Source organism: Pipistrellus kuhlii, unplaced genomic scaffold (assembly GCF_014108245.1).
Source record: "Pipistrellus kuhlii isolate mPipKuh1 unplaced genomic scaffold, mPipKuh1.p scaffold_m20_p_7, whole genome shotgun sequence".
Lineage (NCBI taxonomy): Eukaryota > Metazoa > Chordata > Mammalia > Chiroptera > Vespertilionidae > Pipistrellus > Pipistrellus kuhlii.
This window is the reverse complement of record NW_023425573.1, coordinates 73,127,050-73,187,997: the sequence shown is the minus strand read 5'-3', so window position 1 is coordinate 73,187,997 and position 60,948 is coordinate 73,127,050. Positions and strand designations below refer to the sequence as shown.

Below are 60,948 nucleotides of genomic sequence, written 5' to 3'. Positions count from 1 at the left end.
TGAGTGGCACGAAAAGAGCTGACCCAGGTCTCCTCGTCTCTCCCTCCCATGCACTTAGCCCCTGCACACTGTGTCCCACCACGTCTACCAGCTGAGTGAGTGGGCGGAGGCCGCCCAGTGCTCAGAGGGACAGCCACGAGCCCCCGCATCTTTGCTGCTGTGGGCCCTTCCTCCACTACAATCTCTTAAAATTGTATTCTAAGATCATATTATTATAAATGAACATAACCAAGGCTGGGGTCACTTTTATGCATTCGTTAGTATTACATTCATTTTCCTCCTAATCTTAAAAGAATGAAAATGAAACCATTGCCATGGATCCCTAAAGTGCTGCGGCTGAGTAGTGGGCCTACTGTGCTGAATATTTGCACACGTGGGCTCTGGTATGGACTTGGGCACAGCCATCAAACAACTGGAAGGAAAAACCATTTCAAGTCCTGTTTGAAAGTCAAATAAATAAGCTCTAGAGACTTGGCTTTTTTTTTTTTTCCTTTTCCCCAGGAAGGACAGGGCAGCAGGAGGCAGTGTAACCTGCGGGTGGCTTTGGGAGGCAGCAGAAAGCACTGTCTGCGCCTGTGTGGTGCTCAGCTGGGAGGGTGAAGGATGCTGGCAGGTTAACCATCTCCTGGGTGCACCGCTGTGCCCAACTCTCCTGGAGGGGAGAGCTCGCTTGCCCGGTCTTGAGATCCTGCTCCCTATAACCCCCCCTCCTTCCCACCACAACCCCCTGCTCCCCTCCACACACACACACACACACACACACACACACACACACACACGATCTGACTGCCTCATTCCTAGTCGGGTTCCCTTGAGCAGGCACAGTGCTCAGAAGCTGCGTCGCTGAGGCAGCATGGACGCCCGCAAAGGGATGAAAGGGGTGGCGAGTGGCTCCTGGTCTGGCACAGCCTCAGCTTCTCCAGCCACAATGTGTGCGGCCTCGGTGGACGCCTCTGTGCTGGGCTTCATCTACTGTCACCCCTACCAGACCCTGCACGTCCTGTGTTTCCTCACAGCAGGCCGTGAATAACACTGTTTCGTTCAACGTCCTTTCATCATAGTGCTGACCAGAAGCTGTAGGAACGTAACTGCTGTCTGTATAAATAAGCTTGTGGTAAACTGATTTCCTGGAACGTCATTTCACTGAAAGTCACAGAACTATTGAGGACATAGAGTGAGGATGCACGGATTCACCTTCTCCCCAGAAGGAAGTGTTTTACGGCATCTCTGGCAAATTGGAATTGTCAGCATCCTACTCCTGCACTTCGGGTCGCGGTGAAGTGAAATGACAGTGATGACCACAGGCCTTGCAGGACTGTGACAATCCTCTGGCCACGGAGAGCCGGCTCCTCGGCCACGAGGGGGCGGGAGCATCTACTGCTGGGACGCTGGGTGGTGTCTGTGTGTCTCTGTGTGTCCGTGTGTGTGTGTGTGTGTGTGTGTGTGTGTGTGGAGGGTGTCTGTGTGTGTGTGTGTGTGTGTGTGTGTGTTTATGGTGGAATAAGGCGCAGCCAGGCAGGATGGAGCAGACTCCTGAGACTTCCTCACGCTATTAAGAACGGCACACAACTTAAAACTTGGGGATTGCTTATTTCTGGAATTTTCCACTTAATATTTTCAGACTGCAGTTGATCTCAGGTAACTGAAAGCCCACAGGTGAGTAAAACTGTGGCTAAGAGGAGGCTATGAATCTCCACCACAGTCATGGAAGCCACGGGTTCAAAATGGCAGAGCTAAGCAGTGGCCAGTGGCCCAGATCCACAAGCTACCCCAAGAGGAGAGCCACTCGGAGGGCCAGCAGCCCTCCCTGAGCCCTGGGGAGCAACATGGACAGCAGACCACCGGAGTTTGGGGGGAGCTGGCCGGAGCCTAACGAAGCAGGTGCTCAGGAGCTCCATCTCATCTACCGTCTCAGCATCGTGTAAGACCCGGCCATGACTGTGGTTAGAGAAGAGAACTGCAGCCCTCAGTGGGCAAGGGGCTGTCCAGGTCCTCTCCGGTGAGTAGCTAAACCCCAACTCTGCCCGCTACCAGGGCTCCTTCTCCCCACCAGTGCCCCTCTCCTCCCCACTGGCCAGGCTCCTGTTCAGTCACACCTTTGCATCATCTGCTTGAATGGAGTCACAAATGGACAACGGCAGGCCTTCCGGACGTCCGTTTCCAGGGTTTCTCCGGGCGCACGTGGGCTGATGTGGCTGTTACAGTCAGGCCCCCCTCGGCAGAGAGGCTGTAACACGCCAGGCGATTCCAAGGGGCCTTTCAGAGAGCACCGTTAATTCTGAGTACAGCACTCCCCTAAGAACACTTTCCATGATAATTCACATTCCTGTTTTATGCTACAGAATCCCTCTGCCACTTAATGACGGGGAGGGAGGGAAGCCTGCCCTTTAAAACACATGATCTTTGAGTGGCCTAAGTATCCGAGTTAACTTTCCAAAATTAAAACAAAACTAACCAAAACCCTCTTCCTTTCCTCCCTCACGTTCCCTTCCCCCCTTCCCTGGTCTCTGTATTGTATTGGAAAGGGGCAGTGAGTCCTGTAACTGTGCAAACCCGTGAGCCTGAGACACTCACCGCCGCCTCTCCCGTTCCCGCCCCAAAAGGAAAACTTGTGTCTTCCAGGTGCGGGAGGAGCGGGCATCTAGGAGGGCCTGGCCAAAGGCAAAACGCCTGGGCGCTCAATACAAACCAGAGAAGCTCTGCCAGATGCGGGTTCCTCCACCCACCCATCTCCAGGGCAATGCAGGCCCCGTGCAGAATGCCAGGCAGCACTGTTACCTCCCTCCTCCGCCAGCTCTGTCTGCCCCCCCCCCCGCCCCCACTCCCAGCCAGGCGCCAGGCGCCGTGCTAGGGGCTTCCCATTCTCACCCCCTGCACCCTCCCCGGGGCCTGTGGGGCAGAGAGCACTTGTTTGACGATGAGGAGCCAAAGAGGCCCCCAGGGAGGAGGAGGCGGCCTCAGTGTCCCCAGCTGGCGTTTGACCGCAGGGCACCGTTTCCCGCCAAAGTCGCCGGAGGAGAGTCCCGAGGCCGGGGAGGGGAAAGGAAAGCAACGCTCAGATCACTGGTCCCGGCGGCAGCAGGCGGCCTGGGACGCGGCGGGGACGGAAAAGGTGGGGGATGTGGGCAGGAACCCACTCGTCCGCGAGAGAAGTGTCCAGGCCCCGCCGGGACCAGGGGGGCGGCGGCAGCAGGATTCGCGGACTCAGTCACTCTCTTCGGGGGGGAAAAGCTGGGGCTCCGCTGACCAGACACCGTGTCAGCACAGCCCGTGCAAGTGCCAAAGGCCCTTCCCGTGCGGTGCTCAGTGCGGGGTGAGCCTCGGGGGCGCTTCCTGGGGAAGGTGCCCACATCGCCGCGCTCCGGGGCGCTGGGGGCCACCTTCCTGCGCCCCACGTGCGCCTCTTTCCCCCGGCCTCTCCCCCGCCCGGACCCCGCGGGAGGGGAGCCGCCGCCGGCAGACCTTCCCGGGGACACACAGCCCCGCCCCGAGCGGCAGGCAGGACGCCCCGCCGGAGAGACGCCGCGGGAGGGTCCCGGCTCCCCCGCCCCGCCGAGCCCCCGCCCGCGCGCTGAGTGCGGGGGGCGCAGCGGGCGGCCCAGCCCTCCGTGGTGCAGGGCTGGCCGCACGTTCCTGAGGCTGGGAACCCGCAACGCAGCCGCTGTCCACGCTAGAGGGCGCTCCCACCGCCCCCCGGGGGTGCGGGCCGGGGTGGGTGGGGTGTCTGGAGAAGCTGCCGGGAGAAGCCAGGTCTGAGCCCTGCCGCCCGGCCTCCCCGCCTCCCAGGACCCTGGCCGCCACCGCCGCGGCGCCTCGGAGGGCTGGGCCATCGTGAGATCTGCTTTCCAGGAACCGGCGTTCGCCTGCAGCAGCGGCTGGGGCGCTGGGATCTGTAACTCAGGAAGCTCCTAACCGGCTCCCCCTGCGCCTCTCGCAGCGCTTCTGTCGGCGCGGGCTCTGGGGCCAGGAGGAGCGCACCTCGGGCTCCAGGCTGAAGAAGCGGCTTCAGGCAGTAAGGCCGAGGCCTGGGAGCCGAGTGCTTGCAGCCTCCCGCCATCCTCGCCCTGCCCGCCATCCCCCACCGCCCCCTGGCGGGGCTAACGTTCAGACTGTATGTCTTTCAGGTCTTCATCCCAGGCCTTCCCACTGACAACCAGGAACAGCCGGAGGCTGAGCGGCACCCAGAGAGGGGCTTTCTTTTTTATTTTAAAATTAATTAATTTATTTTATTGATTATGGTCTCACGTAATTGTCCTTATTCCCATCCCAAACCCCTCCCTACATATGCCCCCACCCTGCTGTTGTCCATGGCCACTGGCTAGGCCCATATGGATGCACACAAGTCCTTTGGTTGATCTCTTCCCCTTACCCCCACCCTCCCCTACTTTCCCTCTGAGGTTTGAGAGTCTGATCGCTGCTTCTCTTTCTCTGGGTCTGTTTTTGTTCATCAGTTTATGTTGTTCATTATTTCCTCTAGATCCGAGAAATACCCTTGTAAGAACCTAAACTGAGAAAAGCCATAATGGTTATGCTGAGAGGCAAATGAATCAGTCGTTAGTGAGTTCCTTTCTGAGTCCCAATTTCAATGTCAAACAGTTCCTTATGAGTACATGCCAGCCATGATATTTCAGATCTGGTTGGTGGACAAATGGTGGTAATGCAGGTCCGCCGGTCTCTGGTTTGGTCCTGGGCATCTTCAGCAACCCACAGCTGCTGTCTCAGGCGTCGTCAGCATCTTCCATCTCTTCTGTCTTCATGGCTTGAGCGCTTCTGTCTATTCCTCTCTGTTACCGGATTCCAGATGGTCTCGGAGTTTTTTTCTGAAAACATACAGACATATTCTCGACCAAAAGTTAATAAAGGGATATTTTCTTTAAATTTGATTTTGGATTCTCCCCCCCCACTTCCACCCCAAATAATTTCCCCCTGGCTTGTTTTGTTGCCATGTGTGTATTTTCATGGGTATCTTTCTATTAGCGATTTGAATGAAGGTTTATTTTCTAAAGTACAAGTTTTTTAGATGTAAATTATTCTCAGGATATTTTTCCTTACATGATATTCTCCCAATGTCACCCCCTTTTTTGCTTTAAATAATAGGAGACTTTTGGAAATTTTACAATGTAGTATTGATAGCTTTTACATTTTAAATTATTTGCGCTGCACTATGACTACTTCAGGTTTATAACATGTTGTACAATTTTACCATGGGACGCTCCAATAAGAATTTTTGTTAACACTTTAGGAACAGCTCTTTAACAGTACAGTTTTTCTAGAATATTCATTTATTTCCATGAGTCACATTAATTTCCTCTGAGAAATTGGCTACTATTCATCTGTCAAACTCAACACTCTAGCAACAATCTTATTTACCATGTGTGTATTAGTGGAATTGATTATTTCCCTTCTTGAGAAGGGCCTGAGCATTCCTGCTACTAGGCTGGACTTGGATATTAAAAACCCACTTGCCCACACCATGGGTATGAGACCTCTCAAACAAGTCTTGTTGCAGTGAGAGGGCAGCTGCTGTCAGCCAAGTCTCTGTCTGTTACCTGGGTCCCGCTTTGAGCTGTGCATGGGGAGCGAAGCAGCCATGGGGGCAGGAGACCTCCCTCAGAAGGGGAGAAGGTTCAGGCGCCTGCCATGTTGCAGGGGGGGTTGGTAAGGGTCTGTGTCCCACCTCTGTTGATCCCCAAGTTCTCTCCTGATGGCCCCTCTGTGACTGTGCCTGTCTTAGGTTGTTCCTTCCCTGAGGAATCTTACCCATCTCTGGCTAACCAGCCATCCTCCAGGGCCAAGCAGGGAGAGGGGGTTTCTGGAAAGGCCCTGGGCTGCCCGTGAAGGTGGAGGGGCTTTCTCCACTTGAGCAGCACCCCTGGCACTCGGGCAATCTTTGGGGATCTGCCTCCCCCCCCCCTCCCCCCAGGAGTGTCTTCTCCTTTACTCTCCTTTCCTCACCCATCTCAGGGTAGGTGCTTTCTGCATACTGCGTATGGCAGGTCTTACACACTCAGACTTGATAGCACACTCACGGGGCATAAAAAGCAACATGCTAAGGAGCCAAAATAAAAATACAGGTGTAATTGTCAATGATTGATAGAAACATCAGAAACAGTGAGCTATCCAGGGACCACAGAACAGGGGAAGCTGTGGGCAGAGCAGCCCTTACACTCTGAAGGGTAGGGGGGCTATGGATACTGGAGATGGAAGGAGGCCTGCACCCGCAGGAGTGAGTCACTGGGGTCAAGGCAGCCGGAGGACAACATGCAGGGAAATGCTGAGGACCGAGGTTTGGACTTGATTCTGGAGAAAACGGAACATGGGTGGTTTTGAGCAAAATGACATGAAGAAGATAATCCTTTAGACTCTATAAAGTTTAAAGGGAAATCCTTTAGACTCTAAAGTTTAGAGGGAAATGACTAGCCTTATGAAATGGTTTCACAATAGTTTTTCCCTTATTTGATTGGATAAACACCATAACGAGAGCAAATATAAAAATGTAAAAGCGTTCATATTGCAACAGCCAGATGCGTGGCACGCTTTTATTCCCGTCCTTGCTCCTAACCATCTACATTTTTTTCTTGTCTGATTTCAACTTTTTAGTTTGCAGATTTCTCTCAACACTTTTTCTGTTGCTGCCTGTTCTCCCTTTGGGTGCGGTTTGCATGTCATATTGGTTATTAGGTTCAAGGCTGTGAGCAACTTAGGCTTTTCGAGACCCAGTTTCCTCATTTTAAAAAGGAAGGCGATCACAACTCTCAGATTATGATAAAGAGGATTGACTAGTGTTAATAGATGATTATCACTACGCTTTTGAACTTCTAGCTTAAACCTTGGATCCAGTTCGCTTGTGATCTTTTGACATGGATCTTGTTTTTACCATTTTAATCTCTCAAATATGTGTAACACTGTCACTCACTTTATTTAGCTGATCTTGTCCACACCCTTGTTAGGCATCATTCCCCTTAGCTGATACAGAGATGAGAGGGTTGTAGACTTGCCTTGTGACTGAGCTGGTCTCAGCAATTCTGGTCTCCTGTCTCCATTGTTCAGACTGCTCCCTCCCCAGGCCATTTCTCAAAGCTGGGTTTGCAGCAGGCCACCTTGAAGGCTGAGTAAGGCCCAGCCAGTGTGCTCAGCGGTTGAGCACTGGCCCAGGAACCAGGAGGTCACAGGTTCAATTCTGGTCAGGGCATGTGCCCAGGTTGCAGTTGTGAGCTCGATTCCGGTAGGGGCTGTGTAGGAGGAAGCCAATCAATGATTCTCTTTCCTCATTGATGTTTCTCTCTCCCTCTCTGAAGGAGAGGTACTTTATTTATATATATATTAAATATTTATATTTTATAAATTGTATTTATATTTAAAAATTATTTTGATGAGTACCTCTCCCCTGGGCTAAGGGCAAACGTTGCTTCCTTTTACTCTGAAGTGCTGAATCTCCCACACTCAATGTTCCCCCCTCCTGTAACATAGCCCACTGCCTGCAGAGGCCATCACAGGCCCTTTCTGTACCCCATGAGACTTATCAAATGTGGTGAACCAGCATCCATGAAGATCTGGCTACACCCATGTCCAGAATAAAGTTCTTTGCTCTGACCCAGAGCCTCACGTCCTCTCAGCGTCTGTAGAACAGCGGCAGGATGAAGTCCCAGGGCCTGCACAGTACTTCCCGGGCCTCTGGCCGGCGGCTGTTCAGCAGATTCTTTTCCCTTTTGGGACGATTTCCTTGATGCATGTTCACAGGAAGCCGAGGTGCCTTCTCCTCTCACAGTTAAGTCTTGCAGGTGTTGCCCAGATCCTGTGTCTGATTCTAGCACTGGCTCCCTGTCTGAATCCTGGCCAGCAGAGTCAAGTCTGGGTGCCCTAACCTGAACCATCCTGCCAGCAGAATCTCACATAGACCTTAGTAAGTACCTGAAATAAGGTACTTTATTATAGCAGGAACAATCTTTATGATAGAACGATCTTTATCTTCTCTCAGACACACCGAGATAAGGTAACCAGTCTGGGACAAGCAGGTATCTAGGGCCCAAATCCTGGCAGACACAGCATGTTTAACAAAGCACCTTAATAAACGAAACACGAACTTGATGTAATTATTTAATGACATGGGAAAATAACGTTATCAAACAAGTTGGTCGCAAATAGTGGGTATAGAATTTCACTTGATAAAAACATTTGAAGTATGTATATAAAACACTGGAAGGATATAACAAAATATTCAGTCTTTATTTGTTTTCAGTGATTAAATATTCTTTCCTTTGTTTTGTACATATTTTTGAAACGTGATAATTTCTGAAACAAAAAAGAAAAACAAGTTATTGGATAGAGAAATAGTTGTTAAATGTCAGGATCCAGCAATCCAGGTCTGCCCCAGCACAGGCCAGGACGTGTCGGTGATCGGCCAGCAGACCAGTGCTTCTGGTCCCTCCGGAACGCTCTCCACCCGCCGGTTTCCTCTCCATCTGATGTTCTCAGTGTCCTTGTAACTCACAAGAGTCTACAATACCAATGGCACAACAGCAAAGCAATGCCAGCACTTTGGTTTTAAATGGTAATAACCATTTGTAGTCATGAAGCACAGTAGAGATAAAAATAAAACACAGATCAGAAGCTCCCACAGCAGAAAACCACGTGACTCAACTCCCGCTCTCTCTGAGCCCTGCTCATTGATCTGAAAGAAGCAAATTCTTTCCTCAAAAAGATGTTTTACCTGCTAAGGCGTTCGGAGTGGGAAGGGCTCACTAACCCCAAACAAGCAAGCCCCACCTGAAACAAGCCTGAAAGAGGCGTGTCGTTACTCTTTTTGTTTTAAAAGGTCTTTTAATCACAAGGAGAGCAGCAAACTACCACACCTACGTTGGTGTAGAGGCGGCCAGGAACCTCAGCTCTCCTCCAACTCCAAACAGGAGCATTTTATTCAAAGCACACCTCATGTTTCTTGCTCTTAAAACAAAATGGGGAAAGGCTGTTTTAAAGCCTGGCGTATTTAAAAATCGATGCCACCTTTAGTTGAAGGTGCATCTTAGGTACTTCAAAAGCTCTGTCCTTGTTCACGACAGCACTTTCAGGAGAAATCAGGAACTATCATTAAGGCCAAAGAAAGAAAGAAAGAAAAAAAGAAAGAACCAACCAACCAACCAACCAACCAACCCAGTTTCCTTGCACTGTCACCCCAAACCACCTCCAGTGTACTGGGTGACCTGCCCGTTTCAGCAGGTTGCTATAGCAATCCATATTGCAAAAATATTCAGACACCAGAAGGTACAAAAAAGAATTAAAACAATTAAATCTCAATGACAAATGAGATTAAAAAAAACAGCTTAACTTTAAAAAATCATTTAATCACAACAAAGATTAAAAAAAAACCCTTTGTGTGGTCCTTGGGAAATCAAGAAAAAATGAACTCTTGTTTTTGTTTTTTAACTCGAAATAAACAAGACTTGCTGGAAAGTGCTCACTGCTTGTAATCCATGCCAATGTACACTCTTGTCAGATAAGTCCCAATGCCAGAGTAAAAAGTCCTGTTGGAGCAAGAAAAGCCCCTCCTTCAGGACTAAGCCCCGAAGGCGGAGGGACGGTCTTCAGTGGGAGAACTGCCGGCCGTCGGAAGGCTTCTTGCTAATGTGCTTGAAGATTTTGGACTTCTCCACTTTCTTGGGCTTCTGGTAGCCGAATCCACCGCCGCCTCCTCTCTTCTTCAGCTTGCCTTCGTTGCTGTTCACGTCTGAAGTGCATGTTAAGGGAATCAAGCAACACAAAGGTAACCTCCCACCTTACATCTCCACAGGCACCCAGCAGCACACCCTCCATGACATGCAAACGCATAACAGGAGCCTATGAAACACATTGCAGGAAACCAGGAGTGCCCTGTGACTGAGGACTAAAATTAGGGGAATGAGTTTAAGTCCAGTATCTTAATCATTCATTATTTCCTCCACACAATAAAACTCAAGACAATTTACTTTAAGAAATAAAGAGGTAAATCAGCAAGTTTATAGGGAGCACAAAATATACTTCCTGTGTCAAAACAAGTGACTTTCCCCTCCACTGGGGCTGACTCAGGAATGCTTAAGCAATTAAGTAAATGCCAAACGTACAGGCATTTACTCAGCGCCCACTGGGGATGCAGCCCAAATCCGGCTTTCTCCTTCAGGAGCCAAGGTCACAGCATTATGAACAGGCCTCACTTCAGCTGCTGTTTCTTCTGATGAAAATGTGAGTATAAATTGCAACAGAAGCAACTGAGATACCCCTTTGCCTTTTATTTTGAGTGGCACTTAAGTTTTCTTTTCTTTTGCTGATCTTGCAACTTCCTGGTACGAAACAGCTCTAAGGATAGCAGCTCCTTAGAGGTCCTGCCTTCTCTCTGGCTTCAGGGCATCCTAACCTCCAGGCCTCACACAGCTGACCAAACCTGTACCGCAGCCCAAGCCCTGCCACCCCCTGGCCGCTCCCCAGGCTGCACAGCTCCCTCGGGCTCTGCCAGTGAAATTCCTTTTACTTTCCTAAAGGCTAAGTCATAAGAGTCATGTTTCTGTCATCCTTACTCCCATCACTATCCCTGCCTGACATGCAGTGACCAGGCTGAGCACCGTGCCTCCTCTCCCAGCCAGAGTGCACACCCAGCCACCCAGCGCTAAGCCCACATGCCCCGAGCAAGCTTTTGTCCCACGATTCCAGCACCAATTCATAACAAAGAAAAGGATACTCAGATCAACAAAGGGAGGCACCTTGAAGCCAAAGGACAGAGCAACGTGAGGCAAATTTAAGTTATTTACATTAAAGATTTGTTTCAGAGAATGGGAATCATATGCTCGAATGTACGACTTATATGCTTCCTGGGCTGACTTATGCAGGAAGTAGTTCTTTTCAATCAATTTTTCAAGCTGAAATGGAAAGAAACATTGTTTTTAATACAATAGATTTCGTATATATCAGAAAAACCACCCTACAAAAACATTTGTGCTAATACACTTGTTCCAAGCTTTGCAATATTTGCAGAATCATGCCACAGTAAGAATAAGTACAAAGCTCCCGTGTGGCCTGGCCTGAGCCGACGCAGAGCAGACATGTGGTAACTGGCACAGAGAGAAACCAGACTGACCACGAAGCACACTTCTCAGGGATAAAGGAGGCAATGCCCGCCAGCGGAGCTCGGCAAAGGCAGGCAATGCTGGGACGAGGCTGAGGCAGCCAGAAGGAAGCATACCTGAGACTGAATGTCAGAAATCTTGGACCAGGAGAACTCAAATTCACTTAATGGAACCTAGAAAACAAAAGCGTGAAGACTAGTAAACTAGGATGGATCGTTTCCACATGTGTCAAACACAAGGCCCGCGGGCCAAATCCGTCCCGCCAGGCCTTGCAATGTGGCCGGCACCGCGCTGTCATCACTGCACTCCGCTGCGTTTCCATCACAATGACAGTTTATGACTGTTCAGTAAACCATTCGGCCCGCGATTTAGGCTGGATTTTAGATTTTGGCCCCTTCTCTGATTGAGTTCGACACCCCTAATTTAGACGAAGAGAAAGTGAAAAGCCCTACAAACAGTGAGGGAAGGTGAGGAGTTTTACAGGCATGGTCAAGAAGCCCTCGCTCCAGACAGGCCTGGAGCTCTTAGAGGACCCCTCGCTCTCCATGCAGGAGCTGCCCCTTCATGACACCCTCTGACCGGAGTGTGGGACTGACTCCAGGTCACGAGGACCACAAACCCCCATAGGAGGGCCCTCCGGTGCCGTCACTGAAGTGGAAGGAGGGCCAGGCCTGTGCTGGGTGCCGGGAGGACGCAGCTGCCCAGCCTGCTGTGGGACACGGAGGAGGTCCGGGCTGGCTTCCCAGAACAGACACAGCTAGCTGAGGCCAGCGGCGGTCTAAAGAACCAGGAAAGGGATTCCAGAGAAAAGTGCCAAATCTAGTGGTAATTCTGGAAAGCTTTGCTGAGATGTGGAATGAGGAAAATCCACCTGGCAAGACTGTGCCGGGAGCTGACAAGGTGGCAAATGCAGGGACGAGCAGGCCCGGTGAGCATTCACCAGACACAGCAATGGAGGACACTGAGCTATAATGGATTCAGGTTTGGTGGATAGGCTGGACCACAGGGTGAGTGGAAAAATGGAGGAAATATAACCACGATTCAAACTGCAGACAGAGGAAAGGCAACAGCCAGACTGGAGGGGTAGGAGAGTGGGTTTTGGGTTGAAGTTATTTTTCTTTGTGAAAGACTTGAGCTGGTAAAGAGCTGACTGCAAGGGAGAGACTGAAGACAAACCAGCTGAATGAGGGACAGAAGAGGAGAAAAAAGAGAAAGAGGAGGAGGCAGGAGTGAACGAGGTCCCCACTACGTAACAGGAAAGATGCCTGAGAAAAAGATGCAGAGAAGACTGCAGGGAGGGGAGCGGGAGGAGCGATGCTCAGGTGTGAGGGGTTTAACAGGAGGGGAGGTGGCTTCAAAGAGGCCACAGGCCTGGCAGAGGCGGCGAGGACACAGATGCATTGCTGACCAACGTGGAACTCAAGGATTAAGCCATAGGGGTGGTTCCTTCGGATCACATTTCCTGGGCTAGCCCCACAGAACCTCATCTGTTCAACATCTGTAACAACTGTTCCAGGAGCACTGCCATGACTCAGGACTCCTGGGACACCGAGGCCACCTGCACAGGCCAACAGCTCCACAGGCAGGACCTGTTCCAATTAAGACTTCCCAAGCAGAGACCTTTACCTTGGATTGCTTCAAGTAACGAAGGAAACCCAACTCCTCAGGACGCAAGATGAGCAAGGCATGCCCCCTTCCGTTCAGGCCCCTGGCAGTTCTTCCCACACGGTGAATGTATTCCTTTGGGAGAGAGAACACCCGAGTTCACACAGCCTGACAGGCACCCGTGGCAGCCTGCATTCCCGGGACTGGTGGTGGGGGCAGGTCAGCACTCTTTATGAGAGGGTGCCCCTCCCCGTTAATTCCTTCTGCATGTCCCATCCCCAAAGAGGTAACAGGACAATGACCGAGGCCAAAGGAAAGCTGGACATGAAATTCACATTAGCTCTATGGTCTAATAAAATGACCAATAAGTGTGCTTCGACCTCAAAATGGCTTTCTGAAAAATTTTTAAATGCCAGTAACTATATAATCTACTAGAAGCCCAGTGCATGAAAATGTGTGTACTCGGGGTTGGGGGTGCTCCCCTCAGCCCAGCCTGCGCCCTCTTACAGTCCAGGACCCCTTGGGGGATGTCCACCTGCTGGCTTAGGCCCAATCCCTGCAGTCGGACATCCTCAACACTGCCAAGGAAATAGGAGAGGCTCCCACCGCTGCCACCGCGCTCACAGTGCTCAGCCCAGCTTGTGGCCGAGCCTAGCTCCCCCTGAGGGAGTGCACTGACCCCTGGTGGTCAATGTGCATCATAGCGACTAGTTGTTCTGCCATTAGGATCAATTTACATATTACCCTTTTATTTTATAGGTTTGTTGAAAATACTTAGTAAACTTGTTTTACTACATGTATTACAGTCTTATATATAAGCAAATTTTATTTCCTTCTGAGACCTACTATTCTTAGCAAATCAACCCAAGCATATAACAATCATAACTTAAGCCAAACTGATGCCTTTTAAATCTCCTTACACAGCCTTTGGGTCCTGAAAAACCCTAAACACTATTTTTTCTCCTAAATCTGAGAACTACTGCACATTTATGTGCAATGAAACACGACATGCATAACAAGAGTGCTCTTCAATGTGCACAGCCATCCTGAGACACCCGAGGATGCCCCTTACCTTGGGGTCGTCTGGAGGGTCATACTGAACAATCCAGTCGACTTCAGGAATGTCCAGCCCTCTAGCTGCCACGTCTGTGCACAACAATATCCCTGTATCTGCGTTGCAGAACTGGAAGAATGTGGTGGTACGCTTATTTTGCTTCTGCCTTCCCTAGAATCAAATAAAAATATCCGTTAGAGCTGGAAACATGAAGCTGTTGGGAGGTTCAGATGTCGAACCCCTGAACTGTAGAGCTGTGAACCTGCTTTACTTCAAGTTCACTCCCTGGCCTGGGTCCTGTTTCCCCAGTCGAGGGTGTCTCTTATTCCTTGTGGTTCTCATTCCTCAAACCCAGCAAAACTACCTCCCCCCCCCCGACACACATAGGACCACTCACCAATGTTGACTGACTATAGAGTCAGACCTCAAACCCAGTCTATACACCTGGGTAAATACAACCTGTTTTTGTTTTTTTTTTTTCGTTGTTGTTGTTAATCCTCACCCGAGGATATTTTCCCACTGATTTTTAGAGAGAGTGGAAGACAGAAGGGAAGACAGAAACATCGATGTTAAGGGAAACACATCAATTGATTGCCTCCTGCACTGGCCCTGACTAAGGCCTGGCTGAGGAGAAGCCTGCAACTGAGGCACGTGCTCTTGACTGGAATTGAACCTGGGACCCTTTGGTCTCCAGACTGATGCTCTGAGCCAAACTGGCTAAGGCAGCACAACCTAACTTTAATGAACTTCACTCACATGAATGGCCAAGACAGGCAAATCGATGTAGTTGAGCAGCTCATAGTGGTATTTCACGGACATACAAGACGAGAAGAAGACCATGAGTTTCTTCTTCCGGTTCTTCTTGAGGAATGTGAAAAGCAGGAGGAATCTTTTTTCGGAAGGACAAACAACATATCCCTAGAAGCAGTTCAAACGAACAGACACGAAATTACCAAAGGGACATTTGCAGCTGCATGAGCCAATATGATGGCTGGCACACTGCACACACTCTGCTGTGCTTTCTCTACAGTAGAATTCCTGCCATTGTAACACAGCATCCCTAACATAAGACGAATTTAAGCTCTTTAGATTCCTTTAACAGGCTGTATCCATTGGGCATTAAATTCTTTTAATTATTTCTGAGATTATTGGTTATCAACAGTTCTTGCAACCATAACATATTAATATCTCAACTACTAATGGGAACTCTCAAGATATATCAATAATTAATTTCTGAAAGCTCTTAAGCAGCAACATCTCAAATAATCACAGCTTACAAACATAGTCCAAAACAAGAGCACAAAGCTGGGTGAATATATTTAAAAAACAAACAAAACACCAATGAAAGGTTTTTAAGCTGAATTGTTACAGAAAATATTTCATTCTCCAAAAGACTCGATCTTCAAGCCCAATTTTTAAAAAATATTTTAAAATTGATTTCCTAGAGGAAAGGGGAGAGAGAACCATCAATGATGAGAATCACTGATTGGTTGCCTCCTGCATGCCCCTATTAGGGATCGAGCCCACAAACTGGACATGTGCCCTTGACCAGAATCAAACCTGGGACTATTTAGTCCACAGCCTGACACTCTATTCTCGGAGCCAAACCGGCTAGGGCTTCAGGTCCCATCTTTAATCGATCTAGTTTAGGTCTCTGTCACCTCATTTCTAATTTCCCACAGCTATGTGCCTGAAACCAGTCTCTCCTCCACCTTCTAACTCAGAGCTTTTAAATAGTGGTTAATGATGCTTCCTGTGGTAGTGGTATTAGGAGACAGTAAAGAAAGCTAATTAAGTTATTAGTTCAAGTGACATTATGTTGGAAAAGCCAGAGATCCAATATCAAAGTTCATTATATTTTAATTGAAAGTTCAAGAACCCACCACTTTTTGGAGGATACTCCAAGGACACATACGTACCCACACTTAACACAGAAGGTACTGACAATAATACCTGCTCAAGACCATCCACTGTTGCGTTAGTTTTATCATCATCGACACCAACATACAACGGCTCCTTTTTCAGAGAAATCCTCGCCAGGTCTTCAACTCTACGAGTTTGTGTGGCAGAAAAGAGCATGGTCTGTCTGCGTACTGAAACACATACACGTAAGAATAATCCGAACCTTTCAGGGAATCCTTAGAACTGCTTCACAACTACAAACGATAGCAGAACTATCAGGAATGGGAGACATGGTAACACTTCAGAGATTAAGGGAATATCAGTAACAACATCATGTTCATAAATTTGACAACTCAGATGAAATGGACAATTTCCTTGATTGAAAGACAAATTGCTAAAGCTCACTCAAGAAGAAATAGAAAACTTGACTAGCCTGTAATTATTTAAAAAATTGTACTTAAAATCTTCATGTAAAGAAAACTACAGCCCCAACACCCCCAGTGGTGAGTTCTAGCAGACTATTATGGAAGAAATATTATGGATTCTTCACTAATTCTCCAGGACAATAGAGAACTCACTTCCCAGCTTATTCTTGAAGCCGGCCATTACCCCAATATCCAAACCCAACGACTCATAAGCAGAAATGCAAAATTTCTAAACAAACTTTAGCAAAGCGAATCCAGCAGTATATAAAAAAGGATAAGGCATGGCTAAGTAGGGTTTATTCTGTAAGTGCAGGGCTGGTTGCTTCAACATTGGGTAATTAACCAATACAGCATACCATATTAACGAATTAAAGGAAAAAAATGGATCATTTCAAAAGGTACAGAAAAAGCTTTTGACAAAATTCACCATCTATTTCTGATTTTAAAAAAATCTAAGCAAATGAGAACAGAAGGGATCATCCTCAATCTGATAAGGGGCATTAGAAAAATCTTATCTCACTACTTCTATTCTGTATTGTACTGGAGGTTCTCACCAGTGCAATCAGGCAACAAAAATATTAAGTGAAGAATTTATCTACTTTTTTTATTTGTAGATGACATGACTACCTATGTGGAAAATCCAAATGAACAAAGAAATAATTATTTGCCAAACATAAATGGGTATATAAAAATCAACCATATATGTACATAAAATAAACAATTTGAAATAGGGATTTTAATTAAGTACTTAGAAATTAAGGAGCTAATAAATGGAGATATACCTTATTCGTAGATTGAACTGACTCACTGTTGCCTTTTACCAATGTAACATATAATAAAAGGCTAGCGACAATAAGTATAATGGCGGGAATAACCGCTTGACCAGTCGCTATAAGGTGGGAGGCTGGCGAGGGGAAATGGGTGAGGGGAACTGGATGGCTGGTGATGGCAGCAGGGCAGGACCTGGGGCCAGCGAGGGAAACCGCGTGGCTGGAGGTGGCAGTGGGATAGGACCCAAGGCCGGTGAGGGGAACCAGCTGGCTGGTGGCAGCAGTGGGGCGAGATGAGGACTGGCGAGGGGAACTGGGTGAGGGGAACATGGTGGCTGGTGATGGCAGCAGGGTGGGACCCAGGGCCAGTGATGGGAACTAGCTGGCTGGTGGGGCAGGACCCAGGATTGGTGAGCAGGTGGAAGATGGGTCTGATAGCAGGTTAGGCCTAGGGACCCTGCCCGTGCACAATTTTGTACGCTGAGCGTCTAGTCCTATATAATAAAAGGCTAATATGCAAACTGTCCCCACAGGCGGGAGTTTGACCAACCAGGAGTTAGACATGTGCTGACCACCAGGGGTGGTGCAGAGCATGGTGGATGTTGGCTTCCCCCTGGCTGGCGGGGGCGGCAGGCAGCCGGGGGAAGGGAGGTCCTGGCTGGCAGCTGCTAGGGACCCTACCCACGCATGAATTTCATGCACTGGACCTCTAGCATTCAATAAAATCTCAACCAACCAGGTATTTTTAGGGAGCAGAAACTGACAAACTAATTCTAACATTCAGAAATGCAAAGGAGAACAGCCAGAGCAATTTTGAAAAAGACCAGTGAGAAGTTAATCCCAAGACTTAATAGGTAGAAGTGGAACTTCTGTATGCTGCTGAAGGAAAGAAATATAAAATGGTACAAGTTAAATATACTAGTCACTCCACTCCTCAGTAGTTATACAAGAGAAAGAAAACATAAAAAAGCTGTAGAATGTTTGTAGCAACTTCATAAATCTCTAGAAAATACAAACTCATCTACAGTGACAGAAGGCTGACCAACAGTTGCCTGGGAGAGAGGTGTGTGAGCGGCTGTTGGTAGTAGGCGAGGTTGCTCCTACAGAGGCTGAGAGGGAGTACAAAGGTGCATGAACGCACTTTAGAGGGTTATGGAGATGTTTATTATACTGATGTGATAATGGTTTCATGGGTGAAATGGAAAAATTTATCAAACGGTATTTAAAATATGTATAGATCATGTCAATTATATCTCAGTAAAACATTAAAAAACAAATTGTATAATGAATGGAATCATGGCCTTATTACAGATGTAAGCAGCTTATAATGTTACAAATACTATAACCAAGGTATGTACAACTCACATCCCACAGAAGGCAACAAGTCTACGGCTGCCTGGGAGGTGCCGGATGAAGAAAAGGCGAGGGTGGTGGGACGAAAGGGAATGAGACATGTTTGGACTGTTTCACTTGCATTAAACCTCTAACTTGGCAAAACCAATGCATTAAGTTACTAATAAGTTTGATGTTTATATTGCAAACTACCTCTACGACTTCATGTGGCTATACTAACACATTATAGACAAGTAGTTTTTTTTAAAAAATTTTTTTTTATTGATTTCAGAGAGAAAGGGAGAGGGAGATAGAAATATTAATGATAATAGAAAATTGGCTGCCCCCTGTACGCCTCCCACTGGGGATGGAGCCCTCAACCTGGGCATGTACCCCTGACTGGAATCGAACCCGGGACTCCCAAGTCCGCAGGCTGACGCTCTATCTACCGAGCCAATCCAGCCAAGATGGGACCAATAGTTTTACTGCTAGCTTTACCCAGTGGCCAGGTAAGTTTCTACTGAATGAGTACAAAAAACGTTTTACATAAATTTTAAAGGCACACTTTAAAATTAAGTACCCATTGCATTTTGAAGTTATTATATGTTCTTACAAGATGTTTTTATTTTTATTTTTAAATACTTTATTAATTTTTTACAGAGAGGGAGAGAGAGAGAGAGGGATAGAGAGTTAGAAACGTCGATGAGAGAGAAACATCAACCAGCTGCCTCTTGTACCCCCCCCCCCCTTTACCAGGAATGTGCCCGCAACCAATGTACATGCCCCTGACCGGAATCGAACCCGGGACCCTTCAGTCCGCAGACCGATGCTCTACCACTGAGGCAAACTGGTTTTGGCCAAGATGATGTTTTTAAAGTATGATACTTTGTAAAACTGTGTAATGCAATGCGAGAATTCTCATGATCCGTCGCAATGTGTTGAAATTCTGGTATTAACAGTTTTCATATAAGAACAACTCTCATGTGCTTCTAACCACCACTTTGCAAACCACATATAGATACCACTTACTTGGTAGAAGTTTAATAATTTGCTTTAATTCCTCTTCAAACCCAACATCCAAGATACGATCAGCCTCATCAATAACCAGACACTGCAGGTTTTTATACATAAACCCTGGAGTATTCTAACAAGACAAAGGACAAAGAAACACTGTTAGCTGCCAAGTTTGTCTGACACAAGACAATGGGACAGTACACAAGTGCTCTCTCACCTGCATATGGTCCAGGAGACGGCCTGGTGTGGCCACAATGATGTTGATCCCGTTGGCAAGCTTCTGTGCCTCAGCAGCCCTGTTGCTGCCGCCCATTATCAGCCCGTATGTGTGCACGTGGTGTGTCATCAGCTCTTTCAGAACACCGAAAGTCTGCATGGCCAGTTCCCTGGTAGGGGACAGAATAAGAACTCCTGTTCCTAAAAAGCAAAAAAAAGAATATGGAAAAAGTCAAATTAATTATCACGAGTTCATAAAAGCCGCAATGAACTTCTAGTGAGACAATGGCAGAAACAACCGGACCAAAGGCTTACCATTCCTGGGCATGAACTTTAACTTAACAATGAGTTCAACTGCAGGGATGAGAAAGGCCAGGGTTTTGCCACTGCCAGTTTTTGCAGCTGCCAGAAGATCCCTAAGTGGTAAAAGGGGGAAGGAGGAGACATCAGGGTACTCATTCAGCAGGTACTTACAGAACAGCCAGCATGCTGAATCACAGGTGTTTCAGGCTCCAAGGCTGGAACAGGATCAAGAAAGACAAAGTTCCTCCTTTTTTTTTTTTTTATCACTGAATTCAACCACCTGAGTAAAACACCTAACTCAGAGGTGAGACTCGTGCCAGGAAACAGAAGTGAACATCTTCAAACTCCAGGAAGTAATTTAAAGCTTTTAATGCAGGTTGGATATGTAAACTAACACAATGCAAATCAAAAAAACACACTGGTAGCTCCCGGGCATAAACTTTCCTGGCAAACACCTAGCACTACAAATAGATTCTAATGGCCAAACATCCATTTAATCATACCTGCCTTCCAGAAGTGGTCGGACACTTTTATGCTGGATTTCAGTCATGTTTGTGAAGCCCATTTCTTTTATTGCCCGCAGAGTGTTCTCATTGACAAGATCAGAAAGAGAAGCAAATGAAGTGTCCTCAAAAGCTCCTAAATGAAAGACAGTGTATCATTAGCAAATTTGCCATTTTTTATTGGCTAATTCAGCTAGACTGTCTAAATTAGTTTTGCTGATTGTAAGTATTACTGGGTTGCCGTCAAACTTATTAGAGCTTCTTTCACTAAGGCTAAATCCCAACCATTCCCATGAAATACTAAGAAAAAAGACCCTACACTTTTAAGACGTCTCCTCTGCTGATGGCCCCTAATGTAACAAAATAGTAAGGGGAGAGAGAAAGTACAACCAAGGGATTTAAATTAAAGGAAATTAAAATGTCATGGGTGGGGTTGGGGACAGGAGTGCAGAGAAATAAAACGTTTAAGAAATCTGAAATAAAAAGTGGAAACATCCTATCTAATAAAGAGGGAATATGCAAATTGACCATCACCCCATCACAATTATGGCGGCACCCAGTCCTCTCAGCCCCCCAGAGTCCCCCAGTCCTGGGGGTGGGGGTGAGGGTAAACGGACACTGACAGCGGGGTCACAGAGGGCTTCTGGGCAGTGGGCACTGAGCGGCTGGAGGGTGGGAGGGACACTTGCATTGTTGCCCCGACAATGAGGCAAGCAGTCCGTGCCCAGCCTCGGAGGGCCTCTGGCCAGGCCGGCGCAGAATGCTTGCATGCTCGCGTCACTGCAGGCTGGGATGAGGGACACCCCCCTCCCCCACCCGTGCACAAGTTTTGTGCACCAGGACTCTAGTTGAGGATAATAAAAGCCAAAAGTGAAGTAAAACAAGAGTGGTAAATCTTACTCCCAAACGACAACTGAGTCAGACACAGGCGGACTGTGAGCGGGACCTCGTATCGGGTGTGCGTCCTTCAGCAGGGGAGCACCAATGCCCTTGCCACCCTTGACCCCCCCACCCCAGGAGCCCCTACTCCTACGCGGCCTGGCTAACCTCAGGTACTGTCAACCTTGGCACGACCGACACCTTGGGCTGGAGAATTCTGTCGTGAGAGGCTGTCCTTTGTACACAGGATGTCCTGCAGATCCCTGACCTCTACCCAGGGGATGCCAGTAGCCTGCCCCAGTTCTGACAACAAAAATGTTGGAGGCCAACCCTCACGATTTTCCTGGGATAGAGGAGGTTTATGATGCTGGACTTTCAAAGCTAACACTGGTCATGTTCTGAGCAAACCAGGATGAGCTGGTCACCCCATCTGGGAGACAAAATTGCCCTGGATGAGAATGCTGCCATCTTTGCAATTCTGATCAGGCAGGTCTGAGGTTGGGCCTGAGTATTTTAACAGAAAATCCAAACCAAACAACTCAAGTGACTTCTAGACATTTCTGGTTGGGAGCAACTAATTCTACTCTAAACTCTTGACTTTACAGATAAAGAAACAAGGGCCAAAAGGGGTTAACCTGACACAAGTTCTTTGATGTTAATTCCTTCCTCCCATTCCTTCTTATTAACTAAGCCAGTATTCACCCTCTGGTCTCCAGACTTCTGGGCCAACGGTGTTCTCCCTACAACATGGAGTGAACTTTAAAAAACGATAAACCAAAGGAACAAAGGACCCCAGAGGCTGTTGGTTTGCATCATTAAAATACTGTCAGGAATAAAGGAAAGACTAGAGGAAGGACAAAAACTAAGGCACAATATGGAAGACAGAAGCTGCTCTTCAGATATTAACCATTTCTTGTCAGTATTTTCTTCTTCCAGGTACAAGTCAAACCTATTATCTGGAGGTGCGGCATTTTAAAGATCTGGGAACTTGCTGGGTTACCTGTCAGTCCCAGGGGCAGGCTGGGCACCTCGCTCTCCTCCTCTCGGTCGCCTGGCTCCTCCACACTGTTCTTGGTAGCTTCAGGGGTCTGGGCACCTTCCTCTGCTTCCACTTTGTCTTCTGTTTTTGCTTTTTTGGTACCTTTGGTTTTAAAGAACAAAACCCATATTTTTTTCTTCAAATAAAAATACCAAACAAGATCACAAAATAAAAGATGTGTGACACAAAAAGGTCTATCTTCAAAAGCTCAACACATTTCCAGCGTTAATTTGCTAAGAATGTCTCTTTCATAAAGATTTGATTATATTTATTTATAAGCCCAGGGGGATGTACAGATTTGCCAACAAAACTTTGTATTTTAGGATTCTTAATGTACTATACCATCTTCAGTAATAAGCTTTTACAAAGTCTAACCAAACAATTTTAAGTATTCTAATTACACCAAGCTCTATATACTTTACTGAGGTTTCAGTTTTCTGAAAATTAGTTAAAAGCTAATTTTGTGTGAAGATGAACAGAAGTACCAAAGGCTCTTCATGTCACTGAGGAAGACTACAAACAGGGCAACCACCCACTCAGCTGGGTGAGACACTGGCCGTCCTTGAACGTAAGTGGTGAGGGGCCGAAAGGAAGGCCTCTGGCTTTCACTTCTCTACTCCCGCTCCCACCATGTTCTCTCATGTTCCTCTGGTCAGTGGGTTAGCTACCACGCTGTCAGCTTATGGTGGTTCGCGATGTCAGTTAGAGCAGAAGGCCCCAGACCAGAACTCCGGGCTCCGGCAGCCCAGGCCTGGCCTCTTCCTGAGCCTGTGGAATGGCCGCCTCTGCAGGAGCCACACGTTCAAACGCCATGGATGTCACCAGCCGGTCTTCATGACTGATGACTTCTCTTTCCTCATGACAGTTCTTAAAGATTACCCATCGGTTAAAACCCCCAGCCCTGCAATTCAGTGCTTGAGAAGAAAAATAAATCGCTTCCTTAGGCAACTTAGAAAAACAATCCTAAAGAAGCAGATGATTTTAGAATCATATTAGTCACTGTAATGTCTTACATTCATGCTTTTCTCTATCTGGTTTCACTTTCTAAGCAATTTCTCATAACCTACAAATGTGCTAGTCTGTAGGCAGCATGAAGACAGCTGTGCCATTTAGAAACGCTCAAATGAAAGCTTTATTTCAGACAAGACAAATAGTATAGAATCTAACCAAGGTGGTGGCAAAACTTTTTCTTAAAGGGCCAGCCAGTAATGTTTTAGGTTTTGCAGGCCACATGGTCTCTGTCACCACGAAGACCAAGTGAACAAGGAGGTACTGCAGCATCCCATCCAGTAAAGCCTTTCTCAGACCGGCAGGAGGCTAAGAGCTGTGCTTCTATCCTCCCTTGAAACCTCAGCCAGCTCACATCGCCATGAAACACCGCTCCGTAAGCTTCCTCACAACCAATCGTCTCCCAAAGAAAACGGCACTTCCCCACAACACAACACAACACAACACAACACAACACAAAACTGCCCTGGTCCTTATCCTCACTTGGGAGTTCATGTTCCATTTAGTCAGAAGTTTCCTGCTATTTTGTATACTTTGCACATCCAAATTATCACTAACTCTTCTTTTCAGAAGGGAGGAATTTATGGTAGGAAAAGGAATTGGTAAAAAAGAGGAAGTGAAAAGAACTCATTCATGCAAAGGCCAGAAAAGTAGATTCTACTACCCGTCAGATATTAGGACCAGTAATTCCACAGCTGTTTGCAAGCAGGTAACACTAAAGTATGTGCCATGGTATGTTCTGTTTATCAGCTAGCAGAGGAGCAAATGTCTAGATATCTAAGGAGATTCTTCTCTAAGTGAGGTCTCAAGGTGGTTAGGGAATGTAAAGGCATCACAAATATTTTGAGAGAAGTTAATGTGTAAGGCCCCCGCACACCCACTTCGTTTCCTTGAGCTCCTAGGGTAGTTTCTGGAAACTAGTAAGTATCAGTGGTTCTTGCATGTCATGTGGCACAATAATAAAGAAAAAATGATAACTAGTGGAAAACAGTTTAAATGGAAAATGAAGAACTTACCAGGCCCAGCATCATCCACCATTTTTCTTTTTTTCTTCTTCTTCTTCTTCTTAGATTCTGAGTTGGGAGGCTGCACTGCTGCTTCCCCGTTGGTTAACATGGTAGATTTCTTGGGGGATTTTTTAACTTTTACATCTTTCACTGTTCCTTTAGATATATCTCCATTTTGGGCTGCTGACAGGCCCTTATTCATAGACGGCTTTAGGGACTTTTTAACCTTTCCACCTCCCACTGTGTCTTTACATGCATCTCCATTTGGGGCTTCTGACAAGCCTACATTCATAGACTGTTTTAGGGACTTTTTAAGTTTTCCACTTGCTACTGTTTCTTGAGACACATCTTCATCTCGAGTTTCTGATAGGCTCACATCCCAGGTCCCTGTTTAAAACAGAACACACTGTATCAAAGAATGGAAGTTTCCTCAGAAACAGCTGGAATCTCAAGTGAGAAATTCCACGGCTTCTAGCTTTTGCTTCCCTTTCATATAAGGTTAAGTCCTCACTTAATGTCAATGATAAGGTCCCATGGCATCTCATTAACGTTACAACGAACGATACTGAACAGAATGACATTATTTGAGGACCTGTTGTATAATACATTCCTAAAACCACTGTCGCCCAGGCCATTGTGGCTCAGTCCCATACACCAAGAGGCTGCTGGTTCAATTCCAGGTCAGGGCACAAGGCCGGGTTGGGGGTTTGACCCCCAGTAGCAGCAGGCGGCAGCCGATCAATGTTATGCTCTCACATAGATTTCTCTCTTCTCCCTTTCTAAAAGTCAATAAACTATATTCTTTAAAACACTTGCAATTTTATGGTGTTGCAAATAAATTCTTTTAAAGGAAAAATGATGGAAAAAGGAAAGCTGCATTTCTTAATTTCAGAAAACCATCTCGGTCAAGAGTTAAAAGTTTGGAATAAAACTTTAAGAGGTAAAATTTTTAAACAGCTGGGGTGAGACAATGATAGTTACAAAATATGCATTTTAATGTAGACATTAATAATATATGACTAACAGATATATTAAAAACAACTTACATATTATTCACACAACTACTGCTTCTCATATAAATACAACTTCAAAACACTCACCCTGAACTTTCCTAGATGTTAGTGAGCTAAAGGTTGTTGATGAAATCACTCATTTGTTCCAATACGTATACACTGAGTGGACTGATTATTATGATCTCGGAATACACTGGCCACTCAGTGTATTTGCATCTCAAATGGGTACCAAAAGTATTCTAGACTTTTGCTGGAGATCAACCACCTATTTGCCTTGAGCTTTCTATCAGCCAGTGCAAAAGGGAAAAACTGATCAGGTGCACGATTTATAGTATCTTTGATATCAAATAAATGAGGTACTCACGAGAAGTACACTGAGTGGCCAGGTTATTATGCATTCAGAAATCATAATAATCTGGCCACTCAGTGTATATAAATAGGTGAAAATGTCTTTACAAGTTTCCATGTTTACGTATAAAGAAATCACATCATCTTTTATTTTAACTACTGAAAAGAAGTTAGTGATGTTAAGAATTGGAAATATAAGGGGAAAACCCACAAACCTTGCTCTTGCTCCTCCAGGATTTCTTCCAATCAACTCATCTCAAGTTAAAAACCAGTTGGGTAAGACACTGTACCTCAAAAACTGCCTTCGCCGGTTTACATCTTATTACACCGGACCCCAAAAGCTTAACCTGAACAACGTTAAGACCTCTGGCTCACTGTCAGAAGTTAGGTAAGCAAGGTGACATTCAGGTAGAACCCTTTTTTATGTATCTCTGTGCAAGATGCAAATACGTAGGAATTTATAATCCAGAGTTGGAAGTGATGGGAACATAGAATGGAGAGCAGCTTTGCATTCGACACTTGGAGCTGTAAATGCAGAAGTGCTCCAGGAGGAGAGGGAGAGGAAAGCCTGTGGCAAGGGGGACAGTGAGCTTCTTTTGAAGATATACAGACGTTAAACTGATGATGCAAAAGCAAGGGGCATGGAGGCGGTCCCAAGTGCCTGCTCGGAAATAGGTGAGGTGGAGACGAGGTGAGACCCGAAGGCAGTGAGGAAGTGAAAAGGGAGTGGAGGTGGAACAAGCTGGTTTAGCGGGAGGAACACCTGGAGGCCTGGAGGGAGAGCCAAGAGGCCCGCCTCCTGCTGTAAGTCGGCGAGGAGAAGCCAATGGCCGGAGTGTCAGGGCAGGTGTGAGGCCGCGGGCGAGGGGCGCCGGCTCGGGTCCCCGCGCGAGGCCGCCCAGGCTGCCTTCCGCCCTCAGCAAGCACACGTGCTGCCCGCGCCGCCGGGGCCGGGACACGCCGGGCGCCGGGACGCGCGGGGGCTGGCGCAGCTCACCCTGCAGCTTGAGGTTCCTCTGCCGCAGCTTGAGGTTCCGCTTCTCGATCTTCCTGCGCAGGAGCTTCATGGGCAGGTGAGCCATGCTGGCCAGACGCTTCCCAGCGGCGCCACAGCCCGGCTTCTGAACTCTCCCGGGGACGTTACTTCCGCTCCGTGCGCACGAGAGCCGCGCGGCCAACAGGATATACGTCACAGGAAACGCTGGCGAAAATGTGTCCCGGGTGGAAATGCTTCCGGGCGCGTGCGCCGTGCTACACTTGGCGAACGGATTCTGTGGAGCGCCCTCTGGTGGGTGGAGGCCCGCGCCTGCCCCGGGGTTCTTGTTGAGCCAGAGTTGGCGGGACATTGAAGCCACTGGGGGGCGGGGAGGGAGGAACAAAACCTGACTTTCACATAGATTTTCCTTCCACGTTTCTTAGAGAGAAATACACCTTTCATGTCACTTGGTGCAAATGGTTACATAAGTATGACCTTTGTCAAAGCAACACCCTTACTCTTGTGTTTCACTCATATGTTTCTTTCCAGTGATTATACCATAAAGTACTCTGTTCTGAGCCATTGAAAATTCACATTACTATGCCTTCAGTTTCACAGCAGCATCACTGGGTTAGCCGCAGTTTGAAAAACAGGTTTATAATTCCCCAACACTCACCCATGGACCCCGTAGGAGTCCAGAATGTAAGTTGCAGTTTGGCTGCCTAGTAGGCATCTTATTTATTTATTTATTTATTTATTTATTTATCGTGTGTGTGTGTGTGTGTGTGTGTGTGTGTGTGTGTGTGTGTGTGTGTGGCACAGAGAGGTTCATAGAGTGTTTAAAAATATATAGTTACCACTATTACAAAATTGGGATAATTCATACTGAAGTTGATATTTTTCTTGAAAATTTGCTTCAGTTCCTCTTGGAAGTAACTAGTTTGGGCTGAGCAATCCCCTGGGAAGGGTCAATGAAACCTGCATTAGTTTGTTTATTTATAGAGTCAGGGAAAGAGCTGATGGAGATTAGACATGGTCATAGGGAAGAAGGGAGAGGGAGAAACTTGGGGTCTGTTTAAACAAGATATGAATGAATTGAAAGAGAAGTCACCTTGAACTGAGTTGGAAAACCAAGACAAACAAACAAATCCCGATGTGCCTAGATTGTTGATGGTCAGGCAGACTAAAAGATGAGCCACAATTTAAATGGGCCCACGGGTGACTCAGTGGTTGAAGATTAATCTATGAACCAGTAGGTCATGGTTCAATTCTAGTCAGGGCACATGCCTGGGTTGCAGGCTTGATCCCCAGTGTGGGGCATGCACGAGGCAGCCGGTCAATGATTCTCTCTCATCATTGATGTTTCTATCTCTCCCTTCCTCTCTGAAATCAATAACAATATATTTTAAAATAATAATAAACTGGCCCATGCATGCGTGTGCACACACAAACACATAGCTATGCATGCATACACACATACTAGTATATCTCAGTTTAAATATATATGTCTATACTGCATACACATTGTGCTATTTATATTTTGTATATTATGATAATTTTTAAGGACTTATCAGCAGTGCTCACATGCACTTGCTTAAGGGGGAGAATTGAGACCTGCTGGTGGCTACCTCAATAATCTAAGAAGAAAGTGGTGGGATCTCATGCACTTGTTCCAAGCCCCCATGTGGTCTCCCATGCATGGCCCATCCTCCCTCCTTCACTGCCTTCACTCAGTCTTGTCCACCTCATCCTTCAGGACTCGGCTTCTATGCTGCCAACTCTGGGGAGCTCCCTAACTCCTCCCTACCCCCACCCCCGTGGTCTGCTCACTTCCTCCTCAGGGCTTCTTGTGTGTTGGGTATGATTTCTACTGATGCTCCTTCCACCCTTGATGGCATTGTATTTCTTTCTTTTCTAGTACACTACTCAAGAACAAAGATGTTATTCTTGGGTTCCAGACTCTGCATAGCATATAGAAGGAATTCAGTAAATTGATATCAATAAATTAATGACGAATAAATTAATGACAGGAAGAATAAAAAGGGAAGATTGAATCCAGGGTATATTTGGGAGAGGAAGGAACTAAGGTTTACAGATTAATTGAATTAAAGGAAGAAGAGCTGTCACTTACAGAATTGATGCATTCATTGAGGGTAAAGTGGGGTGGTGAGCTTTTTGGGGATAACAAATTTGTTGTGGAACAGCATCACACACACACACACACACACACACACACACACATATATATAATACATAGTAACATATAATATATATGCTTATATAACATATATAGTATGTTATATAAGCATACATAAATTATATGTATATAGTATACATAAATTATAATTTTAATATATAAAATTTTACATATGTATAAATTATATACTTTCCCCCCTTTACATACATATATCCCCTTTACATATATATACATTTATTTTGGAAATTATAAAATGCTAAATGTTTTGGCTCCCAGAGAAAAATTAAATTTAGTGTTTAAGGGCTTAAGTTTGAATAAGGTGGATATAAGCTTGAATCCCCGCTCTGCCATTTTTAAAAAAAATATATTTTATTGATTTTTTACAGAGAGGAAGGGAGAGAGATAGAGTGCTAGAAATGTCGATGAGAGAGAAACATCGACCAGCTGCCTCTTGTACACCCCACACTGGGGATGTGCCCACAACCAATGTACATGCCCTTTACCGAAATCGAACCTGGGACCTTTCAGTCCGCAGACCGACGCTCTACCACTGAGCCAAACCAGTTTCGGCCACTCTGCCATTTTAATGGTTATGTTATTTTGGGCAAAAAGTTATCCCTTTTTAGCCTCAATTTCTTTTTTCATAGAAGTGATATCATCATCAACATCATCATCTCATGAAACTGTATGAAGATTCAATGAGTTTACATATGTTAAGTGCATTTAGCTTAACGCTTGGCTTTTATTAAATAACAGTTTTCATTATTATTTATGCACATAGAGCAGAATTAAAGGAGAGTTAGCTAGGAATAGGGACAGCCAGCTAAAACCAAAAACGGCGGGGAAGCCCTTGAGCTGGGGCCTGGGATTTCAAGGCGAGAAAATGAGGGACAAGGGAAATGGATCTCTCATATATTCATATAATCACTCTTGAGTAAGTTTAATTAAACAGCATCTATCAAAGCCTCTCATCGAATAATTTCTATATTTTATACAGGAAATTTGGGCTGAAATAATAACCACACTTATATAACTAATTGGGAGGAATATGGCCAAGTTGGAGCCTCCTTTCTATATCAGAGGAAAGAGAATGTGTTATTCCAGAGTCTAGGGTTATAATTATTGGAGCCACATGCTGGAAATGAGTTCTGTATACCATGTCTAGCACACAGAGAAAGACATATGGTTATCAAAAGCCAAAAACTGTAACTTCATATATCTTAACTGAGCACTACACGAAATATATGAAATGTGGGAGTAGCGGGCTTGATTCTCCATCTATTACAGAGAACAACCTGCTACAGACTTCCAGAGGTTTCCTTGCTTGGGTTTATGTAAAGATGTGCAGAGACTAACTCATTCTATTTGCCAGAATGTCTGAGTTGAATTCCTAACCAGGGGGTCTGAGGACCTGACCGGGAGTAGGAAAGGCAGAGTGCGGTGTCCAGAGGATTCTTGGGGTATCAGCACCCCAGAGTGGAGGCTCAGGGAGAACTGCAAAGGCCTTCATGTTTGGGCTGGGGCACTCGGAGGATGCAGCTGGTGCCCTCTGGCCTAGACATCAGGCTTGCTGGTCGCAGAAAGCTTTGAATACGTGTTCTTATGTTTCCCACACAAGCTGGGGGGAGGCAGTGAAACAGCTGTCAAATGCCTGGTTTTTAGGCAAGGAAAGCAATTCCACTGAAACAGAGGCCCAGTGCCCTCAGTATCAAGGAAGTAGAATTAGGTCCAATAGTAGTGGGATCTCCATGCATTGTTCTATAAGGACAGAGCCTCGCCTTAACCTGCACCTCTGGGTAAAGTATTATGTAAGGCAAAAAGACAAAAGAAGGTACATTTCCTTTAGATAATCTAATACAGTGGTCTATTTGTTCATAAATGTTACTTATTAGTCACTATTCATGAAAAATATGAACTGGGATATACCAAAAGAAATACCAATGATGGCTTCATTGAAAGTCTGGCCCAGGACCCAGTCACGCATCCAAATAGTAATCATTTTTCTTTGAAATCGTGATATTTATTGTCACATCAGCATTAATTGCTCATCTCTATCTGGTACATGCTGGACATATTTTACATTATGTATTTATTAATCATATTAACAAATTGAATTTTATATAAAGTATATAAAGTATATATTAATGGTATTAAGACATTTATAGCCCTTGAGTTAGCCTCAAATTTAAATTGTTTATTATAAGACTAGAGGCCTGGTGCATGGAATTCATGCAAGGGGGTGGGGGGAAAGTCCCTCAGCCAAGCTTGCACCCTCTCCAATCTGGGGGGATGTCCGACTGCCAGTTTAGACCCGTTGCCAGGGAAACCCAACCCTCCCTTCTGGTAGCCATCTTGGTTGGGTTTATTTGCATACCCATTGGCCTGAAATTCTCCAAAGGGCAAGGGAAGAATGAAGCCACTTAGAGACACAGAATTTAAACTATAAATTTAAACTGTAAGTTTTTATCGCATCACCTATGCACAGCCCTTCCTGTATACCTGGAGCACTTCAAAGAGTCTTGTTGAGAATCCACATCCATATTTTCTACTTGAAGTAGCATTAGCACTGCAGATCTTTCTACATGCTGTCAAGGCTAGCAAGTAGGGTCAACCGAGTAATGAGCAGATCAATCAAAACTTCACTCACTGCCTCTGGCTCATAACTTATAGACAGCAGGCTCATAATCTTTAAAATGACATTTCCCCTGGGATACAAAGCTTTTCTATAATAACTATTCTTTTTCCTTTAACATGGGGGCTCTCAATAAAAATAATATAATCTCTTTTCCTTCAATTGAGTGAACATCAATTCTTTACTCCTATTCAGCTAAAAAATGTTTAAAGAAGTCATGATGATGTTTTCAGTTAAGATGGTGGTGTAGGTAAATGCAGTACTTGAATCCTTCCAAAACCACATGAAAATTACAACTAAATTACAGAACAACCATCATTCAAAGCCTCCTGGAATCTACCTGAATGAAAGCCCCACAACTAAGGATATAAGGAAGAAGCCACATAGAGACTGGTAAAAGGGGCAGAGACATGGCTGGTCCACACCCAAGTTGTTTAAAATAGGAAGGAAGCCTTAGCCAGCTTTTCTCAGTGGTTGGAGAGTTGGCCTGCAGACTTAAGGGTCATGGGTTTGATTCCAGTCAAGGGCAGGTTCCTCAGTTGCAGACTCAATTCCCAGCCTTGGTCAGGGTGCATGAGGGAGGCTAGTAATTGATGTGTCTCTCTCACATTGATGCTTCTCTTTCCTCCTTCATTCCACTCTCTAAAAATCAATGGGAAAAATATTCTTGTGTGAGGATCAACAACAACTACAACAAAATAGGGAGGGATATCTCAGGTGCAGAGATCCCCCCTAAGGAGCAAGCAATCTCAGCCCCAGACCAGGCCTCCCAGCCCAGGGTTCCAGAGCCAGGAAGAAAAGTGCCCATAACTTCTGGCTATAAAAATCAACAGGAATCGAGACTGAGGGAGATGAGAGCTATTCGAGTCCCGGGCATTCCTGGTAAAAGGCTTGCACATGGACTTACTTGGACTCCCTTTCTCTGAGCTTCAGTGCTGGATAGCAGCTTAAAAAAACCAGGGTCATATGGGGAGGAACTGAATTGTTTGGCATCAGGACCAGAGTTGAGGGGCAGCAAAAAGAAAAAAAGGATCCAAAAATATGAAGACAGTGTAAGGAGCTTCAGGGACAACTTCAATCATACCAACATTTGCATCATGGGGTTGCTGGAAGAAAAGAGAGGGCAAGAAATTGAAAACATATTTGAAAAAATAATGATGGAAAACTTCCCCTTCCTGGTGAAGGAAGTAGACATGCAAGTCTAGGAAATACAGAGAGTCCCAAACAAGAAGTACCCAAAGAAGTCCAACCAAGACTCATTATAATTAAAATGCAAAAGATTAAAGACAAAGAGAAACTTAAAAGTAGCAAGAGAAGAGCAGTTAGTTACCTATAAGGGAGCTCCCATAAGACTGTTAGCTGATTTCTCAACAGAAACTTTGCAGGCCAGCAGGGAATGGCAAGAATATTCTAAGTGATGAAAGCAAGGACCTATAATCAACATTACTCTACCCAGCAAAGCTATAATTTAAAATTGAAGGACAGATAAAGAGCTTTCCAGACAAGAAAAAAAATAAAGGATTTCATTACTACCAAACCAGTATTACATGAAATGTTAAAGTTTTCTTGAAGAAGAGGAAGCAGAAGCTGAAGCAGCAGGAGAAAAAATATGAACAATAAAATGGCAATGAATACATATCTATCAATGATTGTGTCTAAAAAATAAAATAAATGAACAAGCAGAACAGAAACAGACTCATAGATACAGAGAACATTTTGACATCTGATAGATGGGAGTGGGGTTGGGTGGTTGGGTGATAAAGGTGGAAGGATTAGCCAAAACCGGTTTGGCTCAGTGGATAGAGCGTCGGCCTGCAGATTGAAAGGTCCCAGGTTCGATTCCGGTCAAGGGCATCGATTTGGTTGCGGGCACATCCCCAGTAGGGGGTGTGCAAGAGGCAGCTGATCCGATGATTCTCTCTCATTGATGTTTCTAACTCTCTATCCCTCTGTCTTCCTCTCTATAAAAAAAAATCAATAAAATATATTTTTAAAAAAGGTGGAAGGATTAAGAGTTACAAACTGCTTGTTACTGAATAATCATGGTGGTGTAAAGTACAGAATAGGGAATATAGTAAATAATATTCTAATAGCTATGTATGGTGTAAGACGAATACAAAATTTATTAGGATGATAACTTAGTAATTTATATAATATCTAATTGCTAGGTCTACACCTGAAACTAATATAATATTGTATGTCAACTGTGACTGAAAAATAAAAAATGATTAAAAAAAAGATGATTGATTTACACATATATACACACAAAGAGAACTTATGGGTAAAACCTTAGACTTAGCTCATTGTTTTTAGTTCATAAAGTAAGTTGTGGCCAAGAAATTATTCAGGAATGTTGTAGTTTGCCATTGAGACATCATGGCAGTGGGTTTAAAGTTTTTAGTTCACAGTCTACCTCTAAACTATTTTTTGAGAAAACACAGCCATCATTGATCAAGTTCTGCAGAGTACTAAAAGGTCTTAAGAATTTGGATTTTTGTGACTGAAACAATATATTAAATCACACTGTTTTATTTTATTTAAAAAATATATCTTATTGATATTTTACAGAAATAAAGAGAGAGGGATAGAGAGTTAGAAACATCAGTGAAAGAGAATCATATGTCAGCTGCCTCTTGCACACGCCCTACTGGTGATGTGCCCGCAACCAAGGTACATACCCTTGACTGGAATCGAACCCGGGACCTTTCAGTCCACAGGCCGACACTCTAGTCACTGAACCAAACCAGTTTCAGCAAATCACACTGTTTTAAAAAATACATTATTTTAGAGAGGAAGGGAAAGGGCAAGAGATGTAGAAACATTGATGAAAGAGAAGCATCAAATCAATTGGCTGCCTCCTGCATAGCCCCTACTGGGAATCTGAAAATCATGAGCAAATGCTGCAACTGGGAATCAAACCTGAGACTTCTTGGTGCATGGGTCAGGGTTTAAATACTGAGCAACACTGGCTGGGCAAATTACATTATTTTTATCAGGATTCAGAATGGGAAAATATGTTATTTAAATGTTCGTATGGGTATTAGTCTTTGATTATGGACCTTCTCAAAACCTGAAGTGCTAAAAAGTTATCAAGGCAAAAGTTTCATATAATAAAAAAATATTGTGACATTTACAATAAAAAATAAGTCTCCCACTCTAGTGTTAACCTGATGGCAGGTTCTTTTAACTTTCTAAGCATTCTTCTGGTAGAGATGGTATTTCTGAGTAACTTATTGCTATAGCTTAATTAAAAAATTTTTGGCTTTTCAACTTTCTATATATTTTCTATTTTTTATTGTCTAAAGTTTTACACTTTCAACTTTCTATATTGACAGGCATCTTTCCCTCTATTAAATAGGATCTCCCTTAATCTTTCCAGATATCCTTGTAACTATTCTTAATTGTTAATTAAGTCATTATACACAAATATTATTCATGACAGAAGCATGCAACTCATCTTTTTGACATTTTAATAGTCTTGTTTTCGTTTAGTTTATTATCCACATTAAAATGATTTTGAAACATACTGTACCATCATGAACATTTTATAACCATAAAATTACCTTTTTACCTAAAGTCATTCCTTCTGGAAGTCTATGTTATTGCTTCAATCTTGCTTGTTTGCCCTTTGGACCCTGTTACCTGATGCTAAAATTATCAATAGATTGGGGCAGATTTATATGGTATAACAAATATATCCTTATAAACCATAAGAAGTGTGTTGGGAGGAGAAACTTAAATATATAACACTTAAAATGAGGAAGCTCATAAGATCTGACACCAAAAAGTCTTTATTCTCATAAGTGACTTGTGTTAAAATAAGCTCTCTCCTTATTTTAACAAATCCATCAGGGTTTTGGCTAGTTTTCAATGGGTTTGTAACTTGGAATAACCCAGTCACTCTTTCTGGTCTTAATAATCATACGTGAAATAAAGCAACAGTGATCTGAATATATTTCTAGGTGCCTATTGGCCCTGGAGACTTGTATTACTAGCGAATAACCTGAAGGCAGTGAATTGTACTGGAAGCTCTTTTGACACCTCTTCCAGATCAGTTTTCATGATAAACTTGTATTTCTGGTCCTTTCACGTTATTACAAACTGTGTGGCTTAGCTCCTACTTCGGCATTGCTGTAAATGAAAGCACAAACTTAGTAGTTCTTAAGAAAAAAAAAGAAAATGTATTAAATTTAATATATTTTATGGACTGGATGTTTGAGTCCCCTCCGAATTCATATGTTGAAATTCTATTAGGAGGTAAGGCCTTTAGTAAGTGGTTGGGATTGGATGTGGTCTCATGAATGGGATTAGTGCCCTTACAACTGTCTGAGTTCCTTTCCCCTCTCTTCTCTGTCTTGCGAGGATACAGTGAAAATTCAGTTGCCTATAACTAGAAGAGGGCCCTCAGGATCGGGCCACCTGATCTTGGCTGTCCAGCCCCTAGAACTGTGAAAAATGGATTTCCACTGTTTATAAGCCACCTAGTCTATAAAATGTGAACTGACTAAAACAAACAAGCAAACAAACAAACAAACAAACAAAACAACAACCACAACAACAAGAGGAAAGATACAAACAAACAAACAAAACAAAACAAAACAACACAACAAGAGGAAAGATACATATCAAAGCAATAAAAATTTCCATTGGTTGATGTAGCTGGTTTGGCTCAGTGGACAGAGAGTTGGCTTGCGGATTCAAGGGTCCCAGATTGGATTCTGGTCAAGGGCATGTACCTTGATTGTGAGCATATACCCAGTAAGGAGTGTGCAGGAGGCAGCTGATCAATGTTTCTCTCTCATCGATGTTTCTAACTCTCTATCCCTCTCCCTACAATTCTGTTAAAAAAAATCAATAAAATATATTAAGAAAAAAAAAAATTCCCATTGGCTGTCCTGAATTCCTGTTCCGTCTATTCTGGTACAAGTGCACAGCCAGGCATGGAGCTGTCTGCTCTTCCAGCATCCAGCACTGGAGGGATCATACTCAATTATTCATTCAGCAAAATCCATTGAGTGCCTGTTGCGCTGGTGCCATGCAAAGCAGTTGGAACACAATGATGAGCAAAATCCAGGCATTTTGTTTTCCTGTACTCTGAGTCTATGAAGGCGGCAGGCATTGATTGAATATTTACACATGGGTGAACCATTACAAAGGAAAAACATGAAATGTGTCAGTGCTAAAGGGAAAAGCTCCTGTTGCCTGCATCTCATTGGGCAGTTCTGCCACCTAAGAGGAACTTTGGAAATCTGCGGGACCATCTTGTTTGTCCCCACAAATGATGGAGATATCCAGTGGGAGAGGACTAGAGTGTTAGACATCCCACAGCTCAGAGGACAGTCCTCTCCACCCAGTTCTGACTTCACACATCCTTCTGGATGCTCATGTGTTTCCTTTTTCTGAGATTGGAATTGAACTCCATTTTACATTGGAATAGAAAGTGTTCTTGCATGATTTTAACAAACAGAATCCCCCAAGAATGTAGCCTTCATGTAAATTGAGAAGAGATTGTACTTTATTTTGTTTTCCACTTTCATGAGAGTTATTCATCATTTTGGAAAATCATGTCACTAATGGCAAAGCTGCTAATCACGTTTAAGTCATAGTATAGCAAACCTGATTAGTCTACATTTGGGTCTCATTCATTCACAGCAATTATTCTATATATAAAATCATGTGCCTGTGATTACTTTATTGGATCTTTTCATGTGGTCATAACCATTTATATATTGAAATACTGTATATATTACCTTTTATTATAAACTAGAGGCCTGGTGCATGAAATTCGTGCATGGGGTGGGAGGGGGGTGTCCCTCAGCCCAGCCTGCACCCTCTCCAATTTGGGATCCCTTGAGGGATGTTCAACTGCCCATTTAGTCCCAATCCCACTGGGAACGGCCCTAAATGGGTAGTTGGATATCCCTCTCACAATCCAGGACCCCTGGCTCCCAACTGCTCGCCTGCCTGCCTTCCTGATTGTCCCTAACTGCTTCTGCCTGTCAGCCTGAGCACCCCCTAACCACTCCCATGCCAGCCTGATTGATGTCTAACTACTCCCCTGCCAGCCTGTTTGCCTCCAACTTCCCTCCTCTGCTGGCCTGGACACCCCTAACTGCCCTCCCCTGAAGGCTTGATCACCTCCAACTGCCCTCCCTTGCAGGCCTGGTGCCTCCCAACTGCCCTCCCCTGCTGGCTATCTTGTGGTGGCCATCTTGTGTCCACATAGGGGCAGGATCTTTGACCACATGTGGGCAGCCATCTTGTGTGTTGGAGTGATGGTCAATCTGCATATTACTCTTTTATTAGATAGGATAGAGGCCTGGTGCATGGTTGGGGACCAGCTGGCTTGCCTGAAGGGTATCCCGGATCAGGGTTGGGGTTTCCTTGGGGTGTGGGGTGGCTTGGGTGAGGGGCTTGTGGTGGTTTTCAGGCCAGTCATATCCTCTGGTGACCCAATCAGAGGCCCTGGTATCTGGAATTTATTTACCTTTTACAATTGAAACTTTGTAGCCTGGAGCGGAGCCAAGCCTCCTGCTTGCTCCATTGCTGCAGCCATTTCTGTTTGGATTTGTTTACCTTCTATAATTGAAACTTTGTATCCTTGAGTGAAGGCCTAGGCTGGCCAGGGTATGTGGAAAGCTTGGCTTCCTCTATTGCTGGGGAAACCCAAGCCTCTCAACTGCTCTCTGTGGCTGCAGCCATCTTGGTTGGGGTTAATTTGCAAACTCACTCTGTTGGCCCATGGGCATGGCTGGTGGGCATGGCTTGGGGATGTAGCGGAGTGATGGTTAATTTGCATATTGCTATTTTATTAGGTAGGATTACTTTCATTTCTCCTATATATTACAGTTTGGGCACTACATTGATTTGTTTTTAACTTATATGTGTAAGAAAGTTATCTGGTCTGTAAATTTAATTTTAGGACATTAAAGGTGACACTACAAAAGATTTGGCCCAGGCCATTGTGGCTCATTTGGTTGAACATCACTCTATATACCAAAAAGTTGTTGGTTCTATTCCCAGTCAGGGCACATGTCTAGGTTGTGAGGTCTGTGCAGGAGGCAATCACCAATGTTTATCTCTCACATCGATGTTTATTTCTCTCTCTCTCTCCTTCTTCTTTCCTCTCTCTCTAAATTCAATACTTTTTTTTTTTTTTTTTTAAAGAGTTGGGTCTTAAGAAGTTGAGAAGTACTAGTATGTAACAAAGAAGAAGTGACTCTTCATTGATGGCTGAAAGAGAAGCTGCAGTTAATTAGGCAAAGGTGAGTAGAGGGTAGGATGCATATAAGACAATATGGGTCATGTCTTTGTGATGGATGGAGCCAGGAGAGGTCAAGCAATTGAAAGAAAGCTTGTTTGGCTGGTGCTCAGAGAACAAGGCAGAGGATAGCATGAACTGAGGCTGGTGAGACAGGGAGAGCTGGTGCCTTTCAGTACTTGTGAAACAAGCTAAAGTAGACTTTTGTTTTAATTCTAAAGCCAATGGGAGGTAACTGAAGGGCAGAGAATGATATAATCAGATTTTTATTAAAAAATTATTGCCTGCAGTACGGGGCAAAAAAGGAAGGGCAGGGATCCCCATAGTGAATGTGCGGGAACAAGAGTCCAGGTGAGAGATGACTATGGGCCTGGATTAGGGTGGAGGTAGTGGTTTATGAGAAATATTTAGGAGTCAAAGCAGATAGGCTTTGGAATGAATTGCCTGTTGGTTATAGGTAGAAAGGAGAGGGTGGTGCCAAGGACGAGTCACAGGACTTTGGCAGGTGCAATTGGATGGTGAAGCCATTCACTGAGTTATGGAATAGGAAGAGGACCTGGTTTGAGTAGGGTCAAGATCTGGCCTTGGAATGTTGAGATGCTACTGAGACCATGAAGTGGAGAGGCTGAGCAGGCAATGGAACCTAGAAAAAGCTTACAAGAAGTCTGGCTAGAGATGGAAATCTGGGTCATTTGTATAATTTAAAAGTCTTGGCAATAATTGTGAAGGAGGAGAGTGTAGAATAAAATGAGAGGAGAGCCCAGGATGGAGCCTTGAGGAACTCCAATATGTAGCATTGGATGATGGTTCCTAAAGCTTCTCATTCAGCCACCAGTGAAGTGTTACTTCTTTGTTACACACTGGTGCTTCTCAACTTCTTAAGACCAACATTAAAAAAAATTATTGAGTTTAGAGAAAGAGGAAGGAAGAGGTAGAGAGAAAGAGAGAAATAAACCAGTGGCAGCAGCATCACTGGGGAACTTGTTAGAAATGAAAATTCTTGGGTTCCACCATAAACCTACTAAATCTGAAACATGGGGTGGGGCCAAGCTATCCGTGTTTTAGCAAAATTTCCAGGTGATCCTGATCTCCTTAAAATATGAGAACAACTGGTACCGTAAGACCTCCCTTATTAATGTCATAAATAGATTCTTGAAACTATGGCAAATGACGTATAACAAAACCAATTTACCATAGGCTAATTGATATAAACAAGAGTGAAGTTCCTACAGCATCTCATCAGTATTGTAACAAAAATGACATTGACCTGGCTGGGTGGCTCAATCAGTTGGAACATTGTCCCATTCACCAAAAACGTTGCAGGTTCAATTCTCAGTCAAAGTACATACCTAGATTGCAGGTTTGATCCCCAGTCTGGGCACTTTCTCTCTTACATCATCGGTCTCTCTCTCTCTCTCTCTCTCTCTCTCTCTCTCTCTCTCTCTCTCTCTCTCAAAAATACATATCCTAGGGTGAGGGAACCCCCCCCCCACAAAAAACCTCCAAAGTAACATTGAACAAAATGATGTTATTTGGGTACCTGCTGTGAAAGAATAGGAGGGAGTAGCTAGAGGTTGGAGAGGAAAAGAAAATGTGGTATTACAGAAGCCAAGAAGAAAATGGGTTTCAAGTAGGATTAGCCCACAGCAAAATCCTGCTGAAAAGTTCACCAGTAAATTTTACCTGATGGTTCAGAAACATACAAAAGCTATAACTCAGCAACTTTATAACTTCAAAGCTTTTTTTTCTATGCAGTTCAACTTTTATAATTTTTGTGACCATGAAATTTTAAAACGTATGATTAACTGTAACCCAACATATTAAATAGTAGATAAAGTTTATTACCCTCTTTGTTACAATCTTGCACATAATCAGGAAGTGGGAGAAATGGTAGCAGAAGGGAAAAGTGGGTCTTGAAAGTGACCCCTTGTCTCCTGGACTCAGACATGCAGACATGGGACCAGTGCCTGGCTCAGTGGCCCTGGGAAATGTGGTGGTTATCGGCCTTGGCTATCATCCCCAAGAATGACCTGGGGAGCGTTCACAAAGTATTGATGTCCAGGACTCACTCCGGGCCAATCAGCTCAGGATCTCTGGAAGCAGGCTGGCTTCCTCAATGTTGAATCAAGCGTTGTGTACCTTAGAACAGGTTCTTTGGTGAACATATGTTCTATGAATTGGGCCATCTATCTTTTAGGTAGATTTAGAGGAGTAGTTTATTAGCTCAATCTCCCCTGGCTTAGGAGAGCATTCCAAATTCAACAGGCCATTGAGTAGCTGCTTTGTTGGATTGTGGGTTTCTGATGAAAGTCAGTTATATACAGTTATCCTCATTCCCACCCACTCCTCTTGTATCCCTGGGTTTTGCATGTAAGGATTCAACCAACAGCAGATTGAAATAGTATATTTGATCAGTGGTTGGGAATCTGCAGATGTGGATGGCTGACCGTATACATTGATCTATCTCATCCTATGTAATAAAAGGCTAATATGCAAGGAGACCAAGCGGAAGAACAACTGAACAACTGGTCGCTATGATGTGCGCTGACCACCGGGGCATGCGAGGAACATGGCAGGTGTTGGCTGCAGTTGGATAGTGGAGCAGGTGAGTGGGGGCACCAGACCAAAGCAGGGTGCTGGTCACTGTCAATGGGATAAGCTTCTGGTGGTTACTGAAAATTCTTTGCTCCCGCATGCTGCAGTCCTGCCCAGTGCTCGCACCTGTTGCCAGTGCCCAGTGCTGGCCCTGATCATTTGGTGCTGTCAGTGGATGCAAGCAGTGACTGCCAGCTCCGATTGCCCCTCAAGGCTTCTCCACACTGCCCCCCCCCCCGCTCCTAAGGGGCAATCAGGGCAGCAGCTGCCACTTATACGTGCTGCTGGCACTGGCCCCAATTGCTTTGCACTGTCAGCAGGTAGGAGCAGAGTCTGTGTTGTCAGTGCATGGGAGTGGCGGTGGTGGGAGTGGGGCTGCAGGCAGACAGGGGACTGGGGACTGCACCATATGGGGGCACAGAGGATGGGCCGAGACCTGTCCCTGTGTCCACCACAGCCTTGTAGCCCACAGTGCCTTTCAAGATGCACAAATTCGTGCACTAGGTTCCTAGTTTATTTATTTTATATAAGATTCTTTTTATATATATATATATATATATATATATATATTTTATTATTATTTTTTAATTTTTTTAATATATTTTATTGATTTTTTTTGCCCCCCTCCCTCCCTCCCTCCCACACATCCCCTCCCTCCCCAGAGTTTTGTGTCCATTGGTTGTACTTATATGCATGTATAAAAGTCCTTCGGTTGATCTGTTATCTCCCCCAGATCTTCCTCCCCTCCCCGCTGTAATTTGACAGTCTACTTGTTGATATACTGTCTCTATATCTATCTTTTGGTTCATCAGTTTATAATGCTCTTTGTTATCCACAAATGATTGAGGTCATGTGGTGTTTCTCTTTCATTGATTGGCTTATCTCACTCAGCATGATATTCTCCAATTCCATCCAGGTTGCTGCAAATGATGAGAATTCCTTCTTTTTTATGGCAGCATAGTATTCCATTGTGTAGATGTACCATAGTTTTTGGATCCAATCATCTGCTGACGGGCACCTAGGCTGTTTCCAAATTCTGGCTATTGTAGATTGTGCTGCTATGAACATAGGGGTGCATATATGCTTTCTGATTGGTGTTTCTAGTTTCTTGGGATATATTCCTAGAAGTGGGATTACTGGGTCAAATGGGAGTTCCATTTTCAGTTTTTTGAGGAAACTCCACACTGTTCTCCACAGTGGCTGCACCAGTCTGCATTCCCACCAGCAGTGCATGAGGGTTCCTTTTTCTCCGCAACCTCGCCAACACTTGTTGTTTGTTGATTTGTTGATGTTGGCCATTCTGACAGGTGTGAGATGGTACCGCATTGTTGTTTTGATTTGCATCTCTTGGACAATAGGTTCCTAGTTTAATATAAAGGACTTGAGCATCCTTGGATTTTGGTATCGTGTGTGTGGTGTATGTGGAGACAATCACCCATGGATACTGAAGGACAGCTGTACTCCTTTCTATCCAGCTAAATCCACTGCTCTGAACAACACATTGACACTTAAAAGATTTAAGCCACAGTAATTCTTTCTGGAAGTGCTAAGAACAAGTAAATAGATCCTATGCAGATTTATGAGTTTGTATTGTAGAACACTAACCACAGTATTATACAATATGCTTTTGATTAAAATTATCTGAAGAAGGTGAGAGGGAGGGTGGCAAGATATCATATGCTCATTTTTGTTAGGTTGCAACAAATTGAGAGATAAGAAAAAACCTTTTCCTTTGTAAGAGACCATATACAGAGAGATTGACTCAACTGTGATTGAGGTAAACTATATACACTAAAAATGCTAATACAGGCAATCCTCAGGTTATGTTGGACTCGACTTAATGTCATTTTGTGGTTAACTTTTTTTTTATAAATACTGTAAATGGGAGATGGCGACATTTATGTCGCCATCTCCCATTTACAGTATTTATAAAAAAAGTTCTGTCATTTTGACGTATGTACATATGTGCTTTATGTTTTTTATTATTTATTTACCACAAGTAAAGGTCAGGAATTGTTATCTTTCTTTAACATTTTTTTCACAGTTTCCCTTCATTACTGCTGTGTCTGTGCTCCATGTGAGTGACACGGGTGCTTATGCAGGTGGGTTCCAACTTACAGAGAAAATCGCGTTACCTTGCACCCGACACTGTAGGAACAGATCTCTGAGGTAACACCAGGACCTACTGTAGTCAGGTAGCTTTACTTTTAGAACCTGTTCTTAGCCTTGGCTGTCTTAGCTTCTTCTTTTTAAAAAATATTTATTTAAAAAAATATATACTTTATTGATTTTTTTTTACAGAGAGGAAGGGAGAGGGATAGAGAGTTAGAAACATGGATGAGAGAGAAACATCCATCAGCTGCCTCCTGCACACCCCCCCACTGGGGGATGTGGCCGCAACCAAGGTACATGCCCTTAACCGGAATCGAACCCGGGACCCTTTAGTCTGCAGGCCGATGCTCTATCCACTGAGCCAAACCGGTTTCGACTGCCTTAGCTTCTTTGATTCATGGTCATTTTTATCTGACAGCCAAGGTTTATGAATTACCACCAGAGGATGCTGAAATCGTTTCTATCAGATTTCAAGGCCCTTAGTTTTTTTTTCAGTGATTACAACAGATTAAAAATCCCCAGTGCAAACTGGAGGGGGGCCTTTGTCCCTGTTTGAAGTTTGGCTTTCTCCCACGGGAAGTTCTCACCCAGAATATACAGCAGCTGCTGAAATGGCTTTGATGTACTTGGTGTTTTATTTTAAATAATTTTTTTCCTGTAATATTGAATAATCTTTCTTTAAAAAATTAAAATTCTTTACTTTTTAAAGTATTACATAGTCTCATTTTTCTCCCATTGACCTCTCCTCAGCTGCTCCCACCTACTAGCATATGCTCTCACTCCCCTACTGTCTATGTCCATTGGTTATGTTCATATGTATGCATACAAGTCCTTTGGTTGATCTCTTACCTCCCCTCCTCCACAGCCTTCCCTCATAGGTTGGATGGTCTGTTTGATGCTTCTATTTTTGTTTATCAGTTTATATTGTTTATTATATTCCACAAATGGGTGAGATCATGTAATATTTAAAAAATATATATTTTATTGATTTTTTTTTACAGAGAGGAAAGGAGAGGGATAGAGAGTTAAAAACATCGATGAGAGAGAAACATCGATCAGCTGCCTTCTGCACAACTCCTACTGGGGATGTGCCTGCAACCAAGGCACATGCAGCTGACCAGAATGGAACCTGGGACCCTTCAGTCCACAGACCTGCACTCTATCCACTGAGCCAAACCAGCTTTGGCAAGAATTTTATAGTTTTACTGAAACCTACATTAAATTCAATATTAAAGTTGTATCAAATGCAAATCCTATATAATAAAAGGCCAGCCATCATAAGTGTAATGACCGAAATGACCAGGGTCCAAAACCACCACAGTCCCTTGCCGGGCTGGTCCTGCCACCAAGCAAGCAGTTAGGGGTGATCAGGCAGGCAGACAGAGTGGTTAGGGGTGATCAGGCAGGCAGGCCAGCAGTGAGGGGTAATCAGATAGGCAGATGGCCCCTCGAAGGGCTGGCCCCACCTCCCAGCAAAGAAAGAGGGAGGCACAGGACAGCCAAGCCATTGCACCCCACACCTTTCACCTGCAGAGGGAGGCCAACCAATGGCAGGGGAAGGGGGGCAGTGCTGAACAGATGGCAAGCACTGGAAGTGATGGGGATTGGGCCAGCTGCCTGTAGCCAGGGGAAGAAAAGCCCAAATAGGCCCTCATCTCAGGCCAAGCCTAGGAACCCTACCTGAGGGGTCCCGGACTATGAGAGGATGCAGGCCAGGCTGAGGGACCCCTGTGCCCTCCCCCTAGTGCATGGATTTTTGTGCACCAGGTCTCTAGTATTTAATAATACAGAATATATTCTAGTAAGGATTGAAAAAATATAAAATTAATCCAGAAAGTTCTCTGACCCTGTATTTGATAATAAACAGATAACCACTTGGCAGAGATTGGCAGGAGTTATTACAGCATCACAAATCTGGTGAGTAGAGATGTCCTTTGAGATACTGCCCACGTTTCAGATCTTGTGCATATGTGAAATCAGATACTACACTCAGTTCCATTAAACTATGGTTTCTCCAACCCCCTCAGTCTCCCCCCGCCCCTGAAAAGAGGGAAAGAATAGTTCGTTTGTTTGCTTATTTATTTTTAAAATCTTTATTGTTGAAAGTATTAGATAGGTCCTCCTTTACCCCCCATTAACCTCTTACAACCTGCTCTCATCCCCCAACCCCAGGCCCTCACCACCCCATTGTCTGTGTCCATGGGTTATGCATATATGCACACAAGTTCATCGGTTGATCTCTTCCCACCCACCCTCTCCTGCCTTCCCTCTGAGGTTCAACAGTCTGTTCATACTTCTATGTCTCTGGGTCTATTTTTGATCATCATTTTATTTGGTTCATTAGATTCCACAAATGAGTGAGGTCATTTGACACTTATCTTACTCTGACTGGCTTATTTTGCTCAACATAATATTCACCAGGTTCACCCATGCTATTGAAAATGGTAAGAGTTCTTTCTTTTTTATTGCCACATAGTATTCCATTGTGTAAATGTAGAATAATTATTTTTTTATTCACTCATAATGCTGATGGGCACTTAAGTTGTTCCCAAATCTTAGCTTTTGTAAATTGTGCTGCTATGAACATAGGGTGCATATATTCTTTCTGATTGGTGTTTCTGATTTCTTGGGATATAGATGTAGGATCTTTTTAATGCATTGCTGGATCTGATTTGCTAAAATTTTGTTGAGGATTTTAGCATCTATGTTCATCAGAGACATTGGCTTGTAGTTCTCTTTCTTTGTCGTGTCTTTATCTGGTTTTGGAAGTAGGGTAATGCTGGCCTCATAGAAAGAGTCTGGAAGTGTTCCTTCCTCTTGAAATATTTGGGATAACTTGAGGAGAACAGGAGTTAGTTCTTCTTTGAATATTTGATAAAACCTTCCTATGAATCCATCTGGACTAGGGCTTTGTTTGCTGGGAAGTTTTTATTTTATTTTATTACTGCTTCAATTTCATCAGTAGTTATCAGCCTATTTGGTTTTCTGATTCTTCCTGATTAAATTTTAAAAGGTCGTATTTTTCCAGGAATATGTCCATTTTGTCCAGGTTGTTCTGTTTGTTGGAATAAAGTCCTTTATAGTATTTTTTTAAGAGTGATCCTTTGTATTTCTGTGAGATCAGTTGTTACTTCCCCCTTTTTTTTCTTTCTTTTTTTTTTCTTTCTGATTTTGTTTATATATGTCCTATCTTGTTTCCTGGTGAGTCTGGCTAGAGGTTCATCAATCTTGTTTATTTTTTCTAATACCCTCACAGTTTATTTACAGATAAATGTTTTTGCAATGTGAAATAAACTTGAAGTTTAATTTGAAGACTGAGTATGGCCCTTATGGAAATACCTAGTCAGGATTAAGTTACTGAACTGGTCATTCAATATAACTGAGTCCACATGACTTCACAGTGTCAAAATGGGCCACCCAAGGTCTAGAATATGAAGCCCTGGCCCGTGTCTTAGGTTTTCTCTAATAGATGCACTCAGTGCATTCTTTTACCCAAGGTTCTCATAATCCCAGCAAATGTCAATTTGCTAAAATGGCTGCTGCTAGCAGGGCTCTAAAATGCCATGGGCCAACATTTCATCTTAGAATGGATTTAACGGTTTATTTATGGAGACCACTTCTTCCACTCAGTGAGCTCCAAGACTATGAAGGGCTTTTGTGTGTGTTTATGTATGTGCGTGGAGCGAATCATATTTTCTTCACCAGTACTTATGGATATGCTTCATGAAAGTCCATTTAAAGATGTAGGCATCAATCCAAATATTTTCATTTGAAAGTTACTAGTAGGCAATGGTTCTTAGACTGAGAGATTCTAGAAATATTTCCTCAATTGAGAAAAAGAAAGAGTCACTCTTTACAACGCTAATTCATTCTTATGTTGATGGTAGAGAATTTTCTTATTCATTAGAGGTCACTTTGCTTCTAATAGACATTTGTCAATTTTGAAATTAAACAGAAAAATATGTTTGTCAAAATGGATCACCCAAGGTCTAGAATATGAAGCCCATTTATTCAATAAAGATCCTCTTGAGCCCTTCAAGTCTCTGGATGAGATTTACCCACATTTTTTATGAAGACTGATGATGGATTTCTAGTCTACAAAAACCCAGATGTTGGGGCTGGGTGGGTGAAGGAGAGAGCAGATACAGGGAGCCACACAGATAGGCAACAGGAAGGGATGGCTGACATTGAGAAGGACACCATAAAACACTTTATAGTAAAAAACGACAGCAATTTTGTATCATAATTTAGGATCACAGAGTATAGGAGCCATCTTTTCTCTCACAGCAGTCCTAGAGAGTAATACTGTATGGCACCAGTGGTTTCTAATGATGATCCCTGGAGTTTCAGGGTTTTGTGTTCAAGAGATACCAAATGGGTAGGCCTCTGCTGCACCTTCAGCTCTCTCTCTTTTTTTATAATCTATGTTGTATATAAAAGGGCTTCGCAGTTAAAATGTGTATTTGAAAGTCAACGATTTATAGTTTGGTTCCACCATGGGCTGAGTCATAAAGAAAGATTAAATTATGCTCAGCATTCTTCGTATAAAGACAGAGAAGATATAAAATATTTCAGAAACATTTGCATTAAAAGGGTGAAAATAAAAGTTAGGCATGGTAAGCTCTAGGTAAATATTTGTGGAATCAATGCATTATTAAATGCAGAGAGAAACTCAAAATGTTAGAAAAGCTGCTTTCCCTCACATCACTGAATAATAAGTAAGGCGTGGCTGTATGTGCCTTATTAGTGTGAATAAGGCAAGGCTGAACATTCTTCTTTGTTAAATTTTCCTGTGTTTATAGGTACCTGGGTTCAATTTTCCAAGAGCAACTCATATAATTTGGCAAGGCACTTGTCAGAAGTGCCCTCAAATGTCGTTCTGTAGTCTGAATGTCTATTGCCAAGAAGGAGACAGAGCTAAACATAGAATCTGGTTGTCCATGTGTATGTACCTATATTTAAAATTGTAAAATTCCACATGCATGTATGCAAATACAACATATTTATAAATGGATACCAAATGTACATGCATATATGTATATATGAATATGTGAATGTATATATGCATATTTATAAAATAGCAATATACCACTCAATGATTTAATACAGGGATTGGCAAGCTTTCTGTGTAGAAGGCCATATGGTAAATAGATTAGGCTTTGTGGGCTATATTGTCTCTGTCACTCCTCAGGTCTGCTGTTGTTGTTAAAGGCAGTCACAGACAATATGTAAACTAATGTGGGACTGTGTTTCAATAAAGCTTTATTTACAAAAACTGGTGGTTAAGTTTGGGCCATAGTTGTGGTTTTCCAACCCCTGGCTTATTACAATACAAACCCCAGTGTGACTCCCACCCAGGACTAGAAGTACAATATTGCCAGCATTTCAGGAGCATCCTAGTGTCTGCTCCCAAACAGCCTCCCTACCCTCTCACTCCTATCCTAACTTTTATGCTATTACACTCCTTGCTTTTCTTTATAGTTTTATCTGCAAACATACATACATTAGTGAATCATACAGTATTCCCTCTCCCCCCAGCATTCTCTTCATCAGATTCATCCCTGATGCATGAAGGGGTAAATTGTTCATTACTGTAAAGAATTTCATTATGTGAATTCACTTCTCCATCCTAATGCCGGTGGGTATTTGGTGGCCATTTTCTTTTAATTTATATTTATTGTTAAAAGTATTAGAGATGTCTCCCCTTTCCCAGCATTGAGCCCTTCTAGCACACACCGGTCCCCTGCCCCAGGCCTTCACCACACCATGGCCTGTGTTCATGGTCATGGTCATTTTCATGTTCGGCTTTTATGAACGAGCATTCTTCTGCATGTCTCTGGGTGCACACTTGTATGCATGGCTGTTGGGCACATATTTAGGAGGAAGATTGCTTTGTACCTGCATTTTCATAGATAATACCAATAGCTTTCCAAAGTAGTATGATATTTTTATCTGCAGTGCCCAAGAGTGAACAAACTATAGTCAAGTGTGGGGTGGTAGAGACTGAGCTGTACTGCTCCCCTTCGCTGTTTTTTAAAAAATATATTTTATTGAATTTTTCACAGAGAGGAAGAGAGAGGGATAGAGAATTAGAAACATGGATGAGAGAGAAACATCGATCAGCTGCCTCTTGCTGGGGATATGGCCGCAACCAAGGTACATGCCCTTGACCGGAATCGATCCTGGGACCTTTCAGTCCGCAGGCTGACGCTCTATCCACTGAGCCAAACCGGTTTTGGCCCCTCCAATGTTGTTACTTCCTTGCCAGCAGCCACACCTCTGCTGCCGAGGGCCTATGCTGGTCACCATTTCACTGTGGGGACACTTCCGTTGCCAACTGCTGGGGCACCAAGAGGTGCAATCTCAGTCAGCCTCTCCTTTTCCAGCCTGAACGAGGCTCCCCAGAAGGAGAGGAGGGGGCATTGGGATCTGACTGTCCTGTGGTGAAGAGAAAAACTGACCATGGGGACCCCCACCTACCTGACCACCAGGCCCCGTAGACCTGTCTCTAGCCAGCCACAACTGGGGGCAAAGGCTGCCTACCACCTGGTACAGTGCAGTCCAGTTAAACACGGCAGGGTGGGGTACGGGGGGTTGGGGAGAAGAACAAGAGTTTTCTCTTGTTATAAAAGTTCACGAACACATAATATCCTCGGTTTTGTCTCTTGACCCCAAAGCCAAGAATTTACTGTCTGAGCTCTGGCGGATAGCTCAGTTGGTTAGAGCACTGTCATGATATTCCAGGGTTTTGAGTTTGTTCTCTAGTCAACGCACATACAGGAATCAACCACTAAATGCATAAATAAATGGAACAACAAATATTTCTCTCTCTCTTTCCCTCCCCTTTTTCTCTAAAAAGAATCAATACATTAAAAAAATTTACTATCTGCCCCTTTATGGGAAAAGTTTGATAACTCCTGGTTTGTAAGATTCCTCCCCTAGGGGTTGGTGTATGGCTTCCAAGAGGGCTCAGGTAAACAGGTGTGGTCACTCCTGTGCCGACCCTCTGTCTCTTAGCTCCACACCTAAGCTCCTGCCACCTGGCGGCCCCACTTCATCAAAACTCATGTTTGAAAATCTTAGGGTAACTTCAGACCAATTTTCCTTTGTTGCTATACACAGAAACAACATGTATGGTTTTAAGCACAGAACAGACATCTGGGAGGAGCCATGTGCTGGTTAGTGGTCACAGTGAAGGCATCAGCAACAGGAACCTGGTTCATGGTTCACAAGAACGGGGTGATGCTGCATCGATAGATGGCGCTGTTTCCTAATAGATGGGGAGATCCCTGAGCTGGTGGAGTAGGTCCGAGGAAGATATTTTTTGTTAAACTGGAAGAATAACATAAATAAAACCAGAGAAAATTCTAGAGTCCCCTGTGATCTGCTTCTCAAGTGAGCTTAATTAAACTCAACGAGGAGGCTCAAGCTCTCGCCTCTCTTGCTTTGGGTGGGCCGGTGCTCTGTCTCTTCTCAGACCAGGGGAGGGAAGGGACTCGTACAGGTGGCGTGGCCAGAACAGAATCACCCAGATGGAGGCCTGGGCGCCTTCCTGCGTGCGGCCTGTGCCCCGCTCAGGGGCAACGCTGGTTTTCCTTACAGAACCATCTGTGTGGGAGACAGCCTGCAGCGGGAAGGGGCAAAATCAGAGCCTTCCCTCAGTGTGTTTTCTGTGCGGAAGATCTGGGTACAGAGCCTGGCTATTCGAACCTGGCAAACTGTTTAATCTGTCTGGCCTCAGTTTAATCACCTGGAAAAACGAGCATAGTGTCTGCATGACACTGCGAGTTGTGAGGTTAAATGAGGCAACATTTGGGCAGCCCTGGGCCTGGCACCAAAGGGAGACAACGCGCTGGTGTGGGAGGTTGGTGCACGCTCGGGGAGCTTTGAAAGCAGCACAGAAAGTGGACCTCCTGGGTTGTGAGTGGTAACTGTCGGGTGTCCAGGTGGCAAATGTCACTGAACCTGGCCATGTGCATTCTCTCAGCCTTAAGCTCTGCAACCCAGGCAGATGGCCAGCTCTCTTTGCTTCCTGGTTCCCCTGAAGAACAAAATTTGCAGTGTTCCAGCCCCAGAGATTCCGATTTTACTGGTCCAGGCAGAGTCAGCTCTGAGGCTACCAGGTGTCAGTGTGGGGTGTGGCCGCAGGCTAGCATCTGAGCATCTGTCAATGTCAAAGCAGATCCTTTCCCCTGGGCACTGTGCTCAGCAGGCTGTGGACAGGTACTGACAGCGGGTTCTGACCAGGCAGAGGTGAGTGAACACCTGAGGGACATGCTTTTTCCTCTGGGGTGCCTCCTGAAGTGAGAAATGAAGCTCCACGAGAAAACCATAGAAGTGCATTATGAGATGGTAGGCTTTTCTCCCTTTCCCATCACTTTCCTCCTTCTGTGCGTGTGCCTCTGTTTTTATGCATGTCTGTGTGCCTACCTGTCTGCTCTCTTTCTGTCCTGTTTCTGTTTATTTTGTTTCTTTCTATTTGCCTCTGTGTGTCTCTCTGCTCTTACCTGACTGTCTGCATCTTTTTCGGTTTGTGTCAATCTCTGTGTGTCTCTTTCCTGTGACTCCTTTGTCCTGGTGGGGCCTGATTTATGTATCCTGGGATCACCAAGAGCATTAGTTAGGGTTATCCAGAGAAACAGAACCAGTAGGAGATCCTACCTAACTATCTTATATATAGAGAGATATTAAAAGGAGCTGGCTGCCATGATTATGGAAACTGACAAGTCCTAAGACCTGCAGTCAGCAAGCTGGAGACGCAGGAGAGCCGACAGTGCGAGTTCCAGTCGGTCCAAGTCCGAAGGCAGGAGGGAGCTGAGAGCAAATTCCCTCCCACAGCCTCCTGTTCGACGCAGGCCTTCACCAGGGGAGCAGGCCGCCCACATTTGGGAGGACAACTTGCTCCTCACAGTCTACTGATTCACATGCTGCCCCTCCAGGACCACACCCCCAGGACGATGTTGGCCGAATGGCCTGTGGCCAGCCTGACTGACATAAAATTAGTCACCGAAGTCTTAAGCTGGCTGACTGAGGGCCAGACCCGGCTCTCAGGTATGTTCTGTTGAGCGTCCACCCTCAGCCTGTACCCCCAGTGACATTACAGAGCTTCACTCTGTAGTCCCTGCCTGCCCGCTCCTCCTAGGTGTGCCTAGCTATGCAGTCACTGAAGTTGGGACCCCTATTCTATCTATTCCAATACGGAAGAACAGAACGAGGCTAAGCATGGTTTCCTTATGCCACGGAGAGCATCAAAACACACACGTTCCACTGGCAAATGCTACTTGGTTAAGAGAATTCAGCAGGTTGACTCTGCAGCTGTCTAGCTTCTTACCCAGTCCTCCGTCTTGAGAAGAAAACTCACTTCTGATCTGCTAATCGGTGGGAAGGAGAGGATTGCAGACACTTGTACCCCGTTGGCCAGGGTGGACCCCGGGCGTTTTTGTTGTTCACCAGGAAAGAGGTTCACCGCCAAGGGACTCTCTTCCACGTGGCTCTTCTACGGTGAGGCCACCACAGACCCCTCTTCGCTGAATTCTGCCTGATGTCCCCAGACGGTTGAGCCCTTTATCTGCCAGGGCTCACACCGCTGGGCTGCTCTGAAGTCAGCTGCCTTCTGGAAATTGCTTGGAGTTTGAAAACAAGTTTGTCAGGACATACATTTTGTGAATTTAAAAACAGAACTGAAAAGGTTTTCGAACAAGCTGTTCTAGCCAACGAGAATGAAAGAAGAGGCAGTCCATAACTATGTAAAGGAAATATAAATCCATGAGCTAAAGACTGTGTAGTTACTCCAGCATTTTACATTCTTTTCTGAAAAATCTTTGTGACAAATTATTACAATTTCCTTGTTTTTATGCAGTACACTGAAATATTTCCAACAGGGCTACGTTTTGGAAACGGTAGGGCAAAAGTAGTTTCAAATATGAATTTTTATTTATTTAAAATATATTTCATTGATTTTTTACAGAGAGGAAGGGAGAGGGATAGTTAGCAACATTGATGAGAGAGAAATATCGATCAGCTGCCTCCTGCACACCCCCCTGCTAGGGATGGGCCTGCACCCAAGGTACATGCCCTTGACCAGAATCGAACCTGGGGACTCTTCAGTCCACAGGCTGATGCTCTATCCACTTAGCCAAACCGGTTTCGGGTGAATTTTTATTTTTTAAATCATAATTGTTTCTGTGTGCTGGCTGCCTGGCAGGTTGGAGCTGGAGGCGAGGGCTCTGAGGTAGAGGACAGAGACATGAGCATGCCAGGCTGGCTGGGGACAGAGCAGAGGACAAGTTTGGACAGCAGCCTCCTTTTGGCAATGCTAGTCAGTGCTTAAACCACCCGGGAAATGACTGTGGTCCTCCCCTCTCCAGAGCAATTTCAGAATCAATGGGGCCATTTCCAATCAGCCCGGCAGTACATCCAGGTCTGCGAGGGGAGCTGGGTAAACCAGGCCATCAATTTCGCTGGAGTTCTCAAAGCCTCCTGATCAATTGAAAGGCAGATTGTTTATTTGTAGCTTTAAAAATTAAAACTGAAGCAAGAAGCAAGGATGCTACTGAAACATAATGTGTTTTAGGGTTGGCTGAGCACAAATCAGGAATTGGGTTAGTGGCACCAAGGAAATGAATGGGAAGAAAAAAAGGAAGATTGTTGCAAAGAACTGGTGGTTTGATTTGCTCTGAGGACACCTGTGTCAGAGGCCTCTAGGGATAGCCTACTCAACTGTGGGGGGCCGGGACCTGTTTGATTTTCTGAAGTTGTTGATGCCAAAAGTAAGCGGAGCCCGATGCATGGCCGGCTCCCTCTGAGCCCTCAGCACCCTGTGAAGCACTGTCTCAGGGCCGTGGCTTCCCTGCCTGGGCTTCACCACAGTGCCTGTGGCTCCTCCTGCACTTCCCTCTGCCCGGTTCAATACCAGGATCTAGAGGCACAAAGACACGTGTGACAAGTCCACAGACTACCCTGCTGCACTCAGTCGCTGTCTGCTCTCTCTCTTCATTGAGCTGTTAGCTCCTTGCAAGCAGAGTGCCAAACACACTCTCCCCTGGAGTAACGGCAGTCAGGCTCCTCTGAGCCCTCTTCCTGACTAGGTCACGACCTTGGGCCATGTCCTTGGCCCACTTAGTCCAGTTTACGCAAGAATCCTGGTGGGTCATTTTAATAAAGATCCCCTACCCTGTATATCTAATCAAATTCCTCATCCCCTACCCTCAATATCCTATCACCCCGGTTTGCCTTCAGCAAGAATTCTGTTGAGTCTGTCTATCAAGACCACCGCCCCCCACCCTCCCTTACCTTTACTATTTCCTTGTAGCAGTTTCCATCCACTGACCTCCACCCTGCTCTTTGGCTATAAATCCCCACTTGTCCTTGTTGTATTTAGAGTTGAGTCCATCCTCCTCCCTATTGCAAAACTCCACTGCAATAGTCCCTTGGACAAGTGCCAGAAGAATTCTTTCTTTGACCAGGGTCAGCTTGACTTCGAATCCCTACAATCTAACACAGCGGATGCTCTATTAATTAGTTGTGAAGGGACAAAACAATAAAATAAATAAAAAACAAAGTATCTTTAGCTTTGCAAAAAGGGTCTATGAAGCCCACAGACCTATGTTCAAATTCTTGTTTTGATATTTACTGGCTATGAAATCCTGGATAAACTAGTGAACTTTCTTGTGTTTAGCTTCATTAGCTTACAAAGAATGAAGATAATATAGCCTACTTTTGTAGAACTCTTTTGAGAAGCAAAATGTGATCGAGTGAAATGCCAGGCTCTAGGTATTTGCTCAATAAATGTTTATCATGATTATTACTATTAGTAATAATAAGGGCAAAATGACTACCCAGTCTGGGGCATGGAGGAAAGGGGTAATTACATCTGGAACTTCTCCATTTGCCCCAACATTCTGTTATCGACTAAATTGTGTCCTCCCCAAATCTGTATGTTAAAGCTTTAATAGCCATATTAATAGCCATATTTGGAGATAGGGCCTTTAAAGAGGTAATTAAGATTAAATGAGGTTATAAAAATGAGGGCCTAACATGACAGAAAGGGTGTCCTTATAACACAGTGGTTCTCAACTTTTCTAATGTCACGACCCTTTAATACAGTTCCTCATGTTGTGGTGACCCAACTATAGAATTATTTTCGTTGCTACTTCATAACTGTAATTTTGCTACTGTTATTGAATTGTAATGTAAATATCTGTGTTTTCCGATGGTCTTAAGAGACCATGCTAGTGGGTCTCAACTTGTGGGTTGTGACCCCTTTCCTCTTGTTGTAATGTAACAAGAGGAAGAGACCCCAGTGATCTCTCTCTCCATGTTCACAAAGGGGGAAGGACTCAGCGAGAAGGCAGCTGTCTATAAGAAGAGAGGTCTCACCAGAAACCATCCTTGGCACTTTGTTCTTGGACCATCAGCTGTCAGAACAGTGAGAGAAGACATTTTTGTTCTTTAAGTCCCCAGCCTGCAGAATTCTGTTAAGGCAGCCTGAGTGGACCCATGCATATTCTTAGGTCTGCTGCTGACACTTAGCTCCCACTCAGTGAACAAACAGTCTTGTCTCCCCTCTTTCATACTGCAATTTCTCATCTATCACTGTATTCCTTACCCATCCAGTCTGATTTTTATCAATTCCATTCAAGCCTTTATTCCCTTTTCCAGAATTTGGCTCTTCAAAGCCTATGATTATTTTCAAATCAAGCTACTTCCAAATGAAAATTGGTATCCAATATTTTGAGTTTATAATTTTACGTGACCAAAGGACTAACAACTCATTAATTTTGAAATGATTAGAGAGGTTACAGAAAACTGACACAGACCAGGAAGATTTTGTGGAGGAACTACATCATGTGTTAAGAAGGGAGGCAGGTTTTATTATTTTGGCCAAAGAGAAGGTGTAATTCAACTTTTAAAAGAGTGAAAAAATCCCTTTCCGTGATACCATTTGGGTGAGCAGATGTTTCAGTTATTTATTACCCAACAAACCACCACATAATTGAATAGATTAAAATAACAATGATTATTTATTTTGCCCATGAATATGAAGTCTGGCCAGGGCTTGGCAGGGACGGCACATCTCTGTTCTGTGTGATGAGAGCCAGGGCGTGCCTACTGGGGCCTGCAGGAGCCGATTCCAAGGTGGCTCATTCACATTCTCAGTTTCGCTCCATATGGCCCTCCATAAGGGTTACTTGGGCTTCCTCACAGTATGGTAGCTGGGTTCCAAGAATGAAGTCTCAAGGGACAAGAAGGAAGTAGCAGCTGCCAGTGGTTAAGGACTGGAATTGGAAATTGGCAAAGTATGACTCTTGCCTTCAAATCTGTCCACCCATTTGTCAGAAAGCCCAGATTCCAGGGGAGGATCCTATCCCCATCTCTTGAGAAGAGATATATAAAATAATTTTGTGAGTCCATGTTTTAAATCTGGCACAGTGGATGGTATAAATCAGAAGTTCTCAAAGTCTGGCTGCATTTAGAAACAATTTGAAGTTAAAAATAAAATAGCACTGCTGTAACCATCTTAAGCAATGCTCGTTTAATTGGGTTGGGGGAGCCCAAGGAACCTGAGTCTGACATGCAAAACAGGTTTCTGGGCCAAAGTTCCCCTGTCCAAGGGTTGGTACAAGTGGACCGTGAGTCTCAGGGTGAGAAGGAGGCTCCTCCCGCTGTCCGGAGCCTGAAGGAAGTGCAGCTTGAGAAGTTGACCCAAGAGTTATCTCAACACCACAACCTACAAGATAAATTGCTTCCAAACGAGTACAAGGAAAAAGCTTCAAGTAAATGGAGCTGCCATCATCACACATGCTTTTTCTCATATTACATTTTACCTGCAATTTGTAAATATTACAAAAAGAATCAATAATGCTGCCATCGTGCTGTAATCTAATTTGTCTTTTCTGATTGTGTGAAGCATGAGGAGGCACCTGGCATCCCAGTTCCAGACCTCCGAGAGCAATATTAGACATTTACAGTGCACTTAATCATCTGTCAGAAACGGACAAAGGCATAAGGTCTCATTAATAATTATTAAAGCATTGAGTTGCACAGAGGATGCCCCCTCTTTACTGACATAATGACCAGTGACCACGGAAACACGGTCCTGTGTGATGCAGGACAAGCACGTCTGGCCGAGGGAATCTGCTTGGGGAATTAATAAAAAATCATCTTGAGAGAGGCTTTTAGAAAAGAAGCAAACATGCATATGGAGTCTGCAGTACTCAGCCAGCGCAGATAGCTGCTCCCTCCCCATCAGAGTCGGGTTAAAATTCAGTCAGGTTATTGCTGGAAGTGAAGAGATGTGAAAGGAAATGAGCTTATTTGCTCTTGGAGGTTAGATAACTCATTTAAAAATGCCCAGCTTGGGGCTTTTATTCATAAGTATGTTTATCATTTTATGAATAAAAGAGATATTTTGATTTGAAATGGGGCTGGGATAGAAGGAGCAATCGGAAAATTTCAGGACTTGGGTTTTATTTCTGATGCTGGTTGTGAAGACTTTTTTTTTTATTATTATATAAGAACTTTTAATATCAGGCAATGTCATTTTAGCGACATATACTGCAAGAACTGAATTACAACTGTTGTAAATTCCACCCTCCCAGCACCTAATAGTCAGCCTAGAGAATTTAAAGTTTAGCCTTTAAAAAATTTGCAGGCTATACATATTTTTCTTTAAAGAAAATATGATATCACCTCTTTCTTTTTTTCATTTTCAACCTTAAACTTTCTTCATTCTGGATAAAAGTGACGCTTTCTAATCCACACAGGTGGCAATTGGCTGACCCAATTAATTACTGTGGTGACTCAAGGTTGTGTGGAATCATTACGGGAACCTCCAGGGGTCTGTTTGGCCTGGGGTGACATTCTGTTCTGCCAACATCCCTTTAGTCAAACTTTTGAAGTCTTTCCATACCTTCTAGGGCTGGTCTTTGACAAGTGTTAAATACACAATATTATTTGCCTTTGGTGCTCATCCTTCTAGATCTGGACCAATAATCAATCCCGACACCCCTTCCTGCCATTAGTTGTCCCTCTGCACAGTTATAAACACAGAATCACTCCCAGCCTTTTGAACCCTCAGGGGTTGAAGCACTTGTAAGCTGCCACTTATGGGGAAACTCTCAGAACATCTTGTCTGTGTTACCGCATCTCAATAAGGTTTTGAAAGGTGGATCACATTTAAAACCTCTCTTCAAATGTGGTAAGATCGAGTGTTACATGAATTCACCTGAACAAATTAATGAAGTTGTGCCTCATCTCCTTGGTCCATAAATGATTTAAAGCACATTCAAAACCCCACAAAGAGAAATAGGTGAGAAAAAAGAGGAAAAATTGCCAGTGGAGATATAAAAAGGACAAGGAATGAAGCCAAAACAAAAATGCAGGCTATACAATCTGTTTACTCTTGTAACAGATGGGCTTCAAATTGCTCAGTAAGTGTTCTAGAAACTAAATGAAAAGGGACATTTGATGGGTTATATATTTGGAGTTCATGAGATTAAAGACATACCCACCCCTAAGGAGATGCACAACTCATTTTGATACCATGGCAAAACTAATATTCCTTCTGGGACTCTCCCTAATGTGTAATGCAACAGTGTCCTCAGCCTCCTTGGTGTAGATACTGGGGTCCCATTGGGGTGTCTCTTGTTGTGTTTCTCAACTTTGAATGATGGCATCGCACCATAGGCAAGTCAGCAAAAGCCTTCCCAGGGGAGGGGCACAGAGGAGGGAAAGGGGCCCAACATGATCTCCGTCCACACCTTTCTGCTTATCTAGCTTCACTAAGGAGTGAGTGTTAGAGTATTTGGATATAAAGATGAAAGGGCAGATTTCACGTACTCTCCCAAATAATTTTTTTTCCTCTAAATTGAGCTTTTGATAAATACCAAAAGGCAGCAGCATGCTGAATACTACACTTCCAGGCAATACTTTCAGCTTGTGCACATTGTGTGAACAATTAAGTGTGGAACCCGAAGCTCTAACAGACAGTGGCAGGGGGTAAGGTTACACACTCCATGAACTATGAAGTACCGAGACAATGCTTACCCAAATCAATGTCCCTTTCATTCTGCTAGGAGGTGAGCTGAAATAATATCTGTGCACCAGAGGAGAGAGCCGAATTGTGTCTCAGGAACACGGGAATCAAAGAAGATGGGCTGACGAATGATAATAGTACAAGTAAGATGGCTGGTTTGTGTTGATCCCAAAATATATCAAAAGGGCAAAACCAATGGGTTCATTTGTCCCTTTATTCATTCAACACATATCATTTGAACAACTAGCATGTGTTAGTTACCAAGCATGCCAATGGAAAGAAAAAGCACATGGTTTAGTTCCCCCCCCCCCTTTTTTTTTTTCATTCTCATCTTAGACAGATACACTGGTGTTCCTGTGCCTTCCACTGGAGGTTTTAAAGCTCAGATTTTGTTTCCCAGCTTCTAAGCACTAATGACCTCCAAAGAGCAGCAGGCCAAGCTTACTCCTATGGTTTTCAGTTTATGTTCTGGTAATGAGAGAGATCCTGGTGTCAAAGGGAGCATTGTTTTTATTTTTCTTGTTTTTAACTTAAGTGATAAAATAATGGTTAGGAATTACTGTTAGCAATATATTATAGTTATGAGAGGTCATTCTAATTTCCTCACTAGAATAATTATTGGGAAGCTGTACTTTTATGCTGAATGACTTTGAGACCTAATTATTGAATATGAAAGTCTGTTTTTAAATGTCAATTATGATGGAAGAAGAACCATTTTTAAGAGCTAGCAGGGAATGAGCAGTACAAAATGTTCTTATTAAAATTCTTCTTCTCTCTTTAAAATAGGTGATCAAAGACATCTAGGTGTTATCATCATTTTAGGATATATATATATATATATATATATATATATATATATATATATGAGAAATGGCATATAGGAAGACTCAGATCTTTACAATGACACTGGAAGTCCACAGAATAAGAGAAAATTTAAGCCAAAAGGCAATGTCTAGCCCAACCTCCTTAGTTTGCTCATAAGAAAATCGTTCTAGAGTGGGGAATTACGTATAAATGTTACAAAGTTAGTGGCAGAGCAAAGTGTTGAGTTCAGTGCTCCTCTTCTGAATCTCATGGCCTGTCAGTGGTACCTAGTGGTTCCCAGAATGTCCACTTCATTGTCGCCATAATGTGCCAATTCCAGGGGTGCATATGGTGACCATCATGGTCATGATCTTCCCCTTTGCCAGTGGACGTGCTTTGCACTAGAACACATTGGAGAGATTTGCTGGTGCCCTTTGAAAATGTTTGCCTCCCTGACAAGAGGGAGGCACTTGAGAATAGAGATCTTTTGCTAATACCTCCCTTGCTTTCCCTTTGGACACTGTCATGGCAGGACACAAAGCTTAGAGATGTGACAGATCTCCTTGTGACCATAAGAAGATATTGCTACCATTGCATTGAAGTCAGCAGACTGAAAAGAAAATCAGTCCATGTGATATAATTGATCTTCTGAGCAAGCTTGTGACTGACTACATCTTACCATCAGGTTAGCATAGCTTTCCTTTGATTTAAACCAGGCAGGAGGGTACCTCGTGTGTTCAGGATAAACAAGGGGCCAGTTTGATTGAAGAGCAGTGAATGAGAAGGGGGTTAGAAGAAGATGAAGTTAGGAAATAAGGGGAGAC

General features: G+C 44.2%; 1 protein-coding gene across 4 annotated transcripts; it reads right to left on the bottom strand.

The window, feature by feature from the left end:
- Nucleotides 1-8,084: 8,084 nt before the first annotated feature.
- On the bottom strand, nucleotides 8,085-26,664 carry DDX18 (DEAD-box helicase 18). Of its 4 annotated transcripts, XM_036420805.2 has the most exons (14): nucleotides 26,509-26,663; nucleotides 24,160-24,537; nucleotides 22,097-22,237; nucleotides 20,218-20,353; nucleotides 19,727-19,827; nucleotides 19,413-19,612; nucleotides 19,211-19,325; nucleotides 15,706-15,845; nucleotides 14,509-14,670; nucleotides 13,771-13,923; nucleotides 12,720-12,833; nucleotides 11,210-11,266; nucleotides 10,709-10,886; nucleotides 8,085-9,724 (listed from the first exon to the last, which is right to left on the bottom strand). In XM_036420805.2, exons 1-14 carry the CDS (start codon nucleotides 26,591-26,593, stop codon nucleotides 9,582-9,584), a joined length of 2,103 nt encoding a protein of 700 aa, XP_036276698.1. In that variant the 5' UTR covers nucleotides 26,594-26,663; the 3' UTR covers nucleotides 8,085-9,581. The 4 variants fall into 4 exon arrangements, with proteins under 4 accessions (XP_036276698.1, XP_036276699.1, XP_036276701.1 ...); XM_036420806.2 differs by lacking the exon at nucleotides 11,210-11,266 and having other exon boundaries at nucleotides 26,509-26,664; XM_036420808.2 differs by lacking the exons at nucleotides 11,210-11,266; nucleotides 12,720-12,833 and having other exon boundaries at nucleotides 26,509-26,664.
- Between the last annotated feature and the right edge of the window lie 34,284 nt (nucleotides 26,665-60,948).

Excerpts from the sequence above, each read along its gene's own strand:
- DDX18 (XM_036420805.2), bottom strand. The coding sequence starts at position 26,593 with ATGGCTCACCTGCCCATGAAGCTCCTGCGCAGGAAGATCGAGAAGCGG. Across the intron at positions 14,671-15,705 it reads CAGTGGATGGTCTTGAGCAG|GGATATGTTGTTTGTCCTTC; the intron begins GTATTATTGTCA and ends AACTGCTTCTAG. Across the intron at positions 11,267-12,719 it reads GTTACTTGAAGCAATCCAAG|GTTCCATTAAGTGAATTTGA; the intron begins GTAAAGGTCTCT and ends TTTGTTTTCTAG.